The sequence below is a fragment of the Miniopterus natalensis genome, chromosome 1 (genome assembly GCF_054644295.1).
Source record: "Miniopterus natalensis isolate mMinNat1 chromosome 1, mMinNat1.hap1, whole genome shotgun sequence".
In the NCBI taxonomy this organism is placed as follows: domain Eukaryota; kingdom Metazoa; phylum Chordata; class Mammalia; order Chiroptera; family Miniopteridae; genus Miniopterus; species Miniopterus natalensis.
The window spans coordinates 195,740,165-195,809,827 of record NC_142081.1 but is presented as its reverse complement, the minus strand read 5'-3'; the positions used below and the strand labels follow the sequence as shown (position 1 = coordinate 195,809,827).

General features: G+C 51.4%; 1 protein-coding gene and 1 long non-coding RNA gene across 4 annotated transcripts; one reads left to right on the top strand and one right to left on the bottom strand.

The window, feature by feature from the left end:
- Positions 1-14,493: 14,493 nt before the first annotated feature.
- BOD1L1 (biorientation of chromosomes in cell division 1 like 1) lies at positions 14,494-56,583 on the bottom strand. Of its 2 annotated transcripts, XM_087828237.1 has the most exons (26): positions 56,335-56,583; positions 50,068-50,192; positions 45,796-45,986; positions 43,462-44,079; positions 42,550-42,699; positions 40,581-40,747; positions 39,411-39,522; positions 38,529-38,667; positions 37,442-37,514; positions 29,546-35,483; positions 27,207-27,271; positions 26,008-26,113; positions 25,152-25,221; positions 24,674-24,684; positions 24,258-24,328; positions 23,369-23,441; positions 21,893-21,972; positions 20,311-20,395; positions 19,862-19,932; positions 18,820-18,895; positions 18,703-18,737; positions 17,678-17,723; positions 15,919-15,968; positions 15,760-15,835; positions 15,149-15,293; positions 14,494-14,611 (listed from the first exon to the last, which is right to left on the bottom strand). In XM_087828237.1, exons 1-26 carry the CDS (start codon positions 56,581-56,583, stop codon positions 14,494-14,496), a joined length of 8,940 nt encoding a protein of 2,979 aa, XP_087684363.1. The 2 variants fall into 2 exon arrangements, with proteins under 2 accessions (XP_087684363.1, XP_087684362.1); XM_087828236.1 differs by lacking the exons at positions 14,494-14,611; positions 15,149-15,293; positions 15,760-15,835; ... (6 more) ...; positions 24,674-24,684; positions 25,152-25,221 and having other exon boundaries at positions 21,901-21,972; positions 23,273-23,441; positions 26,032-26,113.
- A 521-nt stretch (positions 56,584-57,104) lies between these two features.
- LOC107530441 (uncharacterized) lies at positions 57,105-62,014 on the top strand. Of its 2 annotated transcripts, XR_001602532.2 has the most exons (3): positions 57,105-57,255; positions 58,295-58,395; positions 61,215-62,014. It is a non-coding gene; the product is annotated as an uncharacterized LOC107530441 (long non-coding RNA). The 2 variants fall into 2 exon arrangements; XR_015714440.1 differs by lacking the exon at positions 57,105-57,255 and having other exon boundaries at positions 57,402-58,395.
- Positions 62,015-69,663: the final 7,649 nt, after the last annotated feature.

Genomic DNA, 69,663 nt, shown 5'->3' with positions numbered 1-69,663 from the left:
ATGGTACAGTTAGAACTAAAGTCAGGCGAGAAATTGGAAAGGCATCTTTAGGAGAGTGTCTGGAAAATGCGTTGTTATTTCCTGGGCTGTCAATACTGAATATAATCGGAGATAAAATTTGCACCAGAAAGAAAAATAAAACCTTTCCATTGGTTCTTTAAATGTTCTGTTGCTTATGGGTTGACTAAGATGAGCAGATATGTTTGTTTAAAAAGAAGGTCTAGGAACCACCACAGTGATGATCCTGAACTGACGTTAAATGCGCTTTAAAAGATTTACATTGTCTTCTGTAAAATAAGGAACTGAGCTAAGAAACACAAATATTGTGGGTATATCAAAACATTTGCTACTTATTTATGTTGTTGATTTTTAAATTTAAAAAATTTGCTCGAGTAACATGCTCTACTGTCTCCCGTAAATTTTGCCAGAGGTTTAGCTTAACACCAAATACACAGCTTGAACCATTAAGTGAGTTTAAAGACCTGTGATTTTAATTTGGTAAATTGCGGGGACTGGTGTTTGTGGCGTCACTAAAATAACATGTCCCTTGTTGCTTTCTTCTGGTGGCTCTGGGTCCGCGCGGCAGGACGCGATGCGCCCGCCGTCCCCAGCTTTCGGGCTCCGTGGGGGCTTCGCCGCGTCTCCAGGTTCCAGCGCTTCCGCCACAAGAGGCTTTTTTCCATCCCAAACACACTACAGTACAGACCCTGCAGTGCACTTGGGGGGAGGGGAGAGAGGGGACCCGCACTTGAAGAGGTCATTGCCCTTTATAGCTCTTGACGGGTGACATCAGGTTTTGAAAGAAAAGTGTTTAAATTTGGTGTCAGTATCTGGCCCGTGTAAGGAACCGGACGGTCTTCAGGCCGGGAGGGGAACAGAACAGAATGTTTACTGGGTTTCAAAAGAAAGCGCGTCCTTTCCTTCCGCTCGCCGACCTTTATTTATTCTGTAAACCACCCCTCCCCCACCCCCCAAGCCATTTACTGTCATTCTCTGGGGTCAAGTCCAGGAGGAGGGTGACCCGGGTCGCCCTGAAGGTGAGAGATGGGCAGGTGTGAACTGTGTGTGGCGCACAGCTTTCCCTTTGTGGGTTTAGGACTTGGTGTGGACAAGTAATATAGTGAACCCGGGCCCACAGACAGGCAGAGGTGTTTTGGGGTTGAATAACGGAGTATTAGAGTAAGTTTGGGGACTATCCAAAGACTTAGTTGCCCCCCAGTTTTCTTAAAAGAAACCCAAATCAAAGTAGGATATACCCCTTGCCACAGGCTCGGGCAGAGGTGCTCAGAGCATGGACTGCTGTGTGGGTCGGAGAGACTGGGGCGCGGAGCGTGACCGAGTGGGGGCATCCCGGGCCCGGGGGCGCGCAGCCGGGGAGGCCCGTGTCCTCGCGGGCAGCTGCGGCGGCCAGTCCAGCCCGTCAGCCGATCTTCAGGTCTGGAGAATGGCTGCGCGCAGGGCCCAGTGGGTGTTGGCCGAGCGTAAACAGAAGGGTCTGGAAGCTGCTTCTCACAAGGGGCTGGGTGAGAAAGAAAAGGCCTTGGGGGGCGGTGACCGAGGGGGTCGGACGCACGGAGGTTTCCCCGGCTACGTGCAGAGTGAAGGCCGGAGCGTGGGGCTGTGTGTGGCGAGGGCTCAGCTCAGCAGGTCAACGCGTAACGCAGGTCCCGAGACCGACCGCGACCGGGACGCGTCCGCGGGGCGCGCGGGGACCCGGCCGCCAGCGCAGAGGGCGCTTTGCTGCGGGTGACCGCGAGCTCCGGGATCCCGCGGCTGCGGGACGGCGCCTGGAGGGCGGTCGGCAGCGCGCTCGGGCCCGGGCCGGCCCCGGGAACCCGCGCAGCCGGGGCCCCGGGCGACCGGCCCGCTCCGCGCAGTGCCTTCCTCCGCGGTCCCGCGCCCGGCTCTCTCCTGGTCTTCTCCCCGCTTCTCCGCCTCCCTCCCCGCCATCTCCTTTTACTCCTCCGCAGTTTGGTTCCTGCGCGCCCCCTACGTGCCCCCAGAACAGCGGGGGCCGAGGCGCTGCAGGGCGGTGAGGCTTCCCGGGGCCGCGGGCGGGGCGTGGGATGGGGGTGGGCGAGCCGAGGGGACCGAGAGGGGGAAACACGGGCTCTCGGGAGCGCCCCACAAGTTGCCCCCGCCGCTCCCCCCCCCGCGGGGCCCCTGCGGCTCCCCACCTGCGCGCTCCGCTGTCCTTCGTCTCCCGGAGGAGTTGCCATCTGTGCTGCGGGCGCACCAGCGAGCGCGCGCGGGCCGCTCCGCACTGTGAGGCCACGCGGGACTTGTCGCGGACGCCGATGACCTTGACTGAGACACTGGCCTTTTCTGGGCCACCGATTCCAGTCCTTGAAAACGACGGCTTGCACCTGGTGCCCCGCGAGGCCGCTGCTGGACTGCGCGAGCCGGTGGGCGGGAGGCGGCGGGCGCAGCTCTCCAGGTCCAGGTCCAGGTCCCGGCAGAGGCCGCCCCGGGGGCTGACCGGCTGTCCTCGGCTCCCGAGGGCGCTCCAGGCAGCCCCAGCGCCGAGCGGCTCGCCGCTTCCCCGCCAGCTCCGGAGTCCCTAGGCCCCTGTCCAGACGTCAGGGTTTCTTTACTCCCGCGTCCGGGTGTATCAGACTGCGCGGGACGCATTGCCGTGGCCCAAGGCAGTTTTATGTTTAAAAAATGCTGTTCACCAGCAGTGTTCCAGGAGCCGCAGCCCATAGTTGTATTTAATGGACACAACCTCGCGGGTGTGCTGAGTGGAAAGCGCTGTCGTCCCCACTTTACAGATGAGGAGACTGAGTCACAGTTTCCGTGACCCGGCCGGCAGTAAGTGGGTCATCAGGAGTCAGAGCGGAGCGTGTCAGCCAGTCCCGTCGGGTTTTCTCCTCTAACCGGGTTTTCTCACGAACCTTCAGGTTTACTCGCATTACCTGTTTCTCACTGTCTCCCTGACGCATTTCAGGGGATTCATGCATCAGAAAAGGAGCCCGGAGCTTAAGGAAACCAAAGAAGGCAATCGGGCAGGCGAATCGAACGACTTTCCTGCCTCGTGCCTTGGCAAATAAGGAACGCCGAGGCCTACGGGCGGAACCTAGCGCTCGGCGGGACGGAAACACCGTTCTTATTCCAGTCGATGAGCCAGACGGCGCCCACAGGGGCGCAGCCGGGCGGCGGAGGAAGTTCGTTGGGCTCCGAAACATGGGGACCCGGGCTTTGCTCGAGGCTCTGGATGCAGCGATAGGGCCTCACCGAAGACACGTTCTCTGCAGAGCTTCGGCTTTCTCACCTGTCGGAAGCCAGGGCTGCAGACCGCGCCTCAGGTGCGCCAGGTGAAGCCGAGCCCGCCCGGGTACAGTGGGGGACGCGCGCCACCTAGCGGGCGCCCTGGGCACGCGCGGCGCACCCACGGGGAAGCGCCGGGAAGGTGAGTTCCACCAGCCCAGCGCTCTGGCTGCCGGTTCAGCGTCTCTCGTTGGAAGTGATCCGGTAGCGAGGTTGCTCCTTTTAAAAGACTCGCGCGGACGCAGCCGGGACCCCCTGGAAACGCGCCTCGCTCCAGCGCAGGGCCGGCGGGGACGGGTGGGGGCCGGCTCTAGAGTCCAGGCGGGTGCAGCGCGGAGCCCCAGGCCTCCCGGCCCGACGCGCCCCATCCCTGCGCGCCGGCTGCTCCACCCGGGCGCCCGCCGGATCCCACGCAGGGCGCACGCGCCTGTGGGCTTTATTGGCGTCATGGGAAGGTTTTCCAGCTCTTCAGACGCTAATTTCTACAGGAGACTAATTGGGGTGTTTCACCCTAAACCTTCAGGCACTTGTCTTGTCCCTCAGGCTTTAATTTTCTCGTTGGCTTGTCTGTTGGACAGTGGGTGGGCGATGGAGTTGTTTCTTTCCTGTTCTTTCGTGGGGAGGAGGTTCCAGGAGGGGAAGGTTTCCGTCGAAGGTGTTACGTGCAGTTGCTTGGGTTGAGTTTGAGGTGCTTGTAAAATTCGAAGGAAGTCTTCTGAATTTATTTCTGAGTTTAAGGAACTCCCCCGGGGGCTCTCAAGGTGTTATTACCAGGTTCTTCTTGCAAAATTTCCCAACCCGTTTCCCTTTCTCCGTCTCTCCTTTTCACTCATTTAACATTCGAGTTTTTTCCCTGAGCGCCCACTGTGTGCCAGGTGCTGTGCGGGGCTCCCTGAGGCGCTACTCTCTCCATGGGCTAGGATTCCAGTGGCCGGATGCCGTCAGGGAACAAGTGCCACCCAGCAGGTGAGGCGCAGCGGCTGAGCCAGGCGACCCCGGTGGGACCTGGTCCGGCTGGGCCTGGACTGCAGGCTCCCCCCTCCCGGTAGGGGGCGTGCGAGAGGCAGCGGGTCGCTGACTCTCCCATCGACGGTTCTCTCTCTCTCTCCCCCTCCCCCTCCTTTTCAATCTCTCTGAAAACCATTGGAAAAAGTATCCTCGGGTGAGCATTAACAAAACAAAAAAAGGAAAGAAAGGCTGTGAGGACTGTGAAAGGAGGACCCTGGACACCTGTCGGGAGCCACTGAGCCCAAGCCCAAGATCACAGCGGCGGCTGTTAGGTGGTGCTGGGCGTGGAGGGGATGGCCAGCGGTGGCATTGGTTTTGGTGGTACTTATGATTGATTTTTTAAAATTGTGGTAACGTAACATAAAATTTACCCCATTAACCATTTTGGCTGTGCGCCCGTCCGTGGGGTTTAGTGCATTCACATTGTGCAACGGTCGCCATCCTCCCTCTCCAGGGCTCTTCTTGCAAAACTGAACCGCCTCGCACTGTACCCAAGAAATGACAGCAAGGCCTGCTGGGGTGTGAGCGTGAGCCTTGGGGACGTTCGTTGGCAGGAGGAGTGGCCGTAGATTTGGGGATGCGGTTAAGACTTCAGAGGTGCTCGGGTGGTCAGGGACGCCCAGGTCAAGGGAGGTGGCGATGGGTGGGGCGTTGATTGCCGAGGTGCTGCCCTGGGCCATCCCCCCAGTTCCTGACGCAGCCCAGGGAAGCTGTGATGTTCCCGTGAACGCCTCCCCCCAACCCTGGGCTCCTGTGTCTCCTGCCCCCTGCCGTCGGTGCTGCTCCTCACCGGGCAGAGCCCACTGACCCACGAGCTCTGGCCAAGGGCACAGAAACAAGAAACTGCACTATTTTTAAAAGATGCCGTTCCCCCGGCCGGGCCCAGCTCGCACGTTGCTGTAGTTCTGAGTCCTTCTGGGACTCTCCACCCTCCTGCTGTGACTTTCCTCCTGGACTCCAGAAGCCAACCGGAGCTCTTTGTCCGCAATTAGACGGACTCGCCTGGGCACGTTGCCACCTGGTGACGCTGAACAAAGGCGCTTAATTCCAAGGCCGGGCTTCCTAGAGTGATTTCCCAGTTACAGCCACTCGCTGCCCTCTTCGCAGTTTGCCATCTCTGTGTATCTACCTAGATCACTATTCACTTTATACCATTATTGTTTAAATGATTATTGTTTGAACTTCAAAAACCTCATTTTCAAAGGAACCTTTGTATAAACTACATAAACATGTGTATTTATATATAAATATATAAACATGGAGCACCCCTCACCACAAATAATCTTACCACATATAACTTTAAAAATACAGGGTGCCCCCCAAAATGTATATGCACTTTGAATGATTATCAAGTCAGTGTTTATTAGCACTAAAAAGGAGTGAAAATTAAATTAGTGATCAGCTGTTAGTATATACATTTTTGGGGGACATCCTATGTATGTGGACAGGGTGTCCCAAAAACATGTATACACACTTCAACAGCTGACAGCTCAATTTTGAAAATGAAATGTATTTTAATAACTACCGCCTTTATAATTATTCAAAGCGTGTGTATACTTTTTTGGGGGGGGGAGACACCCTATATATATAATGTCAATAAAGCAGTGTTAGTAAACTAGCTAGATGTAGCAGGATGCGGGAGGCCTGGCCTAAAGTTGGCCTCTGTTATCAGGACAAGGGGACATTACCACAGGCCAGCAGCAACCCGAGACTTTCCGACACAGCCAGAAAGACTAGAAAGGAATTGGCCCAACAGAAATGTGCATGTAAGTTTATCCGAAGACCTCGGCCAGAGTGTTCAGAGCCTCCCTTTCTAGTTTCCAAAACCCTGGGACCTACTCCAGTGCCCCTGAAGAGGAGAGTGGGTAAGTCAGGTGTGATCTGTTCACAGAATAGTGTGCTGCCCGGCAGCGAGAAAGAACACGCTATAGCTACAGGTGGCCTTAGGGACGAATCTCATCAACGGTGTTTGAAGTGACTCACTGTCGGTCCCCAGTGCCCGGACCGAGCCTGGCACAGGGGATGCTCTGAGCAAATATTTATTGGCTGGATGGTCTCCTTTTATACTCACAGGACCCCTGCGGTCAGCAGGGTGAGTACTGGAATTTCTATTTACAGATGAGGAACCTGGGCGTGGAGACCAGTGAATTATTCAAGGCCGCGTGGAGCTTGGCGGCTGCCCGAGGTCACCTGCCCGACAGCCTGCTCCGGAGCCGGCGCTGGCTCCCCACCATCCTCAGGTACACGGCCATTGCCTTAGCCTTTTAGCGCAAATAACATATTTCATTCTCTTTTGTTGTTGTTAAATCATTTTCTGAGGCCTGAGTTGGAGATGTTTATTTCCATTGTGGGATATTTTGGGCTGGGTTTTGAAAGGGAAAGGGCCAGAAGGCGCTGCTTGCGGAGAAAGGGGCTGGGGGGGCCGGTGGGGAGCAAGCTCACTGGAGAGATTTATGTTGGGGAATCGCAGCGAGCTGTCATTCTGCTGAGTGAGTGGGCTAGAGACAGGAAGGGGAACACAGGATATTGTGGTAGCTCCTGGCTTAATGGAACGTCAAGGGAACAGATGGGCCGGGCTGTCCTGGGATCTGTCAAGGGGGGAAGCGTGAGGAGGCTTCGGAGGGGCCTCCGCGCAGACGCAGGTGAGCTGGGCCCGGGACGCGCGCTTCCTCCAGGTTCAGAAAGGGTTCTCGGGGAAACGTGCAGAGGAAAAGCAAAGGGGCCTTCTGCCCAGGCCGTTTTTCTGGACAGTGTGGCTCAGTGGTTGGGCTTGGCCCCGTGAACCAGGAGATCACGGCTTGATTCCCGGTCAGGGCACACGCCGGGGTTGGGGGCTCCATCCCCAGTGGGGGGCACGCAGGAGGCGGCCTACTGATCATTCTCTGTCATCACTGATGTTTCTCTCTCTCTCCCACTCCTGTCCTCTCTCTGAAGTCAATAAAAACATTAAAAAAAAAAAAAAATCAACCTGTATTTAGGCCAGAAGAAAGTAGGGCTCGGGGTATGTGTGTGGAGGGTGAACACATTTATTCGAACATGGATTTCACTAAAGGGTTAGCTTTACTTTTTAATATTAAGAATCCAATCGACTGATTCTGTCCTTTTAAGCTCCGAGATGAGATGTTCACTGGGGAAAGGATCTTTTTGAAGGACCGGAGGACCCCAGAATGACAGGGATGAAGTTAAGGACAGCGTTTGAGGGTAAACAGAGACACGCGAGCCAAAAATAGGAGAAGGCAAGTTCTCGTGGAATAGTTCCTTTTGGCTGAAAAAAATGTGAGTTTGACTGTTTCAAGCCAGAGCTGCTGAAGACTGACAAATTGGTTTCCGCAAATAAAAACAACCCTGAGCTCTGATGATAAACTCATTTTGAAAAGATGACATTTTAAAGAGCGCATGGGCCAGATTCCGCGAGCGGTCGGAGGGGACGCATCTTTTAGACGCTGATGGACAGACGGATCCCCGAGGGGATCTAAGCTGAGTGACCGGGGACCCACAGTTTCTGCAGAGCGTCTGAAAGATGCCTGTGGACTTCCCGCCTTAGAAAGCGTGGCATCCTAGGCGCTGGTCACGGCCCTGCTGCTGCAAAGCACTCGGAAGCCAGGTGCACCGCACCCTCGAATTGCACACTCAGGGTTGCTGAGCTTTCAGCGGAAGAAGGGAAGTCCACAGCACAGTTGTTTTAAGATTTTTTACTGAATTTTTAGAGAGAGGGAGAGAGTGAAACACTGATCGGCTGCCTCCCGCAGGCCCCGTCGGGATGGAGCCCACAGCGCCTGGCATGTGCCGTCTGGGAATCGATCCAGCAACCTTCCGGTGCGCAGGATGACACCCCGCCGACTGAGCCACACTGGCCGGGGCGCAGCTGTTCTTGTGCAGGCATGTCAGTGTTCACAGGAGGGTGGGGTGGGCGGCCGTGGGCGGGCAGGCGGGTGGGTTGTGCCGATCACTGGGCCGCGGTCTCTTCACGCCGACCAGCCACCTCTCTGAGTGACGGCGCTGGGCTGGGGCCCTGCAAACGCCACCGTCCTCAGCGGGGACCAGAGGGCCCCAGGGGAAAGGGGACCTGCTTCCTCTTTGCTCACCCTCCTTCCGCTAGCATCCCGATAGCAGCCGCTGCGGGTTCCAGAGCCCCCCTCCCAGAACGAGCCACAGGGGCCTGAGACGCAGATGGGCAGCACCCCTCCCTGGTCCGAGCCCGGCGGGCACGGCGCCCCCCCCCAGGCTCCGTTTGTCCTCCAAGCCCAGGGTGGCGACAGCCCTGGGTCAGTCACATAGTGTTGCCCTGTCGGTTTTTGCCCTTTAATAGCTGTTGAAGCCCATCCCCAATATTCAATTACGTTCAAGTAACGGATGCGGTTTCTAACAGCCGCTGCCCACGACCCAGACGAGGTCTACAGTGACTTCCCACGACGCAGGAGGGAGCGCGGTTGGTGCCAGGCCCCCGTCCAGCAGCGAGGGGTGCCTGGCAGAGCGGGCACTGACCGGGACGTAGACATCCTTACTCAGTGTAATGTTTGGCCCTGAGACAGGCGGCCGGACGGGGAGTTGGTACCTAAGGCAGGCCGCCTTCAGCAGGAGGTGCCCGGTCTCCCCAGGCAACAGCAGAACCCACAGGGAAAGCCCCTGGGAATCCACTGACTCACGGGCCGGCTCCCTGGAAAACATCACAGAAACTAGGTAACCTCCTGAGTGGAGGTGTCCCGCCGCGGTGACGGCTTCCGTGCGTGTCCGGAGCTGGGGGTGTCCTTTAGACGCTTCGTGTGTCGGTCTGGGCACGTGCGTCCTGCTGAGAAAGACCCAGGGACGCGGGCCGGCGGCCGCTCGCATCCTTGGGGTTGTCCGCAGAGCTCGGCGCTGGATGTGAGGTCGCATTCACGTGACTCAGCTGTCGCGGAGGCCGTTTCTCAGACGCTACTGGTGCTTCAGCAAAACATGGGAGCAAACAAGCAAGAGGAAAGTGCGGGATACAGGCCTTAAGGGATCCACAAAGCAAGAGACGTGAAGGGCAACGGTGAGAGGAGACGGAGCCCAGGGTGGGAAGGCAGCCAGTCCGGACCGGAGCAGTCGGACCGGTTCCAGCAACGGTTCCAGCAACAGGCCTTCTGACCTCGGCCACCTGTTAACATCTGGTGGTGCCCGGAGAGTCTGGCCCAGACTCTCCCTGGACCATGTGCTAACATCGCTCTCGCTCTCTCCTCTGTGCCATAAACACGGGAGGAAAAACATCAACGCTTTTAGGAGAATATCCGTATGATCTTACGCCAAGACACAGCAAGAGCTAACCAGAAAATGATTTATATTCACTTACATTAGAAACTGTTCACCAGAAAGTACCATAAAAAAATGGAAAACATAAACTACACATCATGTACACATGTGTACGTGTGTGCTGGGAGGTGGGGTATTTGCAATACATACACACAGAGGTTTATTATGCTGGATATGTAAAGATATATGTTTATAGGTTTATGTAAGAATACATAAAGAACTCCTACAAGTCAGCAAAAAACAACAAAATGGACAGAACACATGAGCAGGCGTTTCAGGGAAGAGGCCAAGAGTGAAAGTGAACACACGGGAAGATGTTCAGTGTCCTTGTAACAAACGCAGGCAGGGGCCACAGCGAGGTATTTTCCACCTACCGGATGGGCAGAGCATAAGCAGTCCCACACTACTGCTGGTCAGAAGACCACGTGGTAACAGCATTTGGGAAACAACTGGGCATTGCCTTGCAGAGCTGAAAATGGGCTCCCCCTCGGACTTAGCAGTTGTGCCTGGAGCAGAAAGCTGCTGTGGGGTCTGGGGCTATACTGAGCCTTCAAAGTGGCTGGGTGGCCTGGGCCTCTGGTTCGCCGGCTGGTGGTCTCCTCGGGCAGCAACCAGCTTTGCCCTCCCACTTACCTTGATCTGCGGATGAGTATCATTTTCTGAACGTACAAGGATATTAGTAAGTTTGGAAAGGTCTGCCTGCGAAATACTTATAGAATATTCATAGTATTGTTTAACCTGGAAACAACCCGAAGACCAGTAACAGGCAAATCGATAGCTTAGTGTATTGTGATACAGCCTTAGAATGGAATACTATACAGCAGTGAAAAATGAGCTGGAACTACATACACTAACCATAGAAGAATTTCACAGCACAGTGTACAAAAATAAAGCAAGTCAAGTGATCCTTAACACAGGATTCTATTTATATCAAGTGCAGAAACATCTGGAGCTTAAAATAGTTTAGGGATGTATTACTAACATATGCAGTAAAATGGTACACCTTTAATTAGAAAGGTGGCAACCTTGGGGGCATGCTGGAAGCTTCCAAGGCATCGTGGGTGAGATTTTTAAAAACAATTCTTTACATCATAATTCTGTATGTACATTATATACATACACACACATGATATACATACATATAGTCGCTCTCTATTTTTTGATCAAAAGAAATACTCTGTAAAGTTAAATCTTTTTTAAAGGGTATAAAAAGGTAGATATGTGAAACCTCATTTTTGCAAAAGTTATCTACATATTTCATGAATTCAAAGGCACTCTTCCTCCTACACACATCTTAACATCTCTGAAGTTAGGAAGCATCTTAAAATTGCTACTGACCCAGTGGCAGGGAGGCTACGTTGTCACTGTCACGTGCGTGACGTTGTTCACAGCCACTCACGCTCTTGTCGCTTCACACCATTTAAAATCTCTTTAAAAAGACCGCATTGTGCTCTCCTGTCAAAGCAGAGCTGCGCAGAAAGTCACAGAAGCCTGGCAGCAAGAAGGACGTTTTGCACCAGTGAGCGTGAGGCACATATTCAGGGCCCGAGAAAACCCGTGATTTTTACCTTTTCTTGCAAAGCAGCAACCAACTGCTTTCTGAGACCTAAGGGAGGGGGAGAGCCGCAAGGGGGTGGTGCCGCCGCTGGGTGTTGTGCCCGAGGTACAAGCAAAGCATCCTCTAACCCGCGCCCAGGCGCCCAGCCCGAGGTGGGAGGAGCGGAGGAGACATTTCAAAGCAACAAGCTGTAGGGTGGACTCATTCATTTTTTCTCTCTTAGGCGTATATAAAGGAGTGATGATGCATTTTTATAGCAGTGGCATCTCCGATCTGATGAAAAGTAGGGTATGAGTTCTGCATGTATGTAAACAGGAGAAAGGACAGCGGAATTACATACCAGAGGCCCTCTAATTGATTTGTGGGGTTACCAGCGATTCCCCCCCTTCGCTTACTGTAACCTCCGATTCTTCCACAATTAAGACGTGACCTATGGAGCAAAAGTATTACTTAAAAAACATTGAGATTTTATAACGTTTGTGGAAATAATCAAGCATACGGCTTGAGCGGTGGAGGGAAACTGTAGGCCACCTGCACGCACAGGCCGCGCGGTCCCGCGGGTCCCGCCCTCACTCGCCAGGCCGAGTGCGAGGCCCTCGAGCGCGGCCCCACGCGCGAGCTCTTAGGTGAGCCGTGGCCGCTGAGCGCCTGCCCCCGCGAGGGCCGATGCCTGCGCAGGGCCGTGAGGGCCCGAGGGCAGCTGTTTCGCGCAGCATCCGCTTCCACGCTGTTCATTTGGCAAGTTCCCGTGTGTGCACGCGTGTGCGTGTGCGTGTGCGTGTGCGTGTATATCTCGGGGGAGGAAGCAGAATTCGGAGGTCTGATAACCTGGGAAATCCTGGGTTAAACGAAGTTCACCAGATTGCTTGGAAACGTGTGTGTTGTGACGTGTCCAGCGCATTTTCCAGAAGGGCTGTGGTGCGGGGAGGCCCCCCGGAGCCAGCGCCCGGCCAGATGCGGCGCTGAAGTCACTACGCTCGGCGCTCCTGCCGCAGCTTCCGGAGGGGCTCGCGGTGGCCCGAGCGGCGGCCTCCCTGCCCCCGGCTCCCGAGGTGCTAACCTTGCTGGAAGCCCCACCTTCTACTGAAAAATAAAAAGTAAGCTCTTCCTTCGTTCTGCCAGCCAGGCCCCCACGGTCTCCCCGCTGTCTCGGCGCAGCAGGCCGGAGGCCGGGCCCGTCCCCGCGTGCCTGGGGCTGCCACGGACCGGGGCCCAGCGGGCGCCCGTCTCCCCGGAACAGCACCGCGTGGAGGGCGCGCGGGCCGCGGTCCTCCTCCCGCGAGCGGCAGCCTCGCCGGCGCGGTGCTGCGGGAACTCCCGTGCTCGCCCGCACCGCTCCGGGAGGCCAGGTGCTGCGGGAACTCCCATCCTGGCCCGCACCGCAGGGCCGCGCTCCGGGAGGCCAGGTGCTGCGGGAACTCCCGTCCTCGCCCGCACCGCAGGGCCGCGCTCGCTCCGGGAGGCCAGGTGCTGCGGGACCTCCCGTCCTCGCCCGCACCGCAGGGCCACGCTCCGGGAGGCCAGGTGCTGCGGGACCTCCCGTCCTCGCCCGCACCGCAGGGCCACGCTCCGGGAGGCCAGGTGCTGCGGGACCTCCCGTCCTCGCCCGCACCGCAGGGCCGCGCTCGCTCCGGGAGGCCAGGTGCTGCGGGAACTCCCGTCCTCGCCCGCACCGCAGGGCCGCGCTCGCTCCGGGAGGCCAGGTGCTGCGGGACCTCCCGTCCTCGCCCGCACCGCAGGGCCGCGCTCGCTCCGGGAGGCCAGGTGCTGCTGCACGCGGGGGAGGGGACAAACACACAGTGAGACAAACAAGCAGCGTTTCTCAGGAGCTCTTTGAGTTCCTTATCTCCGAGCCGCCCAAATGAATCCGTTTCATCAGCTGCCGAGGCCTCCGGGCCGAGGCCAGCGGCCTGCAGGAGGCAGCGGAGGCCGCCCTGGGCTTAGGAGGCAGCGGGCTGGGGCTGGGGGGCAGCTCGGTCTCCGCCGCGCCAGTTCCTGGCAACTCCTGCTGGAGGAACAGCGCCACCTGACGGCACGAACGCGCAACCCTGAGCGACGCCCTCCGGACTCCTGTTTGAGTGTGGGAATGGAACACGTTTGAGAGAAGAAATTAAAGAGAAGGAACGGTTTTCACAGGGAGAAACTGTAAAGTTCAGGAAAAAAAACTTAACACTAAAGTTTTGGGAAACATTTTATAATTTATATATAAAATCTCAGTAAGAAACCATGTAAAATGACAGAAATATCCACTTTACATTGAGTCAAAAAAAAATTCACACACACTGAATGTAAATTTTAATTACAAAACAAGAATATGAATAAAACATTTAAAAATAATCTCAATTATTTGGCAACTCATCACATCATTGCTAGAGACAAATTTGATCTTAAGAAAAGTTTAATCTTATGAAAAACATAAGTTGGACAGTTTGCTCGTATGGGAGTTGAAAGGTGTTTAAAAAACGACCTGGCAGTAAAGCCAGTTTCTATCCTGAAATAACTGTGCAGGAAACAACACAAATCCTGAATCATGATAGCAGTGACCTGATCTTCAGAGCGTTTCTCTTCAGGAGGAGGTGAGGTGGAAGGACAGGGCTAAGCCTGGGACAGCAGAAGGCGGGGACGCGGGCGGGGTTTCTGCTGCAGTGACAGGACCTGCCTCTACCTGGACCACAGCCTCTCAGCCAGTGGGGCTGGTGGTAAAGACACAGATGCCAGTATCATCTAAAACAAGTCAACATTCTTAAAAAACAGTCACAACTGCGGACAGAAAGCAAAGGGGACCGTGAGCTAAACTACTTTACTTGAGTCCATGCGAGAAGGTTCCGTGGCTCCTGCCGGGTCACAGGGAGAGTTCCAGGGCAGGAGGTCTGAAGACACTTCTACTAACGACTGCATAGCACTTAAAACCCTCTTTTTAATTAAAAAAATAAAATAAAATAAACAGATATATAGTAAAGTTCACAGATAAGCTTTCTCTGTAAAATAAATAAAGTGTCCATTGATTAGCATCATACACAGAGTAAAATACAACCTATTTTTACATGTTTATACTGTACAGAGGCCCAGCCGGCGGCTGGGGTCTAGGGGGGAAGGGTGTGCGTTCATGAGGTGCCCATCGGGAAATCCCAATGTCCAAGGTCAAAATATACAGCTACTTTGTTTTGAGTTCAGATACAAAGTAAACTTACTTTCCTTTGCCTGAAATAAATGTACATAATATCTTCTATGAACAGGAGTTTATACGGCTGTTTAAACATAAGGAGAAAAAGCCTGCACCTGGGAACTCAGAGCACATGCATGTCCTTCCCCTGGTTAAAAACAGCCTGAGGCCGAGCTCGCGTGTCTTCCCCCCTCCCCACCGAGCCGCGGGACGCGCGGGGCGGCGATCACCGCTTCGCCTTCTTCGGCGGGGCCTCCTCCACTCTCTGCTGGCCTCGCGTGCGCGCCCCGGGCGGGCTGGCCTCCCTCTTGCGCTTGGTGGAAGGGGACAGCTGTGCCTTCGACCTGCAGCGGACAAAAGTCAGGCGGTGGTGAGAGATGAGCTGGGAGAGCTTTAAAAAACGAAAGGTTCCTGAGCTTGTGCACGGAGAGCCGGGGCAGCGTACACGGTGACCTGAGAGGGTACTGCGCACTCGCTTGACCCTGGTCTCACGTCCCAGAGGCTGCGGGCTAGGCTGGGGTTCGGGAAGCGTGGCACCCCGGCTGCGTGAGTCAGCAACGGTCACACGCGGCACGTCCACGTGACCCCCCCCCCCCCCCCCCCCGCGGAGGCCCCTCTGGCTCGCTGGAGGGGAGCCCGCTGCCTGCGGGGGCTGAGACGCCAGGATCGGCTTCCACCCCTGGTGACCCACACACCAGAGGCACCTGCTCAGGTCCCACAAATGCGTAAAGGAGCTGAACGGCCCCCCCCACCGGCATCGGAACCTGGCAAGGGCCGTGACCTCAAAGGCGGTGTCCTATGGAAACAGGTTCTCTAGGAGCCCAGCCGCGGGCCGAGCGCGCTCTCCCGAGGGAGGCGAGGGGCCGCGACGGCCGCGTTACCTCTGCGCCTCCGACCTGCTGGCGGCGCGCGTGGTGGCGCCCGCGGGCTCCTCCTCCTCCGAGTCCTCCTCGGACGCCGCCTCCCTGCGCTCCTCCGCCGCTTCCGACGCCGACCGCCGGCGCCTCCTCTCGGGCTCCGAGGAGTCTGCAGACAGGACAGTCACCTGGACGCCGGGCCAGAGGCGCGGAGCGAGGCTGCCATGCCCCGGGCCGCCCGTTCGGCCCTCGCAGGCCGCAGCAGTTCACGAGCCCCCCCCCACGGGGGGTTTCCTCCAGCGGCTCAGGGCCAGCGCCCGCGCCCCCACGCGCTCGGGAGGCCCGGGCGCCCCGCTGACACGGGATTAGGGCCGTCCACGAGCCCCACTGACAAGGGATTAGGGCCGTCCACGCGCCCCCTCCCCACGCGCTCGGGAGGCCCGGGCGCCCCACTGACACGGGATTGAGCCCTTTCGCGTGTCAGCCCCAGCCGCCCAGCCTCGCACCCAGAGGCGAGCGCTCAGGCCGGCGGCCGTGGGGGGCCCCGTGGGGAGGGGCCGTGGGGGGCCCCGTGGGGAGGGGCCGTGGGGGGCCCGTGGGGAGGGTGTGGGGGCCGTGCCGGGCACCCGCCGTACCCGCGTCGTCCGCCGTGAGCGAGCGCTTGGGCCGCCGTCCTCGCCGCCGCGCGCCGGCCGCCTTCTCCTCGTCGCCCTAGGGGCACAGACTCAGGGTGAAGGCGCCCCGTGCCCAGGTTACTTTTAAAGGACACGCGCCGTAGGGAAATCCACACTTACGTTGCTCCCGCTTCTTTCCTGCAGGGCACCTGCTTCTCTGCTCGGCTCATCTAAGGAAAGGGAAAGCCCCGCGTCAATACTCGGCGTGAGCAAACGCAGCGGCCCGGCGCGCGGCCCACGGATGCGCAGGGCCGGCTGACACCCGCACGCACGGCGAGGCCGAGCGGGACAGCTGCGCGGGGAACGCGCGCCAGGACCGGAGATGTCAGCGATAAGCTCCGTGACCGGGCAGAGGGCCTCAGTTCCGGCTCGGCGTCTTCCTCTGTAGGATCAGGTGAGAGCACCCCCTGGTCCCTCTCAGCCCAGATGCTCTGAACCCAGAAAGGGGACACTGAGGGATCCAAGAGGCACCAGGAACTGTGGTCAGGGCTGCAGGCTCCCCTGAAACCCCAATGCCGCTCCGTAAATATTACAACCCCATTTCACAGCTGGGAAAAACAAGGCTCCAGTAACTTGATTTAAGCAATTTGTTCAGAGTCACATAACTGAGAAGTTGGGTGGTTGCTGGAATTCTTTGACTCCAAATACTTACATTATGGTAACTAAAAAAAAGACATTATAAGACTGTTGGGTTGTATAAGCCTATTCTTTACGTATTTGCTTTCTGTAGGTGTTAGAATTTTCTGAGACTGTCTTGGTATCACCATCTTTAAATAGCTAAATTAGGGGATCCTTGTAAGACACTCAACAACCCAGACACTTATTCGTGATGAGACTGTAGCAGTCGCCCTTTTCTGCAGTTCAGTAATATAGGAACATGTATGGAAGAGCTGAATCAAGAAAAAGCCCAACAAAGAAGAATCTGCCTTAAACTGGTCATCATTACCCAGGTTCAGAAAACTACTGTGTAACAACCACCTCAAACACAATCACAGCTTAAACTGGAGTCCTTAAAGGGCATTCAAATGATAAAAACTCTTATGTGGATTTAAAAATATTATAATACTGTGAATAAAATTTGGTTAAAAGCCAAACATAAGCAGAATCTCCATTTTAAAACAAACAAACCTTAATCTTCCAAGCGATAAGAAAAACAAACATGACGACAGACCACACATGCTACCCGTGGAGAACCTGTCACACTCTGTATCTGCTTGACCTTGGTGATCCACACACGCCCCCCGCCCTGACCACGCTACTTTTCGGACCCAGAACAGCTACCATACTCACCTTTTTCCGTGCCAACCCTTCAAACCCACTAACAGCGCTTTTTGCTCTTAAGTAAAAATTATTAAACCATGAGATGAACATATACACAGTGTAAACAATTCTGAAAATTGTGGGCAACAGTAACAAACAACATGGAATGTTCCCTTCATCCCACCACCCGCAGCTCATCAGGATCAACACTTGGGATGAGAGCACAAACACTTGAAACATCTTTATCTCCTGCATCCTGGCTCTGAAACTGCAAAGGCTGCTTTCAAAATTCTTCCTCTGTGAACAACAGGCTCTTGAGCTGAGTGCCCAGTTCCATGACACGGGTCCAGGAAATCAGGGTTGCACGTGGCAAGGTGCCTCCCCTAATCTGCTTTTTCCTGCCTTCACCTCCTCCCTGCAGGCTTCCCAGACGTCTAAAACCAAGAATGGCTCGGATCACAGGAAAAGCCGTAGGCGGGGTCTCTCACGGCCACAAGGGCAGCTGCTTTACCAAGGGGGCCGCCCTCCTGGGTGAGCAGCAGTGAGACTAAACGCCAGGCCAGCAGCACCCTCATCTCGCGCCCTCCCCACATCCCACAGGGCTGTAGGGAGTACACACCTGCTGGCACTGCTTTCAGTTTGCCGCCAGGGGGAGACTGTTCTACCTGAATTGAAAAGAAGAGAACAGGGAAGTCAGCAGCTTGTCATCATCACTTAGCGAGAAGGCTCAGGACCTCCATTACTGTGTAGGCGGAACACGTGGGCCCTGTTTTCTGCTGGGGATGAAGGCCACCAAGAGAACACGGACACCGTGCTTCCACGGGGCTGCCGCAGCCTCCTCCCGGCCACCCTGCCCCCGGCTCTGGAGGACACGCCGCACAGCCCACTGTTAACAGTCCCCAGCCCCGGCCACCAGCTCACAGGCTGGGAGGGTGCATCCCTGTGAGCCTCTTTGGCTGTGCTGTCCTAAAATAATTCCATGACATCCAAGGTAGTGGAGTCTGAAGGGTAACGGGACTGGCCCAGTGTCGTAGGGCTGGGAGCAAAGCGCAGAGCCGGGGTCTGGACCCCACTGGCTTCTGTTAGATCACGGGACAGGTCTGTCCTTCTAACGACGCTGTCACTGAAACTCACGCGGTGGCATCTTTGTACAATGATCTGGCTGGGCATATAGGTCAGGGTCACAGATACAGAATGTTTAAACAGATCCAAGTGTCACTGAGGATATCCCTGCACTGAAATCAGGATACAATTTATTACTAAAGAAATGCCGTAGGAAGCAGTATCCTGGTGAGAGACACATTAGCAGCTTCTATAAAGGAGCCCCTATCTAAAACCATAATAAAGTGAATTTCTGTATTTTAATTAAGGGTGACCACACAGAGTTAGTCCCCCCAAATTTTTATGTAACCAAACTCCCATGTGAGGAAGGAAGCAGACTGAAGACCTAATGATGCTTATGGGGAAATACTAGGAATCAGGCAGCATTCGAATGATTATTCAATGTTTGTTTTTGTGGGTTTTTTTAAGAAAGTCTTTTTAAGCTTTTCAAATACTTTAAAAAGTTGTTGAAAATATCAGATCCTGGAGTATACCCTTTCTAGGTCAAGAGCAAGTACATGACATGTAAGTCTAATTACTTACAGAGACAATGCTGGTTTCTGCTTTGCAGTCTTCTTCTAAAAAATGCAAAAATAAATCTTACTTAGAAAATCAGTTTGAAAATTTCTTGTGTGAACTAAAAACACACCAAATACCCACTTGTTTTTGACGCTGTTTCCACAGGGTGCTTACGAGGTCTTCCTCTCTTCCTTTTAATAATTACTGGCTGGTCTTCCTGAGGAAAGAAAAGGAAATAATTTTATACTGTGTTACACAAATCCTATCTCATTTCCTCAAAATAAGATTTAGAGTTCCTTCCTAAGAGGTCCCAGCTCTGTCACTTAAAAACAATGTGGCCTTGGGCTCAGTGCGTCCCCTCACCTCAAACACTGACAACCAGTGTGAGCCCAGTTGTAAGGAGTCTGAGATGAGGCAGAGCCAGCAGGCGCTGGGTGCCAGCTTTCAGTTCAGAAACGAATCCGTGTGCCTGCCTAACTTTGTGCTCAGTCCAGCCACCTGCGACCACATGCTGCTCCTTATAAAGAATACAGGAGGCCACTGAACTTCTCATTCAGAGGAATGAGAAACATGAAGAGCTACTGCACATACTGGCGAACTCGGTGATGATTTTCTAGGAGGCTGGATGGGGTACGGGCTGTCCCCTTGACCTGTGGGCCTGGCCCAGGCCACAGCGACTCTACGGCCCACTGGGCTCTCTGCAAACCTGAATGCGCCGGGGGCGAGCAGCCTCCCAGCAGTCCCCGCTTGGCCTCGTGGACCTGGGTCCCACACGGGACCTCAGGCAGGCCTCTTGCACACCTGCTGCGGCTCCCGTTCTGTCCTGTCCAGATCTGGGGTGCAGCAGCACCCCGTGCTCTGGCCTGAACTGCTGCGTGGTGAGCGGTGCTGAGCTGCCAGGTCGGGGACCTGATGTGGCCACGAGGACAGCTCTGGGCTGACCCTCTCTGGCGGTGACAGAAGCAGGTCTCAGACAAATGTAGGGATGAAACGAAGATGAAACTGAAATTAATCAAAGTGACACTGATAAATTCACCGTATAAAACGGTGCCCCACTGTACTTAAAAAAAGAGCTCCTTCCACTCCTTCGAAAGTACTGAAGAGAACAGAGGTAACACATTTTATGCATTTTACTGTTCTCAGTCCTCAGTAAATCTGAATGAACAGAATGAAAACGCCTCACCTCCTGAGACTTGCTGTCCTCGTCGTTCGGTTCCGTCTTCTCGCCGGCAGCCTCCCCGCTGCTGTACTCATCTGCAGAAGGGGCAGAGCTCAGACACAGCTGGGGGCCACGTCAGCCCCACCACGACACCGCCTGGGTAACCCACGCAGTCCTCGCCGCACGCGCAGGCACGCACACACACGCACACACACACGCACGCACGCACGCTCCACTCTCAGGCCCGGGCCACCAGAGTGAAGAAGCCAGCCTGTGGTTAACTGGTTAGCAGCACGCTTTGGGTAGAACAGGATCCAGATCAGAAGTGATGCCACGCCCTGCCGCTTTCCAGCAGGCGTGTGGCCGGATCGTCAAGGGGAAGGGAAGGAGCAAGCGCAGGTCTGGTCGGCGCAGCCCGGCCAGAGACGCTGGCAGCCGTCAGGTTAGACGGTCTCGGCGGACACAGCTCTCACCTCTGTCTTCCATGGCCCCTGATGCAGCACGGCTGGTGCTGGGACTGGATTTAGACGATTCTTCCAAGTCCCCAGGGCTCTCTTCCTGCAGAGAAGTTGAACAAGACAAGAAGTGTCTTTTCCAAACTACCTCTACTTATCCTCCCAAAGCTTTCCTTTTTATTTCCAAAAACAAGTTCCCAGAGGTCTTTTAGAATAGTTTGTTGCAAAGTGTTTTAAAAAAGTAACTGTTGTTGCTGCTACTGAAACTATAAAGAAGATAGAAGTTTTGAAGCACCAAGGCCACTATCTTTTTCCCCTGCCAAGTGGGAATCACTCCTCCCTCACCCTGGACTTTGTTTCCGAAAGAAACTCCAGAGGAAGACAGAAACTTGCAATAGCATTTTTCTTCCCCAAGGGGAAGGGATAAGTGGAAGGTGCCAGAGGACACTTCTGGGTACCCGGCAGGGCAGACAGACAGCAATGATCTCTCCACGGTTAAATTATCCACTTTGGTTGCAAAAAAGTTTTGAGCATGAAACACCAAAATGTTACATAAGTTAAGCTTAATCTTAAAGTACTTTTTTATAATATTGAAAATATTACACATATGTGATTTTTTTACGGAAAATGTTGTCTCAGGAGTCCTGTCTGGGCAGGCAGGGGAGTGATGGCCTTAAAGGCTGCTGCTGCCTTGGCTACAACTCACTGAAATTCATTACGGTATGTGACTCTCTCGTTAGCTGTTTAAACTCTCTTACTACTTTTTATTTAGTTCATCGGTTACTGAGGGAAAAGGGACTTTGGACTGGTTTTAGTGACTGGAATTCAGCTGCATATATATTTTAAGCTGACTTAAATACTATTGGAACAAGGTGGGGAAAATTAGGGAAAGGGAGAGAATGAAGAGATGGGAGCTAGCTTGGAACAGACACTGAGAAGTGCTGAGTCTCAGAAATGGAACCTCGCCCAAGAAGAGGGATCTACTAGCAAACAGGGAAAGCTGGGCCCAGAACAAGAGAAGGTGGGGCAGAAATGAAAACTTGTAAGCCACTTCCTGGGTCATAAGACGGAAATGAACCATAGGGAAAAAAGGCAGTGGGTAAGGCCCATGCCTGCATGGCATATATTTTAGGGGCAGGAGATAAAGTAGAAAGGAGAAGAATATTGAAATTTTAAATTAATATGGTCCCTGTGTTTCTCTGAATTGGTGCAGGTGTGTCCGTAACAAGGCATTTTACACTTGGGAAGAAAGCACCTGGGAACCTATAGAAGCCAACACTATGACCACACAAAACCTAAGCAAGGACTGTCTCTAAAACTATGATAAAATGCAATCACACAGGATAAAATCATATAGAAATCTACACCTGAAACCTATACAGTCTTATTAACCAGTCACTGCAATAAATTTAAAAAAATTAAAATGTAAAGTGCAACATTTATTTTTTTGAGCCTTAAAAGTATACACATTTTATATATAACACATTATTATTAGAGATATATAAAGTAAAAGGGATACTAGAATGCAAAATATATATAAGTATTCACAGTGACGTAGTTAGGTTACTTCCAAAATTTAAAGCTTATGTTGAGACAGTACCTTTGCGTCCTGCAGCTCAGTCTCAGGACGTTGCCTCTGTGCCATTTCTATTTTGGAATCCGGAGCATCTGAATTATCATCTGCAAATCAGTGTGGACAGAATCACAAAGGGACAAAAGCTAAACGGAAAGTGAAATGCACAGTGGATTTCAGGGCAGTTTGGGACTCCTTTCTAGGTTTGTGATACAATGAAACAGTTATTCTAAATGTATGTATAACATCATGTGATTTGAGCACTGAATACTGGTCTTGACCTTGGCAAAGCCAGAAAAATAAGTAATATAAAAATCCACAAGTGCTCAAATGACACAACCCCCCCCCCCCACCACCACCACCAGTTCTATGGAAAAGGCTTAGGGCATCCGGGTCCCCAGAGATACTTTACCTTCCTCAACGAGTTACCTCAGAGGCAAAGTTTAGTGACTAAGGCCATGGGCTTGGCTGGGAATCTCTCAGAATCTCATTTTCTTTATTTATTAAATGGTGGTAATACCTAACACATAGTTATTGTGAATGTGTATAAAGTATTATGGATAATACCTAGCTATAGTATGAACAATAATTACAAAAGTTACATTCCTCCCCCCAAAAGAGAAGCACTTAACCATCCCCTTTCTCGCATATCACGTAATAAGTGTTGACTGAATTTGCACTTTGTGTCGGGCATTACAGTTCAGAAGTCTCTGCACTGTCCAGTGTGGCAGCTGCTAGCAACATGGTGCGGCTGAAACTTAAATTAACTAAAATGGGACGCAATTAAAAATTCAGTCTTTCACTTACACCAACCACATTCAAGCACTCCACAGTCACACACAGCTAGTGGCCACTGCACTAGACAAAACAAATACAGGACATTTCCATCACTGCAGCAAGGCCTGCTGGACGGCATATTCCAGACCACGAGGTCAACAGCATGGGGTGCAGGAGGGCTGGGAGGTGCCTTTACTACGATGCTCCCCAGCTCTGTGGGTACTTGTGTATGACCTGAAATAAGGGACTTGGTGGTGCCTGGCTGAAGCCCAGGTTAGAGGGAGCCTAGGCTCGGTGGAGTTCCAGGGTTTGGATCTTCACAGGAGATAATCTAGGGTCTAGAACAAGTCCAGAAAAGACCCTGCAGGGGTCAAGCTAGTTGGGAAACAAGCTGAACTCAAGAGCTAGGAAGCAAACAACTACAGTTCACCCATGAACAACGCGGGCTTGATTTTAAATCTGTGTACGTGGACCCGCGGTTCAAACCCACGTTCCTCAGGGTCAGCCGTGTTTTCCGTCCTCAGTTGGGGTCTGTGTGTGCAGAGGGCTGACCCAAGCTACACTCGGATTTTCAACTGCAGGCGGTCAGGGCCCTGAACCCTCGTGCTGACCAAGGGTGGACTGTACTACCCTCTAGAATTTCCTGCTACGGGCCCACTATTCTGCGTGCGAGAATGACATGATTTCCACAGACGCCGGAGAGAAGCAGATGTACGTTCTCAGTACCCAGCTCGTCGCCAGAGGAGGGGCAGTGCTTCTTCCTTCTCCTCTGGGGCGCGTGCCGCTCTTTCTCCTCCACCTGGAAGTGAGAACGACCCTGTTAAAGCTCCGAACATGCGTCCTGCCCACTGAAATGGGGCATGTTAGCTTCCAACCTTCGGAATACATTTCTGCATGAGTTTTAAAAGTCTAGAATAACACTTTTGGAACCTAGATTTGGATTAGACTAAAGCCGAGTCTTTTCTTTTTCATTCGAATGTAAATCCATACAAAATATTCAAATCTACTTCTGGTTACATAATAAATTTCAACAGTTCTAGAACACATTTAAAAAGTACTTCCAGCCCGGCTGGTGAGGCTCAGCGGTTGGGCATCAACCTTTGATCCAAAATGATCCAGGAGATCGAGGTTCGATTCCAGGTCAGGCACCGGCCCCGGGGTTGTGGGCTTGATCCCCAGCAGGGGGCGTGCAGGAGGCACCTGATGAATGACTCTCATCATTCATGTTTCTACCTCACGCTCCCCCCCTTCCTGAAATCGGTAAAAAAAAAAGTACTTCCAATGTTACCATCTCTGATGTCAAGCTGTGCCTTATGACTGACAGCACGTCATGAACTAACTGGTCGTGTTTCTCTCCTCTCTCGGTGGCCCACTGAAGGGTTGGTGAGATACAGTACATGAGAAAAGATTCCCGAGTGCACGCCAGGGATACCCCCAAATCACCCCAGGATCTGTCAATTATCTGAACATCACCTGAGCAGACACAGATTAGAGTGATAGGGAGAACTCTCAACACTCATTTTATGTTTAATATGTGCAAAGAGGTGAAGCCTTGTGCACAGGTGAGAGCACTACATATAAAACACGAAATCCTTGCGTTTCTTAGGAAACCCACCTCTTTGGGATCTGCTTCAACACTGGGACCTCTTGCGGCTTCTGTGTTGTCTTCTCTACCGCTGGAGAGCTCTGAGTAATAAATACAAAAAGAAAATAAATAAACCTTAAGTATTTACTCATTCCAATACCTGTTGTAGGGGTGTGTGTGGCAGGGGAAGGAAAGAGGGAAGACTACAGACAACTGTGACGGGACCCTCACAACACTGTCAGGAAAGGCCCACAGCTTCCATTTCTAGTAAAGGGGACTCGGGGTGGGGGAGGACCCCTGACTTTACATGCGGAAGTGCCCAAGGAGAGCAGGACTATGCTGCTAAATGGTCTGGCTGCCTCTGTGAATTATAAAGTTCCGACCCATTACTTTCCACGATCCATGTTCTGCCCCACTACCAGAACCACCACAGAAATGAGAGCCACCTGCCTCGTTGCTGTAATGGCGGGGCCCCTAAATCACTCTGTAGTTAAGGGTCTCCATGGTGACCTGAAGCTCAGCAGGAAGGTGGGAGACCTTACTGACGGTTAGGCCATAGTGTAACTCTGCTTCATCTAGAAGTAATGCCATCAAATGAAGAGTCAGATCCCATCCCCTCGAACAGCAAAGGCCTATTTATATTCTCTGGAAACTTGAAGTACAAGGTCTACTGTTTCTACTCAGCAGTGACAGAACACACACTTTTCTTTTAAACAACTTCCTTTTACGCAAGTGGATCTCTTGTTGAACCACACCCAGACACAGCAACCTGAAATGCAACTGTGGGAACAAAGGACTTTAGAACCTTCAAAGTGTTACCTTTTTTATGTTTTACTATTTTTATTGATTTTTAGAGAGAGGAGAGAGAGAAACATCAATAGAGAAACACTCATTGGCTGCCTCCTGCAGTCCCCTCCTGGGAACCGAGTCTGAGACTCAGGCCTACTCCTTGACCAGGAACCAAACCTGCGAACTTTCGGCGCATGGGACAATGCTCAGCCAACTGAGCCACACCAGCCCAGGCTCAGTTTTAATCTATCATTTGGTATATGTCAACAGGCATAATCCACACAATAAAACCTCTTTGGGGAGCTCAATGAATTTTAAGTGTAGAGGGTCTGGGCCCAAGGGGTCTGAGTTGCCACCCCCATCCTTCCTGACACCGGGCACTCACTCCCCTGAAAAGTCTGCAGGACCGTGGTGCAGAGACCAGAAGAGGCCCTGCAAGCTGGAGGCAGCTTCCCACAGTCACCAGGGCTACGGCCAGAGTCCAAGGGCGCAGGCTGCAGACCTGCCTTTTGGAAATGAGCTGCATTAACAGCATCTAAAGGGCAGGAAGGCGCAGACGCATTTTGGGGATAGAGCAAGAGTGTGCTCAGAGCAACTTTCTTTTTGCCACAATGATTTGGAGCTATCACATTTAAACAATTACCTCCTAAGCAGCTGATTGACACTCCATAAGAAAAGGTGTATGTTAAAAATAAAGTCAGCCCGGCCAACCGTGACTCAGAGGTTGAGCAATGACCTAGAGATAGGGGTTCGATTCCTGGTCAGGGCACATGCCTGGGTCAGGGGGCGTGCAAGAGGCAGGCAGATCAATGACGACTCTCTCTTCATTGATATTTCTCTCTTTCGCTCTCTGAAATTAATAAAGATATATTAAAAAATGAAATCAGAGAGTTCTCTCTTACCTGTTTTAAAAAGTGAGAGGCAAATTCACATACCCTGTTAGCGCATCATTATGAATCAGCTATTGACTTTAAGCTGCGCTGAAAGGTACAACCACATGCTAAGAGAAGCTTACCCATTCCAGTCAGCTTTCTTCCACCTGGACTTTCGGACGGTGCTGGGATTTCAGGATTTTTCTCCTCTGCTGGTACAAATGTCTAAAAAGTCCAAAGCACCATAAAAAACGGAGTTAACTGTGGTTTTTATAACAAGGAGGCAAGACTAACCTCAAGTGAATTAAAAATAAACCAACCAGCATCTTGTAACAATATAAAAGTCTATTTTCAAGTCTGTGCAAAATTTCAAAATGAATACATGTCAGCTTTAAAAAAAAAGAAAAATCAATCTAATTTCACATTCCATCCATCAAAGGCCCTCCTACTGCTTTAAATGAAAACTCCAATTCAGTGTAACATGTAAGGCCCTTCCTGGTCTGGTGCCGCCCCCTCGCCTGGCGCAGGCTGCACGACCCTGAAACCGCAGCAGAGCCGGGACGCCCCCCGGCCCTTCCGTGTCTAGAACACCCTTCTCTGAGTAGAAGGCTTCCTGTTCTTTCTCCTCTGGTGAACTTCTACTCTACTTGCAAAGCCAAACGCAAACTCAGGTGTCCTCCTTGGGAGCTCTCCTGCCTGCTACCCACTGTCCCGCTGGGCGAGCAGAGCCTTCTCCGCAGGGCTCAGCCCCGCTCGCCACTACCTCGTCACGCCTACGGGAGGGCACCAGGGCGCAGGCTGGAAGGGGATATGGAGGCTGAAGGACATAAGCCACACAGGCCACAACAAAACAGATTTTCTTCTAAGTATGCTGGGAAGCCACCAGGAATTTTAGGCAGAGTAACAACATGGCCTAATTGATGTTTTTCAAGATCTCTCTCAGGGCCTCGTTAATCACAGACTGGAGGAGGGGCTGGCTGGAGAGGAAGGAAGTTCAACAGGGACTCTCTGAGGTTCCGGCTGAAACTAGGGCAGCAACTACAGAAACAAAGCAGATGGACTCAAGCTGCACTTTGGAAAGGGAACCTACAAGAACTGGCAGTGGATTAAATGTGGGGTGACTCTGCTGGAGCAAGTGGAACTGATGACGGCCTCACTTACGGGGATCACTGAGGTTCTATGCTTTTCCCTGACAGGGTGTGGTGATAACACGTAAGTGTCTTATGTACAGTGAAAACAAGAGAGGCACCCACTGCTTCCTCGTCCACGTGGACACAGGGTGAAAGGGCAGGCACCTCACCTGCAGCTCAGCACATACCTCAGGTGCCACGCTGGCTTCCAAGTCCAATCCTCCCGAAGCATCCGATGGAAACTCTTCGCTGCCTAATGAAATTCAGAACCATTAAACCAATTTAAGAACTTGCTTGTAAAGTACATCCTGAACCTAAAGGTAACAGTGTCCTCCTGTGGCTCGCCTTGCCCCTCTGCCGTTTCATTCTGCAGTCAGCAGAAAATGGTAAAGAGGAGTACATATGAAAATTATCGAGGAAGCGCAGGGTCACTTATGTCTCACGGGGGAGCAGAGACTGTTTCTTGCTCTAAGATGGCCACCCTGAAAGTACAGAACATTTATTTGTGGAGACATCTATTTCTAAGTGTTTTTTCCGACTGTGATCTGTATTGTTTGTCCCTAAAAGAAAATGTTCCCAGTCACTGAGGAATATTCTTGATAAAAAAGGTGAGTTACTTGGCTGGTGTGGCTCAGTGGTTTAGTGTCAACCCAGGCACCAAGACGTCACTGGTTCGATTCCCTGTCAGGGCACATGCCTGGGCTGTGGGCTCGATCCCCAGGAGGGGGCACGCGGGAGGCAGCTAATCGATGTTTCTCTCTCTATCTCCCTTCCTATCTAAAAATCAATTAAAAATATAAAAAGGTAAGCCGCAGTTCACTCACTTTATGCTGACACAGCAAAATTGAAGGACGTTAAAAACCTGAGGCAGGAGAAAGAAAGTGAAATTTTCTCCAGTGGAGACTCAAGTCTATCCATCTGGGACCTTCCTTTCTCTCCCGTCCTGCGACTTGTGGCTTCCTTTCTCTCACCTGTCCACACATAAGCCTCCAGGAGGCTGCAGGCTTTTCCTTGCTTAAAGTGCTTCTATTTTTGCTCCTTCAGGAAAAAAATACGGGGTGGGGGAAGAGGAAGGAACAGACTGTGGCAATGATTAAGTCATAAAACTCACAGAGCATTCCGTTTACCTCAGGCTAAACTCAATGGAAAATTTCAAAGGTGCTTATTTCACCCTTGGAGTTCCTTAATGTCTCCCATTTAAGTCCCTATAGTGAACAGGACTAAAGCTACTGGCCTCAGTGTCCTGAGGTTGCGTTAGGTGACACCGAAGGTCGGTTCCTGCTTGCAAGTCCAGGATGCTGCAATGTCTACAGCCCGAGTGGGAGAGGAGTCAGCGTCCCGAGCCTCTCTTAAGGCCAGGCCACGTCCCTCTGGGTTCTCAGGGCATCCTGTGCTTAACTAGGTTCTAAGCACCTGTCACGGGACAGTGTCACTGCCCACTTACAACACGCTGGATCCACAGCTCTCTTCCCATCCTGACTGTTCACTTCTGCACCCCCAAGCCTAGCACAGTAGGAGTGGGTGCAGTGCCCAAAGTTGGGTGGTTTACTTAATGACCGAGCTCAAAGCTGACACCTTGAAAGTTACCAACCTTTTCTAACAAGACTGGCACTCTATGAAATCTGTCAGGAGAGAACACATCTCATTTATCTCTTGAACAAACTCTAAAGCAGAAACTCATTTCACCTGAACGATAAACTAAGTTTTAAAAAAAAAGCGCTCCCTCAATAGGAGGAGCCAGTTGGATTGCACCAGCACACAGTGAACCTGTAACCAGACGAGAGCAGAAGTGCTTGTTTCTGTGTGATGACCCTCATTTTATGCAACAGGAAACTGAGGTTCAGAGGCAACGTTTCCTAAAAGGCACCCAAGCCCTGGCCGGTGTGGCTCAGTGGTTAGAGCGCTGGCCTGCACACTGAAGAGTCTCGGGTTCGATTCCGGCCAAGGACAGGAGCCTGGGCTGCAGGCTCGATTCTCAGCCACAGTCCGGGTGCGCAGGAGGCAACCAATCGGTGTGTCTCCCTCATATAGATGTTTCCCTCCCTCTCTCCCGCTCTCTCTGAAAAGCAATGGAAAAAATATCCTCGAGTGAAGATTAAAAACGACAAAAAATAAAGGGCACCCAGGAACCATGCAAGTGACTTAAATTCTGTGACCCTATTTGCTCATCTGTAAAATGGGGGTGATAAGTACTGATTCACAGGGCTGACGTAAGGCATCCACTTGGATGGACAAGAATCCCAAAGGTCAGAGAGGCTGGGTCACCTGCAGCCGCCAGGCAGAGGGCACCGGCTAGCTGCCTCCCGTCCCTCAGCCGCCTGCCCGGCCCCCTCGCCCATGAGAAATGCGTCAGAGGCTTTCAGCTTCTGAATACAAGTTTCTTTTGGAGAAGCCTGACCTCCAAGTTCGGTAAGTTATTTTGCAACATCCCGGAGTGAAGACCATGCTTTGGAACGCTGCTGTAAAAGTACTGTACATGATGTCACCTCTATAAAATGCTGAAATTCACCGTTAGCGAGATTCTCACCTGTGTCACCCAAATTTTCTTCAGAAGAAACAGTGACTGCGAGGTCTCCTTCCTTCTGGGATGACTTCACCACACCATCTCCTGTTCTCTCAGCTGACACCTGAGCGGACCATTTGCCACTGTGGTCACTCCTGACGGTCAGGTCCTGCTTACAAATGGTTGCTGGCCCAGCTACACCGCGAGCAGCTGGGAGGACTGAGTGGGAAGGGGCGATGTCTGGCCCTTGGCCATGAATACATTCAGCGGTGGTGGGTTTCAAGTTGCCCCCAGGCTCCCGCTGGGCAGGGGGAAGAGAGGCCTGCTCTGCTGCAGTGTCTCTGACACCTGGCACGTCGCTGGCTGCTTTAGCACCAGTGTCCACTGCTGTCAGGGCAGGAGGGCTGGCGGAGGAGCCCTCAGCCACCTGCCCAGGCGCCAGCTCTGGTCTCTGCAGACTGACAGGTGAGCCAGCACTGTTCTCTGAGTCCCTCCCTGCCGAATGACTGGCTGTGGTGCCGTCCCCTGCAGTCCCTGCCTCGGGGCTCCCGGGCAGGCTCTTCTCGTCCAGCTGGCCCCCCCCTGCGGACAGCACGCTGGCCGGCGGGCCGGCGCACCCTTCCCGGGTGCTCACCCCTCCTCCTCCTGGGAGTGGCCCGGGACACGGGCAGTTCTCAGCAATGAGGCTGGGCATAGGGACCTCACACTTGCTCACCTTCGCAGCTGACGGGTCACCGGTGCCTTCTGGGTTGCCTGCGGCCGGCGGAGTCTCCTCGTGCCTGTCCAGGCCGGGGACGGCCAGCACGCACTCGGCCGTGCTGGTGGAGATGACGGCAGCCTCGCTCAAGTCCTCTGTTCTTGCCACAACGGGCCGGGCTTCATTCTGGGGGACAGCACCCCTCATGACCGCTTCCCGACCCTCAGAGGTGCTTGTGGAAATCAGGGTGGTGTCGCTTATCTCTTCGGCGGCTGTGGCCGAGGGACGGGCTTCCTCCTGAGGGGCGGCACTGGACACCGGGCCCTCAAAGTCTTCCCCCGAGCTCGTGGAGATGACGGCACTCCCATCTCTTTCCTCCACGACCGCGGCAGGCTGCTCACCTTCACGTCCCGCGACCGCCCCAGAGATGGCGGCCTCGCCTCCCTCCGCCACGCTGGTGGAGATGAGGGCACACTCGTCCCTCTCCTCCTTGCTGGTCGACGCACGGGGGCTGCCGCCCTCCGCGGGCGCGCTGGGCATGGGCACCTCGAAGTCCTCAGTGCTGACCGAGACGGGGCCTTTGGCGCTTCCTTCAACGGCCGCCACCGGCTGCTGGCACAGGAGGGTGGTGGCGCTGGAGACGGGCACCTCCGGCTCCTCGCCGATGCTCGTGGAGATCATGGAGCACTCGTCCTTCTCCTCGTGCCTCGCAGCCCCGAGCTGGCTCCCGTCTCCTGCGGCCGCACTGGGCATGGGCGCCTCGCACTCCCCCGTGCGGGCCCTGGCGCCCTCCACGTCTTCTTCAGCGCTCAGGGCACGCGGGTGACCTTCCACGCCCCGCCTCGCGCTCAGCTGCGCGGGGCCCTCACGCGCCGTGCTGGTGGCGATCACCAAGCCTGCGCCCTGGCGCTGGCCGCCGGGGAAGCCAGCCTGGCTGGCCAGGACGTCCCCGGCGGTGGCGGCCCCGAGGCCATCGCACTCCTCGCTTTCCACAGAGGTGATGGCGCCCTCATCTCCTTTCTCGCCGGGCGACGGGGGATGAGCTTCATACTCCGGGACACCCGACAGCGGTCCCTGGTGACTGCCCCCCACCAGGCCGGTGGAAATGGCGTCCTCCACTCGGTCCCTCCTGGCGAGCTGACCGTCACTCTGACCTGAAGCTGCCCTAGCCGCGGGGCCCTCGCAGCCCGCAGGCCCCGGTGCCGCGGCCCCCGTCCCGGGAGCGGCGCTGGTCACGCTGCTCCCCACGACGCCCTTCGCGCTGGAGCAGATCTCGGCGTCCTTCCCCTCCTTGTCTGCGCCGCTCGCGCTGTCCACGCTGCTTTCGTGGGCGTGGAGGGCGGCGGCGCCAGCCTCGGCGGCCGCGTGGCCCACCGCGGTCCCGACCGGACCGTCACCTCCCGCGCTCTCGCAGGGGGGGCCCCCGTCCCGCTCCTCCTCCATCCCCGGGCCGGCGGAGGCGTGGCCCAGGCCGTTCCCGCTGCCGGTGCTGGTCACCACGCCCTCGCCCTCCTCGTCCTCCTCCTTGGCGCCCGTGCTGGTGACGATGTCCTCGTCGTCGCCGGGGCCGGCAGCGACCAACGGCACGTTGGCGGCTTCTTTGGCCGCGGCGCTGTCCGTGGCGCTCTGCCCGTTCTCTGCCGACTCAGAGCTGATGGCGAAGCCTTCGCCGCTCTCTTCCGAACCCAGGCAACCGGCGGGCCCCTCGGCGTCCTCCGTTATCCCCGTGCTGGTGACGGCACTCTCCCCCTCGGCCCCGTCGCTCACGGAGCCGTCCCCCTCCCGGGCGGCACTCGCTCCTGGCGGCGGGCCGCCGTCCTCCAGGACCACGGCTGCGCCCGCGACCACGCGCTCCTCCGGGGGCCCCGCGCCGGCGGCCGAGCTCATGGCCAGGCTCTCGCTTCCCCTCGCTGCGCCCGTACAGGTCACCGTCCCCTCCGTCTCCCTCCGGGGCCCCGCTCTCATCACGCTTCCCTGGGGCCCGTCCTCGGCCCTGTTCAGCGGCGCCTCTCGCATTTCCGTCCCGGCGCTTGTCACGGCGCCGTCGCTTTCGCCTTCCCCGGGGAAAGCCACAGGTCGCCCGAGGCTTCCCGAGTCGGAGTCGCGGCGGGAGGAGCCCGCGCACTTCCCCTCGGAGCCGGCGCTGGTCACGGCGTCGTCTTTCTCCTCGGCCGCAGCGCTGTTGACGCTGCCGCCCACTGCGGCGCCCTGAGCCGCCGCGGGGCCTGTGGCCCGCTCTTCAGAGCCGGCCAGGGCACACTCGCCACTCTCCCCCTCCTTGGTGCTCGTGAGGAAGGTCTCACTTTCTGCCAAGCCCTCCGTGACCACGGCCCCGCCTTCTTCTGCAGCGGCGAGCACGGTGCGCGGGCCGTCTCCGGAGCCCGCGGTGAGGCCCTCGTCCGCCTCGATGCTCGTGCAGGGCAGCGCCGCCTCCCCGTCTCCTGCTTCCGAGGAAGTGGTCGTGGCGGCCCCGGCTTTCACTGGGTTCGAGGTGCCTCTGTCCTTCCCCTCGGTGCTGGTGGCCGGAGAAGCCGCCTCGGCTCTGCCGGGCCCGGCTGTCACGCCCTCAGCTCCCCCAGGCCTTTGGTGCGCAGCGGGGAGGCCTGCGCCACCGCGCGCACTGGTGTCGGCCTCGCTCCCCTCCTCCCCGCCCCCGCCCCCGCCCCCGCCCCCGCCCCCGGAGGACGGGCGCTCCGCCTCTGCGGGGCCTCCGCTCTGCCTGCGCTCCGCGGGTGTAGCGTCCTTTCCGGCGCTCACGCCCACACCGCGGTCGGCTGCGGGGCCGTCCCTCCTGCCACTGTCCCCAGCAGGTGGGGCTGTCGGCCTGGCGGCGGGCCCCGGGCCCCGGTCGCGCTCTCTCCCGGACAGGTCCGTCAAGCCGCCTTCTCTGGTAAGGCTCTCGTGTCCCTCCAGCGAGTCGGTGGCCTTGCTGCCAGGCCGCACCTCCGCCTTTCCTTGTTTACTGGGCAGTGTGGCGGCCTGGGAACCTTCTGGAATGTGTGTTTTGCTGTCCAGGCTTGCTTTTGCTGGCGTATCCGCGGTGGAAAGGGCGCCTCCGTCTTTGCCGAGACCTGTCCTTGGGACTTCTGCTTCCCGAACAGCCACGCTCTGGTTAGGGAGCTCAGAGTGGGCCCCCAGGCAGGCGCTGCCTGGGCCACCTTCCGGGGCAGCCCTTCTGTCGCCCGCGGGGACTACACCTGCTTCACGAGATAGTTTCTGAGGCAGGACAGTCACGGAGCTTAAGGATGGTGAGGGGTGTGGGCTCGAGGAACGTTCAGGAAGGGCGCCTCCTCGAGCAGTGCCCTCCTCAGCGGGTCTCGCGTGCTTCACGCTCTTTGGCGCCCTGTCATGTTCGGCAGGGGCCCGAGGCAGCACCCTGTGACCCGCGTCGGACTCTGCACTCGCTCCCCGGCCGCCCTGCTGAGGCGGCTCCTTCTCCCTGGGACTCGGCTTGGACGCAGCGCCTTGGACATGCGCCTTCTTGGTCACGCTGCTTTTATGGTCGGCGTGCTTCTCAGAATTACCAGCGCCCCCCACTCCTCGTCCCAATTTATAGGCCGCAGCGGCTGATTTCGCATCTACCGTGGCCGTTCTAAACTCATCCTTCAGGGCCGGGGCTGTCGCTTTCTGTTTCGTCGCGTTCTCGGGGTCGACGTCGTGCTGAGGACTGCTGCTGCTCTCCTGGGCTCTCGGCACTTCAGGTGCGTTTCCAACGGCAGGCTCGGGGTCCGTCTCCATGGGCTCCTGCTCTGGGACCGAGGCGGTATCGCCACCTCTCTTTGGTCTCTGGACGGAGGAACTGCTGGGACTGCCCAAGGCGTTTGCTGCTAATCTCTCTTCTCCTTTGGTCATTTCTTGGGATGAGCTGCTTCTTCGGTTTTCACACAACCTTCTGCTCAGCTTCTTTTCCACGACTCTGGCCTTCTCGTGGTTACCGTCAGCCTCCTTAGCATCCCTGTCGTCCGACTTGCTTTCTTCCTTCTTTTTCACGTCCTTGCTGCTGTGTTTTAGGCTTCTGCTCTTGTGCCCATCTGACGGCTTCCTCTCCAGCCTGGAGGAGCTCGGCTCTTTCTCCCCCCTGTGCTTGTCCTTTGCCCCCAGCAGCTTAGCCCTGTGACTGGCGTCCTTCTGTGCGCTGGGGGCTGAAGGAGCTGCGCTGTCTGCCGCAGGCTCGCCACCAGCTTCCTCAGACCTGTCCTCGGCCTTAGGCTTTCGCTGCCTCTCTGGGTCGCTTTCTTCCGTGTTCCTCTCCTTATCAGGTTTGGAAGCGGTTGTCTGTTTTGTGACACCTTCTTGTAAGTCTATTTCAACGACTTTTAGCTGCTTGCTTTGGCTTTTTGATTTACACTTGAACACAAGTCTCTCGTCTGTCAAGCTCTTTGTTCTTCGCTTGTCCTTGGGAGCCGCCTCTTCGGGCTTTGCGCTGCCATCCACAGCGGCCGCGTCCGTGTCCCCCTTACCCTCCGAGGAGCTTTCACTGCCCCTCTGTAAGGGGTTTCCATGCTGCCTGGAGCTCGGAGGGCCTTTATGAATTTTAGAATCACCTGATCTTCTTGATCTGTGCTCTGTCTTGTTTTTTTCGGTCGACAGGTGTCTCTCTTTCTTGTTGTTTTCTTTACGAGCATTCTCATCGGTTTTTATGATATATTCCGAGACTGGCTTTCCATCTTTGCCTAAAATCGATAATTTCCTTTCACTCCTATGTTTGCTTTTCCGTTCGGCTTTATCGTCGGCAGGGAGCCTGCTCTGTTGACTCTGCTTCTGAGCACTCTCGTCTGCTTTTAACCCCTTCTCGGAAGAGTGAGGCTCGGCCTCGTCCCCGGTTTTGTGCACACTGTCCCCTCTGTGCTTATGCTTCACAGATGACTTGTCTTCAGACAGAGTTCTCTCTTTCTCGGGCTTCTCCTTGGAGGGCTTCGTCTCTTTCTTCGGGAGGGTTTTCACGTGCGGTGTTTCAGAATCCTCCTTCTTTACATGCTTTTCATTCCTCAGTGCACCCTTCTGTCTCGGGGGCTCTTCGGTGCCCGTCTCTGAGCGTTCCGCTTGCCTTTTCCCATCCCGCGCGTCAGCCTCTTCCTGCGCCCCTTCCGCCATCACAGGGGCAGACGTCCGCCTTTTGTGCTCTCTTTCCATTCTGGGTTCACTTCGGTTTTCATCGGCCGAATGCAAACACTCCGAGAGCCTCCGGGTCGGTTTACTCGCTTCGCTCTTTGCATGAACATGCTTCAGATCCTTGGAAGAGGTCACCTTCTCCCTTTCACCATGCTGCAGGAAAGCGAAAGTTAAAGCATGAGAAACACTGAAGTCCATTTTTATATCAAATTTAACACCTGGGTGCACTGGATATGTTGAGAGCTGTTACATATTTATACCCCGGGCTGGAATTACTAACTTCACTTTGTGTACCAGGAAACTGCTGCCTAGCATGACTCAGTGAGCTGGCCCCAGGCAACGAGTTCAGGTGTCTTGGTCTAAGTCCAGTGCTCTCCCCACACACTGCTGGCATCTTTATAGAGACTAGTTGTTTCTCTGGAGTTTTCCATGCATTCAGGCTTTCTTTAACTCTCAGTCGCTACAGTCCATACATGCCCAGTGATCATTAATAAATATAAAACGAATGAATGAGAATCCAATGTTCTTTTTAGTCCAAAAGCCTGATAAAGACAATTTAAAAAATTTATACTAAAATAAAGGTTTCTAATTTTTTAGTTGACACCACAAGTTTTTAGGGAAATCTCATGAGTTAGGCTACTTGCTGGATATTCTACTTAGGAAGTTTCAAACGCACATAATAACTCACAATTAACTGCAACTACATCACATAAAACTTACACGTATGTTTATATAGCCAAGGGGAGATACGCAGAGATCACAGCATCTGAACCTTCCTCTCTACCCAACAGTGTGGCGCAGAACAGATTACTAATGTTAATAAGTGGAAGCTGACCACACACTTTCATAAAGACTCACTGGCTACTGGCTGTAACTGTTCTTAATCCAACACTGGGCTGAAGTTCTCACACGACCTCTATGCCTCTGGGTCAGCTTATTATGGCATCTCCTTACAATTTAACACACAGATCAATGTACTTCTACGCTATAGGGACTAGGCTATAACAAGATCTTAAAAAAAATACTTTACAATTAAATTCCTCAAAAAAAAAAAAAAAAAAAAAAATCTAAAAGATTTATTTCATCAACCTAATTTTACTGTAATTCTAACAAATTAATGTGAATAAAATTTTGGGATCATTTCTCAAAGAAATTTATCCCCAAATAAATTAAATATTTTAAAAAATGACATTAAGCCCTAGCCGGTTTGGCTCAGTGGTTACAGCGCTGGCCTGCAGGCTAAGGGCAACCAATCGGTCGTGTCTCTCTCACACTGATGTTTCCCACCCCCCCGAAAAGCAGTGGAAAAAATACCCTCAGGTGAGGATTAACCAAAAAAAAAAAAAAAAAACAAACATTAAAATATGAGGATATACTTAAATATGCCTCACATCTCTGAATAAAGACATCAAGAATATTTACTGGCTATGAATAAGTAATCACTAAGTTATTAGTTTTCTCCCCGGAAGTGTTAAGATAGTTCAGCTAAAGAATTATAAACTGGCATTATAAGTAAGGATTTAAAAAAAATAAAAGCAAAAGTTTATCCCAAGAAAATTCAAAACGGGGATGAAATGTATTCATTGCCCATATTTTTACTTCTTAATGACCAAATGTGGGAAACAATCTAAGTGCGGCACTGTAAGGAAACGCTTCCACTACAGTCTGCCAGTTTAGTACCTAACACTGCGCAATCACTGAGGACAACAACGAGGAGGCTTATAAGGTAACGTGAGGTAAGAGCCAATGTTAAAAACATTTGCAAGAATACATCCCGCTACTAGATTACATGCATATGAGGAGTGAAAGAGAATGAAACCAGTGACTCGTGGGGGAGGGGCTCAGCCGTCCCCCTTTTCTTTACATTCCTGTTATTGCCAATGTAAGAACCGTGTGGGTGCCGAGGGGCACCATAAAAGTAGCTACTATCTAGATAAATGGTCACATAAATCAACTTGCCAAAATGGGGAATTCAGACCATAAGAGAACGTGAGGGATTTTAAAATTTAACTTGGACAAGATCAACTGCATTTCTCCGTGTTACTCTGAAGGACCGAATGGTGTGCATCTAACAGAAGGGCACTGAAGTGGGCTTATTAGTGAAGACACACCTCGCTTGTTTTGAGGGCTTCTTTGGGGTCTTCTTCAGCTGGCTGTTTCTTTTTAGAATTCTCTTCAACAGTCCTAGGTGGGGGAAAAGTCAAACATGAACTTCGAGTGGAATGTAAGACGTTTTCGGAAGGGTAAACAAAGCCCGGCTTCCCTTCTGTATGAACACTTGACCCCTACATGGAGACTTGTTACATTTCAATGGAAAGCCTATTCTTAGTCAACACAGAACACAGCCCAGACGTCACATGGACCACTCTCGGTGCTACAGGAAAGTGTAACTGAAACAGAAATTCCTGAATTGTTGCTTGAAATGGAGTATTTTATGAATTACAATTACATTTTGCAAGTCTCACTATCTGTTGAATAAGCAGGGCAGTCTTATTTACTCGGATCACCAGGAATGAGGGATGAGACGATCGAGAGCTGACTCTTCTCACAGAATTTTGCAAATTATTGATTCAGGTGTCCTGAAGTCGTAGTAGGTTTACGTAATTGCACCTTAATGGAATAGCAAATTGTAGCCCATGGCTCACATGACTTCACAGCCACTCTGTCTCTTCAGCTTTCTAGTTCTCATAGAATTAACTATGATAATGCAGTATTATGAAACAGTTTGGGTCAGACACCTGGTTTTTGGGAGACATGTGGGATACCCATGAAGAGAACTGCCTGCAGAGGCTGGAAAATGAACCCCACCCAGTGAAAGTACGTGGTTCCTGAATGTTCAGAATGGAGACACTACCTGAGTCCACTGAAGGGTCCACAATCCCCCTGAAACTCCAGGGACAACTATTTGTTTACTCATGTGTATTTTTCTGGGGAGAAAGTCCAAAGCTTCCATCAGATTATCAGAAAGGTCTAGGACACGAACCCTCCCTCCCAGAGATTAACTATAAGATTAACACTCTGAATTACTACAGATACTAGCACAACGAATTACGACACTAAAAACAGAACTTGAAGGTCTAATAAGCATGCGACAGCACACACTCAGGCCTGGCTCCTCACTGTCCCATGCAGAGCCTCGACTCTGAGACCATGCGGGGAGAATGCGACAGTGGGAACCTGGCCAGGTGAAATAAGTACCTTGAATCTTTTTTTCTTTTTTTGCTTAAGGCCACTTTTTTCTCTAAAACTTTCCGTTCTTTAAGGACTTCTTTAATTCTGGGGGCTTTAGGTTCTAAACTCTTTGTTGATGATTCTTCTAATTCCATACTGTTTTTGCCTGGGAAAGAAAGAAATCAATAAACAATTTCACAACTGTTCAAAACAGTGTAATAATTATTTTTCATCAGATTTTCTAATCACCGTAAAAATGCAAACCGGGTTTAATAACAAGTTGTACTGCAGTAAAAATAATATTTTAGATGGAGAAGACTTGTCTTTTATTTCAAATGCTTACAAGGGGTAGGCAAAAGTAGGTTAACAACAACAATAATAATAAATAATAATGAGAATAAACTGTGTTTCATGTACTCGCACTGTAAACCTACTTTTGCGACCTCTGCATACATGTATGTATTTGTGTATCACAGAGGATCAGTGCCCACAGGAAGTTCAGTTTTGTTCAATGAAATACCACAGACAAATGTTTGACATTTCAGTTAACATGAAGTACAGATTAATTCCATTAATATCACCAGCACAGTTTGATCACTCACTTGTTAACAATCCATTTCCCAGTGATAATTCATTCCATAGCCACTGGAAAATAAATTGCTGACATGTGAGCTGTGTAAGCTGGTACCTGATAGTCTTTATTTTAGACATAGCAACATAGTTTTAAAGAAGTGACTGAACACATCAGATTAAAAAGGAAATCCCCCACACCTGGAAACATAACAGCTTTACTGAGGTATAACATAGACCATTTTATTTTATAATCATATCTCACAAGTAATATACATTTTCAGGAACAAATAGAGTATATAAGATGGTTTAAAATATTAGAGTGAGCATCTCCTGTACCTTGACTCCTGGCTTTAGAAGACTTGGTCTTTTCTGCTTTCTGTTTTCGTTTTTCTTCAAGTTTTTCTCTATTAATTCGCCTTCTTAAAAGCCTTTCTTCTTTTTCTTTAGCCTAAAACCACAAAATACAATTATTCTGGTTATCATGCAAAAGCAAAACACTCTGAAAAAAAATGTTTTCCCTTCAAATGTTCTTTGAAATTCATGAGCTCTGCAAAGTGCACAAACACTATGCAATTTGGAAGAGGCAGATGAGAATTGTCCTTTACTTGTTCAGAATGCCACTAGCAAAGTATGGGAAAGGTATCATTTTGAGAAGAGGTGGTTTGATAAACTGGTTCCTCAGCTGAAAGGGAGCTGTGAAAACAAAACACCTATGAGCAAGCGATGGACACGGAAAGTCTCTGTAATGTTCGGATTATTCTTAAAAGACAAAGTGAACATGCAGACTCCAGTGACAGGCTGGTCCTACAGCAAAGGCGACTTGTTGGTTATACTCTCAGGGCCCAGGTTTTGGACGTGGGGCTTTCTGCCACTGAATTTTAAAGCCAGAGAGAATCCAGTTGCTGGGTTACTCCCACTGCCCCTTTCCGGCCAGAAATCACCGTCTCAAAGTGTCACAGCTGTAACCTCTGATCAGACAAACTTTTAAAGAGTTAAGCCACCAGTCACAGTGGGTGTACATCCTTCAAGTCATTTTTCTATGTAATAATATTTCCTCACTCTAAGATGCACCTTTCATATTTTAATGTTTCTGAGATTTTAAGTCATCTTACACGTACAATAAGTACAATAAGTAGCAGTGTTTTTCTTTAAAAAGCTATTGTTAATTCAATGACGCGTCTTATAATAGAAGCACTCTCATATCCAGTAAGCACGTGGAAGGTGCGTCCCTCAATGTCACGTGCATGGCTTTTCACCGTAAGCTCAACTGCACGTGAGCCCGTTTCCATACCATGAAGCCTCCAGAATGCTACCAGTTTCCCACTATTAATCACGATGACACGACCCATCACGTTTCTGTCTATTCTGCCTGGTTAAACGACAAGGTTCCTGAAGGCAGAAGCTGTACGCTGCTGTTTCGTATGCTCACCAGTGCCCTGCGTTCCGACTGGTCGAGTTTGTCAACCTGTTTAACATGTGACAGTAATGACAGATGAGGCGACTTACAATCGACTGCCGCCGCTGTTCCACCGTGAGCTCGTCGTCGGAGTCACTGTAATACTTCGAGTAGAGGTATGGTTTGTGAACGTAGGCCTGCCGCACACTTTTAGCTTTTCCTTCACCGGGGTCAGAGGTTTGAGTTTTTGTTTTGTTCTGTGTCGTCTTCTCTTCATCTGGAAGAAAGTCAACAGAGAGAGGAACGCCCTGTGGATCAGCAATGAAGCCAGCATTATGCGTGATCAACACCAAGCAGCTAGAGTGGCATCACTGCAGCCCCAGGGTATCTGCACATCTAACGGGAAACATCAGTGGGGAAATTCAGAAATGTAGGCATTTTTAAAGGCTAGAATCCACATCTTAATCTATTTCTTAACAGTCAGCTTCTGATGCATAAATTAAGCCTTATAGTTATTTATGTTTTCTGGGTCAATAGTGAATCCTCATTTGTGTGTCAGTGGCCTTGGCATGAATGCTTTGCCCCGTCAAACTGAACAAATGCACTTGAGGCTGCACCTTAAAGTAAATGGGATTTTAAGGACCGCCTGTGAGTCCCTATTCATGGAGGATGCAGCCATCAATAACTGGCCCTCCACCCAGCAGACCCTAAACCCCTCCCCCTTAGGGGGGAAGATCGGCTTCCCCACGACACAGCAAGCAGCAAACTTCAAACAAGGTTTTGCTTTTCTACCACTAGGTACTCTCAAAATAGCTCTTTTTTTACCTTTTGGATTCCACAATGTAAAATCTAGGACTGTCCAGGAAAAAACTTGCATCAAACTTACAAGATGCTATCTATAAGCAGTTGCAAACAACATTCAATATTTTTGATTTTTAAAAGTCACAAACAGAATTAAAGCATGTGGTAGAAAGCAGCATACGGTGCTGGTTAGAAGCCGACTCGGCTCTGAAACAGGCGCTGGTGCTCAAGAGCTACATGACCCTGGACAAAATACCTCCCCTCGGTGACTTTAATTCTCCTTCCCAGGGTTGTTATGAGGATTACAGGTGTTACTTCACAGAATAGAGTAAGACCTTAGCACAGGGCCTAGACCACGGTGAGCACTTCATGGGGCTAACCGAAACCAGCTATACAGTAAAGAGAGGCCCAGGCTTTGCCCTTGGCTTCCGGGAGGTCGTCTCCAGCCCTCTGGGACACCAGGCCCCACAGCAGTGTTTGTTCGCTGAGGGGTCCTGTGACAAGCCAAATCATCTAAGAGCATGATTTAGGGTGCAGGCTTTGGGTCATGGAGTTATCAGCTTGACCTCCAGGGGGGCTGGAGACTGAGACCAGACACATGGGTGGTCAACTGTGACTCCATGATGGAGCCCCAATAAAACGCTGGACATCAAGACTCAGGTGCTCTTCCCCAGCTGGCCACAACCCGAGGGCGCTGCAGACATCAGCGCTGGGAAAGCCATGCTGCCCACTCTCCACAGGAAGGGGAAGCTCCACATTTGGGACTTTCCTGGACTCTGCCTGTGTGCCTCTTTCCTTGGCTGATTTTGTGTCCCTGAGCTGTAATGAACCATAACCATGCGTTTAACAGATTTCAGTGAGCACTGGAGTCCTTTTAACAAATTATCAAACCTAAGGGTGGTCTTGGAAACCCCAAACTTGCAACTGATGTCAGAAGTGAGGGGAATCTTGTGGACAGTACTCCCTCAAATGTCACACACACACACACACAGCCATGCACAGGCACACACTATGTTCACAAACATTACCCCTTCCAAATCATGTAACCATCCTAGGGGATGGAGACCAGAGGTGGAGAATCAGGGCTTACTGCGGTCTAGGAACTTACCAAGCTTGCTCAGACAGAAAACCCTGGAGCTGGGACTCAGAAACCAATCTTCCAACTACAAAGCCCCATGCTCTGGCCACTACACTGCACTGCCTTTCATGAGGTAGTCATTTGAATACACACAAATGCTCGGCGGCAGTTCAGAGGCAGTACCAAGGAGAGAGCTTTACCATCTGGCGTGATCTCGCCCTCTTCCACGCTCTCAGACGCCACCTCCTCCTCCTCACTGTCCTCTTCAAAAGATGAGAGGTCACTGGTGTGGACGGAGCTCACTGTAATGTCTGTAAGTCCATCCACATCAGAGTCGATCGCAGAGCAATCTTCAAAAGACAGTAAAACAGAAGGTAAATCATCTCGTTACAGGAACATACTCAGCACCCAATTCCCAAATCACATCAAATATTTCCTACTTGAAGTACATTTCAAAGAACTTCAGCTTTAGAAATAAAAGTCTCCCAATAGCAACCAATGTAAAATAAGGTAGAGCTGTTTCCAGAAACTACAAAGGTAAACTATCATCCAGTAAAACTAATGAATGTATTAATTTATGAGGTAAGGCACAGAAACAAAAGCAAACTTTAACTAATATGTTTACTATAATATTTTAAAGATTAGGATATATAACTGTGGGTTAAGTTGATTGGAATAAAATATGGCAATAAATTATAAGAGTTAAATTATAAGGCTTATAGCCCCTGTTCATTTACTTTGTCAATTCGAAGAGCACAATAGAAAAGAAATACACAAATGTTTATCACTCATTTTTCAGCAAAGAGGTTATATGTTCCCAGGCTTCTGAACTATAAGAATCAAATTTATTGCGCTGGCCAGTGTGGCTCAGTGGCTGAGCATCGTCCATGCGCCAGGAGGTCGCTGGTTCAATTCCTGGTCGGGACACATGCCTGGGTCACAGGCTCCACCCGAGGGGGCGGCAGGAGGCAGCCAATCGATGTTTCTCTCTCCCTCTCCCTTCCTCTCTAAGAAACAAAACAGAAAACCAAACTTATTAAAACCTGCCGCACACGGTCCCACAGGGGACGCCTTTGCCTTCAGTGCCCCGCGGCAGGCGGGCAGGTCTGTACCTTCCTCGGCCCCCTCCAGGGCCCGGGCCCGGCCGCTCCTCTCCGCAGGGCCCCTCGCGCACTCGGACTCCTTGTCCTTCGCGGGTCTGTCGTCCTTGGCCTTTGGCGTGTCCTCGGTCCTTTTCGAGGGGTCGGGTTTCTTTTCGGGCTTCTCCTTCTTTTCTTTCTTCCTCTCTCCCTTCTCGCCGCTGTCTGGTTTCTTTTCCCCCTTGTCTGCCGCCTTAGCTTTCTGGTCGCTGCTTTCCTGCTGACTGTCTCTACTCGGCGGAGCAGAGCCACTACTCTCTTTCTCTTTCGCGTGACTCTTCCCCTCCTCACCCGCGCAGGGCAGGTCGCTGCTCTCCTCAGACCCTGGGGCCGCTTCCTGCCCGTCCCCCGCGGAGTCAGGCGCAGCCTTGTCTTTATCGCCCACGTCCTCTGGAGTCCTCTCCTTCTCGCCGCTGGCCTCGGTGCCTGGCTGGGACGGGGGCTTTTTGGATGCCCGCTCGCCGGTCTTGGCGTTGGGCGTTTCTGTGGAGGCCCTGGCAGCAGTAGCTTCTTGGTTAAGAGAAGTTATGGTTTCCAGGATAGACATGGCATCGTTGGCTACACTGGCACTGGGCCCGGGAGCAGGGGCACCTGGAGGGGGAGAGAAGTTTTAGGATCAATTTGTGCAGAAGATCAACCCTCTGGCTGAATCAACGCTACATCCCACCGTCACCTTCATACGAGGCACACGCTGTGTAGGCTGTTCACACGCCTTTAGACTTTCAGGTGCCAGTCAGGTACTCAGCACACGTCTACTTCTCTACCATAGTATCTGAGGATGGCACCATGCAAGCTGAGCACACTCTAGTCCCACAAAAATAGTATCTTCTCTAATTATTTTAATTATTCTCTGTTAAAACACACCTCTACCCGAAATACATCATTAAAATGCCTATTATTTTGTATTAAGGTAAAAAAATGTTAGGCCAGTTGAGGACTTTGGGTGGCATTTGAAATAATACAATTTTGCTACTGTGGCCAGGTAAAGAAATGGTTTAAAAACCTAAATATCCCTAACCCCCAATGTTGATTCTCAGGTCAAGAGGAGAAGCAATGCAACATCAACAGTGAAAGAACAAGGCTGCTGACCAGGAGGAAAGCAAGAGGACTGACCAGGAGGAAAGCAAGCCTGGTGACCACGAGGAAAGCAGGGAGACTGACCAGGAGGAAAGCAGGGAGACTGACCAGGAGGAAAGCAGGGGGACTGACCAGTGGGGAAAGCAAGAAGACTGACCAGTGGGAAAACAAGGAGACTGACCAGGAGGAAAGCAGGGAGACTGACCAAGGGGAAAGCAAGGAGACTGACCAGGAGGAAAGCAGGGAGACTGACCAGGAGGAAAGCAGAGGGACTGACCAGGGGGAAAGCAGAGGGACTGACCAGGGGGAAGGCAAGGAGACTGACCAGGAGGAAGCAGGGGGACTGACCAGGAGGAAAGCAAGGGGACTGACCAGGGGGAAAGCAAGGGGACTGACCAGGGGGAAAGCAGGGGGACTGACCAGGGGGAAAGCAGGGGGACTGACCAGGAGGAAAGCAGAGGGACCGACCAGGAGGAAAGCAGAGGGACTGACCAGGGGGAAGGCAAGGAGACTGACCAGGAGGAAAGCAGGGGGACTGACCAGGAGGAAAGCAGAGGGACTGACCAGGGGGAAAGCAGAGGGACTGACCAGGGGGAAGGCAGGGGGACTGACCAGAGGGAAAGCAGGGGGACTGACCAGGAGGAAAGCAGAGGGACTGACCAGGAGGAAAGCAGAGGGACTGACCAGAGGGAAAGCAGGGGGACTGACCAGGGGGAAAGCAGGGGGACTGACCAGGGGGAAAGCAGGGGGACTGACCAGAGGGAAAGCAGGGGGACTGACCAGGGGGAAAGCAGGGGGACTGACCAGGGGGAAAGCAGGGGGACTGACCAGAGGGAAAGCAGGGGGACTGACCAGGGGGAAAGCAGGGGGACTGACCAGAGGGAAAGCAGGGGGACTGACCAGAGGGAAAGCAGAGGGACTGACCAGAGGGAAAGCAGGGGGACTGACCAGGGGGAAAGCAGGGGGACTGACCAGGGGGAAAGCAGGGGGACTGACCAGAGGGAAAGCAGGGGGACTGACCAGGGGGAAAGCAGGGGGACTGACCAGGGGGAAAGCAGGGGGACTGACCAGAGGGAAAGCAGGGGGACTGACCAGGGGGAAGGCAGGGAGACTGACCAGGGGGAAGGCAGGGAGACTGACCAGGGGGGAAGCAGGGGGACTGACCAGGGGGAAAGCAGGGGGACTGACCAGGGGGAAAGCAGGGGGACTGACCAGGGGGAAAGCAAGCACCTTGTGTACTGAGGGCGGAGTCCGGCTTCTCCTCCTCAGGGGCTGCGCTGCCACCTGCTTCCTCCTTGTGGCTCAGCGTCGCCAAGAACTCGTGCACGGCCTTCTCCACCTGAGGTCTGAATGTGTGGTTGATCTTTGGATCCACAACCTGAGAAATAATTCGGTCGATACCAGACTCCAACATTCCTGATCTGAAACAAAGGATAATTTACAGAGAGGTTAAAAATATATATAATTTCATGCTATTTGCATTAATTACTTTTAGGTAAAGCTGTCTGTCTCCAACCCTGAATTTTCCCAATCCATTCACCTGGGCAGAGAAAGGACAGGCAATGACTAGTCTCTCCCGGTCGTGGCATTTGAATGTACCATACTGCAAAAATCTCTAGCCTCTTCACCACTGTGTCACTGGAACTATAAACCAAACCAACACCCAGAGAACTACACACAGTGCACCGTCCGGAGCCCAGGCTTACAGGCGATGCTCGTCTGAGCCCAGCCCAGCCCTGCCCGGGCACAGAGGAATAAAGTCACTAAAGTTCTGGGTATAAAGTAAATCAAGGGGCTCTGCACCTTCAAGCAGGAAAATGTAAGCCTTTTGTAAGTATTAGAGTCTCTGGGAAAACCGGAGGATACACATACAGTGTAATTTTAGCAAACTTACAAAAGAAGCCCCCAAAACGTAAGATTTCTGGCTTTCTTTTTATTGTCTTCTTGCTGTAAAACCTGGATGATTTAGTCATTCAGTAAGAATGTGATGAGCGTCTTCTACACGAACAGGCACTGTGCTGGCCAGTGGGCTGCTGCAACCACACCTGGGCCCCGTTCTGGTGAGGAGGCAGACACAAGGACAATGCACGCCGACAGGCACGGGACACAGCTCTACCGCAGGGAAGGGGAGGGACTCGGAAGTACTAGATATACCTGAGGCACCTGGGGAAGGCCTCACAGGGGAGAAGACATTTGAGCTGAGTCTTCATTTCCATAGAAGAGAAGAACTTAAAGAAACATCACAGCCCGGCCGGGTGTGGCTCAGCAGCTGAACATCGACCTAGGATCCACGGGATCGGGGTTTGACTCCTGGTCAGGGCACATGCCCGGGTTGCGGGCTCGATCCCCAGTCGGGGGCGTGCAGGAGGCAGCCCATCAATGACTCTCTCAGCATTGATGTTTCTCTCTCTCTCTACCTCTCCCTTCCTCTCTCTGAGATCAATAAAGATATATTAAAAAAAAAAAAAAAAAAGAAACATTACAGAAGAGAGACAGGAGCAAACAGGGCAATCAAGTCCCAAATGTGCAAAAAATCACAAGGGCGTGTGAGCAAAATAAAAGGATGTGAATTTATTTTAGGAAACACACTTAAACCCTGTTTCTTCCTAAAAAAGAGCCTGCGAAGCTCCCTGGATAGTGTTAGAAGAGCAGGTGCTGGTCCGTTCCAGCTTCCAGACCTCAGGCTCTCTGCAGGTTGGTGAGGAGTCTCTCCTCATATCCAAGGGCTATTCTTAGCGCAGCTCTGTCTGGGGTGGCGGGTGAATGTGAATTGTTTCCCGAGGCACCCTGCAGCCTGGTGATACTACAAGGCTACTTATGTGGGCCATGGAGAAAACGGAGTCAGCCCTGCACAAAGTAGGTAACCCACTTTTAAAGTTCTAAGATAAAAAAATGCAAATCCCACAAACATTGCTACATCTTAGAGGAGTCTTTAAAATGTAGCAGGTGGGAAAGAAACAAGGACAAGCATCTTAAAGATGTTTTGAGCCCCGCTCAGTGTGGCTCAGGTGGCTGAGTGTCGTCCTGTGCACCAAAAGGCTGCTAGTTCCATTCAGGTCACAGCACATGCCTAGGTTGCAGGCTCAATCCCCGTGTTTCACTCTCACATCAATGTGTCTCTGTCCCTCTCCCTCTCTCCTCCCCTCTCTATAAGTCAATGAAAAATCTTTAAAAAATGTTTTGATTTAAGGCACACGTATAAAGACATAACATAAAAAACCCCACCCACCCCAAATTACTGCTTCAGTCTGTTTGCCTACATTCTGGCCTGTCTAAAGTCCATTCTCCCAGTGGTCAGCTCTGAAGGTAAATAAATCTGGAGGCCAGTGCTGATGGCCCCCTGCTCTCAGGGAGCTCCCTCCAGCGAGGCACCGCCATAGGAGCTGCCTCACTAGAGAGAAGCCACACTCCAGGTTCGAGGACAAAGCCCAAGTGTTAGCAGCTGGCGCTGTCCTTGACTTCCTTTTAGACCCTGTTCCGTTAAGAGAATTATTTCTGAGCTATCCAGCATTTTTAGACTCTATTGTACAAATGAATACACATATAAACTAAGATTTTCCTTGTACTGAGTCTGCAGATTAGCTATCAAGTTGAACCATCCAAAATCGCTCATATTAGACTGTTGTCCCACAAAAAACGCCTACTGTGGATGGTTCAACATAACAGTCAACTGAGTGCTTCTCGAAGTATATGTATGAAAAACTGTTTGAAATTGTGTTTATGGGACAAGTGCATCCCTCTACAATTAGACACAACTAAGTAGTCTCTTTAAGGACGCTTAAAGATGTTATCATCAGTAACATAAACCTTTACTAATAGAACTTAAATAAGAGAATAGTTTATTAAAAATAACGCAGCTACAAGAAAACTGACACATTCCAGGAAGAACGCTGACCAACTTATCCGAGAGGCCGCGGCTTCCCCTCACCACCCACAAGCAGAGCTCCAGCATTAATCTCAGAAGTCAGAACCCCTTACTGACACGGACTGCACCCTCACCAAACACTCATCCTGTGAGAGCAGTGTCTCCTGTGGGTAAACAAGAATTTTAAGTGCCTAGTCTTTCACGGGCAAGGCTGAGCTTAGCTCCCATAAAAGAACAGAATAAATGGCTGCTCCCCTACTTGACAGGTTTTCTATGCTAAGGAGTAGACGCAATTTCCAGAAACTGGTCTTCATTTAGCTTCAGCCCGAAGAAAAAAAAAAAAGCAAGCCTTTAAAGCAACGCAAGGGTCTGTGAAAGGGAGGCCGCTCTGCAGGTTGCTGAGTGAAAGCACTGGGTAATCGGCAAGGCTCTGTGTGAGTGTGGGTGACATCAGGCAAGATCGCCTCTGCCTCCTCCAGCCCACCCCGCCCTCCTAAGTGCCTGGAAATGAGTCAAAATCCTGGAAATGAGTCTGCTCTCAACCCAGGAGACCTCCAGTCTCTTCTCTCAGGAAAGGCTCCAGCATTCCCCTGCAGGTATTATTATGCAGCCTCTAAGGGCATCTTTTGATCTCACCTGGGCTCTTTACAGGTTAGTCAAACATCCTTTAAAACGGTAGACAACAAAGTTATTGTTAAGTTTCCCTCTTCCCTTCTTCACCTGAGGGGCTCTGGCTCCTGGCTTTACCTGCCCTGCACTCAGTGGGCCTGAGTCAGAGTGTGAGTGGGTCAGAGCCCTTGGGGGGAGCAGGACACTGGGTAGGCTTGCCAGGTTCTCATGAGACAAGGGGGAATTAAGAGGAGGAAGGCACAAAACTGATTTGTTTAACTGTTTTAAAGCCACATTTTGTTCCAAAAGATGTGTCTGAATGTAAATATTTGTCACGGCAGGAAGAGTAGATACTCCTTAGATAACTTAGTCACCTTTTGGGGGTGCTGAAGGGGGGACAGAAGGTCTGAGTCTTCTTGTCTTGACAAATATTTATATTTAAGAACAAGAGAATACTTTTCTGGGGAATAAATATGATTTTTTTGGTCCCTCTAAACATTTCAACTCTTCTCATTCTCTTTATCTTATGTTCAACCAAAAATGGCCCTATAATAAAATGTAAGACAGAAAACAGGGCAGGCTGTATCAGAAGACAGAAGACATGGCCTCAAAAATCGGGGAAAAATATTTTAATGTCAGTGACCTTTAATGTATTTATTTGTAAAATAATAGCAAAGCCTACCCTTTTTAGGGCCAAGAAAATGGTCGTGAATGTAAACCGTACAGAATATTCCAGCATTTACCACCTATTAATATTATACCTAGGACCTTCTTTTTAAAAGTCACATTGCCATTCCTTTCCTTCAGTATTTCCAAAGCGCTCTAGAGAAATGAGACTGTTAAAATTGATGGGGGAAATGTGAAGTGATTAGAGCCTTTTGTAAATCACGCTGCATCACAGCATGAAGGCACCAAACTGCACGAAATTAGCATGAGGTGAACAAACTTCTGCAAAATGTCTCTGCTCCCAGGCAAAGTGGGTCGTGGCATTTTCGAGCTCGCCTAGGAACTGTAATTCTGAGACTTACTTGAGCACTTGTTGTCTAATATTGTTCCTTAGCTGGTTCTTATTGAGGTGGGGACTCCACGTATGAGTTGCTAAGTGGTTCGCAACAAAGTTGTCAACACGTTGTCTCAGATTCTGATAAGCAGGCTAGAGAGAAAAAGAAAGACACAAATGTTGAAAATCTCCAATGTTATACAATAACAATACTGACAGTCTCGGGATTTGAGTATCTTTCACAGTATCCACCTTTCTTAGATTAGAGTATCAACACGGCAACAAACTTTTACAGCTTACATTTGGAGATAGGAGTACAAAGACAGACATACCTCCCATTTATAGACAAGGGGCAAGAAGATAAGGCACCCATCAATGTTGCTGTGATAATTTGGAGCAAAGAAAGGGAGAGAAGAGGAGGAAGCCTTCTGTGAGAATGAGGCATCTGAGCCGAGTCTTCAGGGTTCCACATGCAGCTGGGATTCGAGGGCTGCCTGGCCGGCTCAGCCAACAACACAAGCAAAGAGCCAGTGGGTGAGGAAACACGGGGTTGGGCGCATTTGCCCCTCCCCCCAATTGTTAGGTCCAATTTGGTGGGAGAAGAGAACAGGAAAGAGCAGAGAAGTGAGGTTGGGCCAGCTTGGGGCCAGGCTGGAAGGACCTGGGCCTGTACACGGTTTGGAACGATGGGGGAGAATGGTAAGCCGCTGCACGTGAGCGCGGGACGCATGACAGCCGAGCTTTCAGACGATCAATCTGCCAACAGGAAAGAGGAACCAGACCCAAAATGCGTATGCCTAGGAAAGTAAGCAGAATGATGGTCCGTCCCGGGGTGGCAGAGTGGAATGAAAGGCCCACATCCAAGAGCAGTTATGGAGGGGCAGCCCCTGGCACTAGGCGCGACATTTGATGTTAGGCAGGGGCCGTGAACTGGGGGTGATCACCCCCACCCCCAGGGACATTTGGCAATGCCTGGAGGGAAATGGGGAGCTGGTACTGGCGTCTAGCGGGCAGAGGGCAGGGATGCTGCTGCACATCCTACAGTGCACAGGGGAACCCCCACAGCCAAGAACCACCCAGCTCAAAATGTCAGCACTGCCGAGGCGAACAGCCTTGGCGTGAGGGAGCAGGAGAGAGGACACACGTGACGTCACCTCCACTTAAAGGGCTGCGGCCTCGAAGGAATGCTTGGCCAAGCAGGACTGCACACTCTGTTCTTCGTTCCCCACCACTCATATTCTTCAAATCTTTCTATTAAGTGGCTTTCACGCAGATAGATTTGAGTGCCTCCAAATGATTTGAAACAAAGCTGTACAGCCTCATCTTCTGCCGCTTGTTCCCTTACCCTTCAAACCTTATGCTCCAGCAGCAAGTTCTCATGCCTTTGACCGTCTGCGCCTACGGTTCCCTCCATGTGTCCATTTGGTGAAGTTCTCACCTCCAGAGCTCACCCTACCCTGTGCAGCCATCCTGACACCCGCGGGAGGCTCCCAGGGCCTTCTCCACGCTCCTCCTTCTTCTCTGCACACCATCATCTCAACAGTTCTTGCACTGCACTGTATTTTGGGAAGGGGGAGGTATTCAGCTCCCCGCTGAAGTGTAAGCCTGCTCCTTCCGCTCCCTCCATCTCTGTGTTCAGGAAGCTCATCACACTGCCTGGCAGGTAAGCAATTAGACGAGATGACTGGGTCACCACTCAATGGGGATGATCCCAGTTTCATCTCTTGGTGATGCTCCTGTATCCCTTCCAGTTCCCAGACTTTTGCTAATTCCCATTTCAACCCTACAAGAAACAGTCTCATGGTCATTTCTCACGCCCCTCTCTATCAAAAATCAACATAAACTGAAAAGCTAATCCTTTCTTTCAATGACTTTCAGCAAAACTGTAAAACATAATTCCTCTTGTCAATATTCCCAAACCTCAGGAATATTAGGCTAAAAACACAATGCATTTAGCAGTCTAGTTGCCCCACAACAAGCTCGACTTTGAACTACATCAGGTAATTTTCCTTGTTCCAGTTCTCCTTTCAGTAAAAAGCCTGGTGACTGGAGTCACAAGGGTCCATTATTCCTCCGGGGCTCTCTCTGCCTCTCCTTCCCTTTCCTTTCCGAGTGCTCTGGCTGGTCAAAAGCTGGGGAGTCATTCCTGACTCCTCCCCTTCTCTTCCACCACAGAGCCAAACCAATAGCAAACTGTCAGCACCAGCACAAAACCTCCAGAACCCGAGCACTTCCCACTACCTTCCCTGCTGGCGTGGTCCGATGCACTCTCCTGTCTAGGTCACAGTAGCTCATCTCCCTGTGCCTACCCTTGCTCACCTGAAGTCTCTTTTCCACAGAGCTGCTACGGCAAATCTTTTAAAACTAGGGCAACCACATAATTTATTGTCCAAACCAGATCACAGCTGAGCATGAAGGGGACACTATTAATAATTACACATGGCCCACCGATCTAAAATGGAAGCGAGAGTGTGTCCTTATGCATAACATGTGCCAACCGTTTCTCAGCTCAGGAAAAAAAAAGGGCAAGCTCTGACGATGACCTCCAGAGCTGGGGGGAGGGGAGGGAGGGGGCGCTCCTACCTCACCCCACACACTTTCTCCACCTGAGGCTCTGCCCTCCCTGGGGCCTCTACCTGGAATACTCAGCCCAGATAGCTGCAAGTCTCCTTCTGCTCCTTCCAAATGGCATCTTATTTGAAATCTCCCCTGATCTTACTCAAATCAGTCCTTGGCAGCCTCACCCTGGTTTGTTTCTTCTCACGGGCCCATCACACATGGTTTACTGTCTGTTTTTCCTCCTTTGGGCTTAAGCTCCGTAACTGCAGGGGCTTTTTGTTCACTGCTGTATCCCTGGCATCTACAGCACCTGGTACACCATAAATATTTGTTGGGTGAATACATATCTATACTTTTGTCTTTGATATTCCTTTCAAATCTAAGGAAAAACAGGCAACGGCCTTGGCCACCGTGGCCCAGTGGCTAGAGTGCTGGCCTGTGCAGGGAAGGGGTGCGGGTTCGCTTCCCCATCAAGGGCAAAGGGCATGTACACGGGTCGCAGGATCAATCCCTGGCCCCAGCTGGGGCGTGTTCCGGAGGCTACCAAACGATGCTCTCTCCTCGCCCCTCCCTCCTTCCACTCTCTCTCTTAAAAAAAAAGATGGAAAAAATACCCTCTTGTGAGGATTAACAACAACAAAAGACAATCATCACAGTGACTGGGAGTCATTTACACCTGCACACCTGAGAAAATATCCAAAAACTGGCCCTCATTACCTGGGGAGAGATGAGCCATGTCTACTCGCTCTGGGAGCCCCCTGCCTGGGGCAGAAGGATGGACCCTCGGCCTCCCCTCCTCCCACTCTCCAGGTGCCAATCAGCGCAAAGGGGTCCCAGTGGCTTTGTAACCTGTTTACTCCAGGGACCTGGGGCTGGGGGTCTGCAGCACAGGAGCCTCAGCATTAGCAGGGTCCCGGGGCTGCCCAAGGTTCCAAGTCCTTTGGTGGGAGGGCTGATGGTCTGCTCTCCTCCAGTCCCTCTCCCAGCTGGACCCTCCGTGACCCCAGGGCAGTTTGAGGGGTTCTAGGGTTCTCTGGAGGGGCAGTGGGCTTTGGACCTTCTCATCTTGCTTTGACCACACTGGCTGGATGATAGTGTTGCTCCTGGCGAGCGCCTGGTGAGTATCAAATAAATGTCCTGATTCTTAACTGTGCGTGTAACTGACAATCCAGGTCCTGCCACAACCCTACCTACCATATACTACAGGCCAGCGCTTGGCAAGGTTAGTCTTCGCGTCCAGTGATCAAAAGTACAAGTGGTCTCAACTCTAACGCGTTCTTCGCAGGTGAGACCCAAGGATCCCACTCAGGCGATGCCCCGCTGCACGAAAAGGGGATCTCACCTCCACTTTGGCCACCGCCACATGGACAGGAATGTTAAGTTGATATAAAACTTTGGCTTTTTTTTTTTTTGAGACTTTCAAACTTACTTTAAAAAATATATATATGTTTTTATTGATTTCAGAGAGAGAAAAGGAGAGGGGGAGAGAGAGAGAGGAACATCAGTGATGAGAGAGTCACTGATTGGCTGCCTCCTGCACGCTCCCCACTGGGGATCCAGCCGCAACCTGGGCATGTGCCCTGACTGGGAATCAAACCGTGATCTCCTGGTTCACGAGTCCACACTCAACCACTGAGTCACGCCGGCCAGGCTCAAACTTACTTTTTTTGAGAGAGAGGGAGAGCACAAGACCTTACTTACTCTGTCAGAAGGGGTATCACATCAGTTCTACTCTTACCTAGCATTAAACATTACAAGAGGGGAACTTATTCCGCGGTCCCTGAACACTCCTCGAAACTACATATTAGTGGGAGCCACATGAAATTGCCACTAGTCAACCATTTCTGGACTGCAAAAACAGCATTTTATCATGTATATGCGCATTTTTCTTGGGAGAAGGTCCTAGCCTTCGTAAGACTGTCTAAGAAACTGTGCTTTCCTCCTTCCCCCCAAGAAAGGTTTTAAGGCTTCACTTTGAGAGGATTTGGCAGAAATATCACAGACCCAAAGCAGTAACATCTAGTGGAGATGAGGTGAAGAAAGAGCTGAGCCTTATGTGCAGTACCCATCAGTACGTTTAAACTTTCAACTTGCATACACAATAACACAGATCTGCAGGTTTCTGGGAACTGCAAAGTGCAATCTCTACTGCAGGATACAAATAACCAGCTTTATCTGGGTAACATTTATTTGACCATGTCTATCAAATCTTCTCCTGTTTAAAAAAAAAAAAAGCAACAGACATTTTCAAAAAGGTCACTGTGCATATTCCTTAAAACAAAGAGAAAACGATATACTTCCTGCAGAGATAAACATCCCAAGTAAACCGAAGTCTCTGTAGTGCAAAAACTCCAATGCCCCAAAAGACACATTTATTCTGGTCTACATGGTGGGCCAGGGTCCTTATAAGGAAAGATGTCCCTAGATTTTCACCAAGGTCTTCCCAGGGGACATGGCAGAACTGTGTGCCCTTCCCCTCAAAGGCTGGTGAACCCGAAATCACAAGGAAGAATTAACTGGAGGACACAGCAAGCTCCCCTTTCTCAAAAAATGGGGCTGAACATGCTGTGAGAACACCCTCACCCCATCGAAACTATCCAAGGGACCCAGCCAGATCTAAGCCAGAACCAACCAACCAACCTTCCTCCAATCCAAACAAACCAGAAAACCAAAAAGCAACAAATTTTCCAATTGTTCCCAACTGAGGTTTCCTGAGTCGCTTGCTTCCAGGGTTCCAGACTCTGCTGGTTTTCCATCCATCTCACCAAGATCGCTCCTCCTTGGCGTCCAGGTGAGATTACCTGGGTCCGGCTAACACCCCTTTCACTCTGACGTCGGGTACTAGGTCCCTCCGCCTTTGGAGCCCCAACCTTCTGCACAGGGAACCGCTTTGCAGACCCCTCCCCTCCCCTCCCCTCCTCTTTCCCGCCCTACCTCCACCGCGTTACAGCGCCCACCTCCCCTGCACCCTTTCCCCACTGCATGCCCCCCCCCCCCCGCCCCAAACCCACCTCTCACTTTGGAGAAGCGACGTGGCCTAAGTTAACCGAAATCAGACAGTCACTGGTAGACACTCAAGTCCCGCTCTCCCCAGCCCCCCTTCTCCCCGTCCAGCTCGAGCGCCTACCTTCGCACCCCCCCCCCCCCCCCCGCCACCACCCAGCAATGCACACTGCAGGTAATTCGAGTCCATTATCACTAAACTTCTCCAAAGGACAAAGACACGACCCTTCCCGCCCAGAATCCAAGAGCCGAGCACGGATACAAAGTAAAAAAATTAGCCAGGGATGAAAGCGCTGGTTGGCGTCTCCAAACGCATCTCCACGCGAACAGCAGCAGAGCCCACCCAGCTCGCGGGCGCGTTCCCAGCGCCCGGGCAGCACAGGAGGTGCTCGGTCCCCGACGCTGGACCCGGGCACCGGCGGGCGAATGAATGAACGCGCCGCGCGGTGCACGGTGCGCGGTGCATGGTGTGCGGTGCGCGGTGCATGGTGTGCGGTGCACGGTGCGTGGTGTGCGGTGCACGGTGCGTGGTGTGCGGTGCACGGTGCGTGGTGCACGGCGCTCGGCGCAGAGCGGGGCTCGGAGAGGAAGCGGCTGCACGGGGGCCCGGGGCGCGGCGCTGAGAGGGGCCCCGCCGGGGAAGCAGAAGCGCGGCCGGCCCAGGGGCGCGGGAGCCCGCCCGAGACGGCGCCCGGGGACCCTCCCCTGCCCCGCACACCCGCGCGCCCCGAACCTTGGTGTCCACGTCGGCCAGGCAGTCCCGGCGGAACTGGTCGAAGAGCCCCTGGCTCTTGAGGTGGTTCACGATCATGGCCACGAGCTGCGGGTCCCCCGCGCCCGCGCCAGCGCCGGCGCCCGCGCCGCCCGTCCCGCCCGCGCCCGGGCCAGCCCCGGGGCCCGGCGGCGGCGGCGGCGGCTGCGGCTGCGGCGGGGGCGGCGGCGGCGCGGGCGGCGGCGGCTGCGGCTGCGGGTTGGTGGCCATGGCGGGCTGGGCCGGGCGGCGCTCCGGGAGGTGGCGGCTGCACCGGTCCCGCCGCCCGGGGGAGGCCAACGGGATGTTGTTACGGAACCAGCGGATCCAGAGCAGCCCCGGAAGTGAAAGGGAACCCGGGGAAAGGGAGGAAAAGGCGGCGACAATAGCAACGGAGGGGCGGCGACGGAAGCCGCACGGGGCCAGTTCCGGCCGCCGCCCGCGCAGGCGCGCTCGCGGGGCGGCGGGGAGGCGGGGCGGCCGCGGGGGGCGGGCGCGGAGGCCGCGGGGGCCAGCGTCCCGCCCGCGCGCCTGCTCCGAGCGGGTCCCCGGCGGGAGGCGCTGCCGGCGCCGTCGGGGGCGTGCGGGCCTTGCGCTCTGGCTCCGGTTTCACGCAGCAGGCGACACGCACGGGCATTTATAGCGCGCGCCGTGAACTCTCCCCCACCCTCGTGCTCACGGCCCAGCCCAGCCTTCTGCGGGCGGGGAGCCCCAGGGCCGCCCGGCCCGTCCCCGCCCTCCGCCCCCCGCCCCGTTACTCCCGGGGCGCCGCCGGCTGCGGCTGTCCCTCCAGCACCGAGTTCCCGCCGGTGAAGACGAACCGCAGGCCGTGAGTTGAAAGGGATTTGCTTCTGCTCGCGGTGCGCACGGCGGGTCGAGCCTGCGCGGCGCCCGAGCCCTGAGGTGCGCCTTCGCCCCCTTTGCGGCCCTGAGGTGCGCCTTCGCCCCCTTTGCGGCCCTGAGGTGCGCCTTCGCCCCCTTTGCGGCCCTGAGGTGCGCCATCGCCCCCTTTGCGGCCCTGAGGTGCGCTATCGCCCCCTTTGCAGCAACACCAGCGGGGTCCCACCGCTACCCCCCACTTGCAAAGCAGGGAGCTGAGGCCCAGAGGTGCAACTAAATCGCTGAAAGTCGCGGAGAGAGCAAACCGCGTGCTTTTGGACTGTTATCTTTAAAGTATTAGCACACGAGCAAAGCAGAGTAAATACTGCCGATTTTCATAACGCTGAAGTGGGATGTAAAATGTGCTGGAAGGTGCATGCTGGTGACGCGGGTGGCACTGCATTTTAGAGTCCCCGCGCCTGCGGAGGGCGTGTCCTTGCCAGCAGGGAGCTCACACCTTTCAGCCCTGTCCTGGGTTTTGCAGCTGTGCGGCCCCCACGGCCCTGCTCAGCAAACTAGCCCTGGCCTGGGGAAGGGTTTACTGCAGCAGCGTCGCTCAGCTCTTCATCTCAGACAGCTAGATTCCGTGATCTGTGAGCTGGCTGTTCGCTTAGGCCCGCCCAATTGTGTTGAAAGCAATGAATGGAAAACCACCTGCCCTGCCAAAGAATTTTACTTGTCTTTGTTCTTTAGTGTTTGTTTCCCCCTCGTCGGTTTCCGGGGAATATACCAAATAGGTTTTTAGTAGGATTTGAAGTAGACCATTTTCCCCCCCTCTGCCCCCATCCCCACCCCCCATGAGGTGTATCCTGTTTAACCTGATATACTCAGACTCTGGGGAAAATCTGAAGGTGAAGTTTTGGATAAAATGCTTTTTGTTGTTGTGGGTAGGTGGTTCGGTTTTCTTTTTGCCAGAGCTTTGCAGCTAATGATATAGCTCATTCAAGGTGAAACTGTCAAGTATGAAAAATGTTTGTTGTATAACCTGATTAACATCAAACTAGCCAAATTGGATTTACTTTCCCTCAGAAAGAGTCTGACATAATTGCTTCAATTCCAACAGCGTGTCGTGCATTTTGAGGAGTATAATGAAGACTGCAGAGAGACAGCCATGGAATGAATCTTAAAAGATTTATTACTAAAAGCAATCAAGATTAAAATGGTGTAAGATATAATTATTTTACTCATTTTCAAAATTAGTTATGAAAACTAGATGGGAATGTGACATGTTTTGCCCTTCACCTAATTACCAACAATGCAATATAACATGTTGCTAAATGTTTATGTTATTTATGAAGTGTGTGGTATGATAAAAGGCTTGGTATTTTCCCTCGTGTATATAGATGTATCAGATTTATTTGGATATTTGGGAATAACTAAGTAAGAATCAACCATAGAAATTTAGCCAATCTCCTCAAATTTGATTAGGCATAACGATCAAACTTTAAAAAAAAAAAATGAAACAATAAGGTATTTGCTGCTAAAAATGAATTGGTTCAGTGACTAGAAAATAATTTTATGTTTGTGAACAGCATATAGAAAATCTTAAGTATTTTTGAAATTGTAAGTAAGGTGAGAATTGATTATTAAATAGATAATTCCGAATTGATTTTATAAAATGTACGTTAACGACCTTATTGAGTAATACACACTGAATATGAATAAATAAGGTAATATTTGTATCCATGACTTCAAGTGACACTGGGCACACATACTGGGTTTAGGGTAAGATGAACAATTTTGTAGCCTTAGGAAACATTCTAGTTGCAGTGAGAAGAATCAGGGTCACTGATCTGTGCTGCTTCCACTGTTCAAAGACCCTTTTCTTTCCACCTGAAGGCAGGTCCCAGGGATGAGTACTGTGGATACCTGGGGGGAAAATAGCACACATTTAAACCTTTTTTTAAAAAGTAGTCCAGTCATCTTTTCCTACCAATGACATCTTTGCTTTGTTCTCTCCTCTGTTTCTTTAAGAAGAGTAATATAATATTTGACAATAGAGAAGGTAAGAAAGAGGTGGGGTCTTAAAAAATAATGGCCGTTGCTCCCTGCCCTCCTGCCTGCTCCGATGAATTCAGAGCATCTCGAGGATCCAATATGCTCTTCCTGAACACAGCGTAGCTCTTATTTTATTTCCTAAGTCTGATGCTCTGGTGGCAGCTAAGTAAACTTTACAAACGCGTTGGGAATGATGGAACTATGGCAGCTTCATTATTACGGCCCTCGCTGTGGTTGCCCTAGGTATCCTTGGACACCAGACTCCTTCCAGCCAAGTATCTGACTCCTGCGGTTTCTTTCTACAGTCCAACCTGAGCCCCATTCCCTGGGGCCACTCCAGTGAAAGTCAAACGCTGGCTTACAACAGGATGATCTCCTAACCCCTGGGAGCCCATCCCCCTCTTAGGCTGTGGTTTGTTCCCTTTTCCTTACTCCAAACCGTCCTCGGCCCACGCTGGCATAATCAAAGGGCTGATTATTTCCTAAATGCCTCATCAACCCAAAGTCCAGTTGAAACTTTAAAAGTTCACTTTTTCCATTTTAACAGAACACATCCTTAGGAGGGGTTCAAACCATTAACTGTTTCTGTAAGAGGAAGGGAGGGGAGGGAGAGGAGAGAATGTATTATTTGCCTTTCCAAAGCAAACTCTGTGGTCTCAGCTCTTTCTCTATGTCTACTGCAGAATGAAATAGCTGTAGAAGGTGGAGATCGTGGCTGGGTGGGGAAGATGGTAACTGGGCAGGGCATTATGCAGTGTTAATGTGGGAGGGGGATCGCTTTTTCCCCTGAAAGAACTTGAAAGAGTTGTCACCTGTTGTGGGGTCAGGCCATGGATAGGAGGGTGGCCCAGGGAAGTGGCAGGGTGGAGAGGGAGCAGTGGTTCCCTGCTAGTGACCAAGAGTAGTGGTGCTTGGGAACTGTAGCTGTGTGAGCAGGTGTTCCCCGAAGGTGCTGCAGAATTGAAGGGGGCAGATGAGTCCTCCCTGGTGGGAAATAGAAGATGGGTTTGGGACAGCAAGAGAGCAGCAATGGCATCAGAGAACAAGGATTGGGTTTCCTAAACCCCTGGGACATTGGAGCGGGAACTCAAGAGCAGGAGAAACCTCATGATGTGGGGAGGGGACTGGGGGGCTCTCTGGTGAGGTGGGACACATCCATCACCTTAGTTATTCATACTTCATGTAATGGGAGAGTCCTGTGGGTAATCAGCAGTTTGTCGTGAGCAAGGGAGCATGCAGGAAAGGAGTCGCTCACCCGTTTGTGTCTTCCCACAATGCCAGGTGTATTAGGGGAGACTCCCCAGTAGGCCAACAGAGTTACAGGCAGGTTACAAACGGAGAGGGGGGAGGGCAGGGTTACCCAAGCAGAGCCAGCATCCAGTGTGAGGTCCTGGTCCCATAGCCATTTGCAGTCTGATGGCTGCTTGTGCTGCAAGGCCAGAGTTGAGACAGACTGTTTACTGCGTGGCCCTTCACAGAAAAAGTTTGCCAACCCTGGACTCAAAGGGGGAAGCAGAGGTGTGGCTGTGAGCCTGGAGTGGGAACCTCCACCTTTCAGTAGATGACAACTGCTTCTCAGAACAGTGGAGGTAAAGCCTGATTCTCAGAGTAGCAAGGAGTGAGCCAGGTTGTAGAAATGACAGTGGTTTGTCATGCTGTGCAGATGAAGTGAATTATTAAGAATGAGTGGAGTTTAGACAAAGAGGGGAAGCCCTGAAAGTTGAGGAAAGAGCAGATTAAAGGAAACAGTCAAAGTCAGAGTTGGCTTTTGTGTTGGGCTCTGGTCATGCCCTGAGTGGGGGACAGAGTCAAGGCAGAAAACCAGGTCTAGTGTGGTCCTGGAGGCCCTTGATGCATTTCGTAAATGTTCATTTAGTGCAATAAACGATGAGCTCAGCAAAGGCTCATATGCGTATTTTATTTCTGTTAGCAATGTTGATGCAGCTCATCGATTCATATTAAACTGTCCGTTAACACTCTTGCAGATTCGCCACCTGGTGAAGAAGCTGCTCCTGGTTTTGGGAGAAGCAGTGGGTGTGCTGAGATGGAATTCGAAACTGTGAGCTTCCTTGCCAGTGTTTAGGGAGCTCTGGTGGTTCCCTTAAGTGATCAATTGCCTTTTTGTCATATTTTCATTGCATTCTTTCTAGTTTGAACTTTTTTTTTTTTTTTTTCCAGAAGAAGATACTTCTTTTATGTAGATAGCATGACTTTTTTCATATTTCTTTGCTTTTGAGATTTAGTCTTCTGGTAGTGATAGCAATCGAATGAACAAAAGTAAGATGTTATGAAGGTAAGTAGCCAGTAGCTATCGATGTTACTGAGTAGCTGGCTCTTTTGGTCATTGGGATGGCAGTGAGGCAGATGGCTTTGTTATACCATAGGAAAAGCCTAACACTGATGAAGAGTCTATTGATCCATCCCTAAGACTGCCCCCAAACGCCCAGCCTTTAAAACCCCTGAAAATGAAGGTCCCGACTTGGCTGTCTTCCAGGGACCATGCCCGTGCCATTCCCTCCCCCCTCTCCTTCCCCCACAGGCATGTATCCTCTAACCTCTAAGGGACCCAGTAAGACTTGCAACCAGGGGAGCAATGGGTAGCAGCAGTTCCTCCCCGGCTAACCCCCTGAACCTGTCTCCAAGGACCCTTTTCCCCTTTTCCTCTGACTTCCCAGGGAGCCAGAGCAGCCCAGCCCGGCTCTCCTATTGCTTCTCCTATCCCCTTGTTTCATTGTCTTAAGTATGTTTTTGCTACAGCCAATAAATTCTTGCTTGTTTTTTTACACTTTGTCTCTTGATTGAAATCTTTCCCTCAAGAGGACAAGAACTGAGGTCTCCTCTCCATCTGCCTGGTAACAGCTTGAGATAAAAGGTATTCCTTTATATGCTTATAAAGAAGGAGAGGAGCTTTGCCTTGAAAGAGTTAGTCTTTGAGAACATTGCTTTTATTTTAAAAATAGCCTTAATGTGTGTGTGTTTCTTGAATATTCTAGATGGTACGCAGTGCCCTGAAACTAAAAGTCATACCTCCCAGAATGAAATCAGGCAAAGTAGGGATGAAAGCAGGATCTGAGGAAATGGTGTGATTATCAGAGCACCCCCAATCCAGTCCAGGTCGCCTGGGCAGACTTCTGAGAAGGATGAGTGTGCCTAAGTAATGAGAATATTGTGCCTTGGAAAAAGGAACCTCTTTGGAGGGGAGATGGCTGGCACAGAAGGTAGGGAAGGGAGGGACCCAGAGGGCCTAGAATGGGCATTGTCCATGTGGAGAGCACACGTTTGCTACTAGGCGCCAGCAATTAAGATCATCTAGTTCATTCCTCCTCAGACTCCGGTCCTTAGGCAACCTCTGGGTCAGGTTTACGTTTGTCCATAGGAAGAAAAAGTCTATTCAGCAAACACAGGGAGCACCCCCTTGGTGGTTGCTCTCCCTGGGAATGGTTCGTACGCATGAGGCTCGAAGAGCGTGGTCAACTGGAAACTGCCTGGGGCTCAGGTTCATCTTCCTTGTAGGGATGCTCACCTTCTGGCTGGAAGGACTGAAGGCTGTTCACTGTGGTGAACAATTGAAGTACAGCCGTGGGGACCAGCCTGGGCAGCCAGCTGGCCTCTCTCAGGCGACGTCTAATTTTATTGGCTTAAATGGCATCATTTAAATTTTTATTGTTTTAAATTCAAAAGGCAACTATTACACTGGTAACTCAACTAACATCCTTGTAGAGAGCCAGGAAAATGCACAGGTCCACTGGCAACAGAGAATAGTCTCGAGAAATGCCCCTACCCAATCCATGCTGCACCAGTTAGGGCCGTCCTTGGGAGCTTTGAAGGTAATTGATGTCCCTACGTGGTGACAACACTGTAAGCGGGTGTCTAGAGGAAGGAATCAACTACCAGACCTTCCGCTATGAGGACAGAGCCAGGCTGTGGAAGAAAAGAAATCTGCCAACCCACAGAGTGAAGCACAGAGATGGAGAGCAGAGGCCCCGTGCCCTCCACGTGTCCCGAGACCCACTTGTACCCCCTTACCCATCACTTGATGATGCCAGACAAACTCCAGAAAAGCATCCTAACTAATAAAGCCTCTCGTTCACTATGGAATGTGCCTGGTGATGGTGATGGGGGGGTGCCGACATGGGAAAGGGTAGCGAACATGTGTGCCAGGGAGCCTGGTGAATGTCATTCGTCACTTTTTGCCCCTCTGTAAACAAATGGAGCCTTGGCTTGATGCTTCCTACCAGCCAATGCTGGCGTGCACAGGGCAATGCAAACCTGATACGCACCCAGTCAGGTGGGTTGCTCTTTTCTCATTGATTTTTTATTGATTTTTTATTGCTTCTTTTAGAGAGAGAGGAAGGGAGAAGGGGTAAGAGAGAGAAACATCAATGTGTGAGTAAAGCATTGATCGGCTGCCTCCTGCATGCCTCCAACCAGGGGTGAGCCCACGACCCAGGCATGTGCCCTGACCTGGAATCAAACTAGCAACCTTTTGGTACATGGGATGGTGCCCAACCAACTGAGCCACACTGGCCAGGACCAGATGGGTTACTCTTTTCCTGTTAGTGCCTCTGTCACTTCAGCGAGGCCATGGATTGAGCGGGGACATCTCTTTCAGAGCAAGAGCTCTCTTGCTAAAACAGATTAGATTCAAGAGCGATGCCCATGGAGTTGAACCCTATGTGCCCTGAGATATCAGAGTCAGTTGGAAAAAGAGAAGGTAGGCTCACTTCTTGAAATGATGTTGAATAAAAATGCTCATCGGTAATCATTTCAGACAACAAACACTGAAGTAATGATTGTACTTTTCTGGATTTAAGTACAGAAGTTGGGCACCTAATGTTCTCACCATTCTTTCTGTGACAAGAGTGAGAGACCACAATCACAAGGTGAAATTCAGGTCAGCATGAAAACAAAATAATAAAAGACTGAGGAATGGCCAAGGCTTTTTTTGATTAAATATACATTTGAATTTCTGCTATTTGAGGTCATTATAAATACATACTCACAAGTGGTAAATATGTTGAACAACTTAGAGTGGTGGTTAAACAATTAAGAGAGCATCTGTGCTGTTCCCCAAACTCAGAACTCTTCAACAAGATAATACAAGAGTAGTTGGATCACGCAGCAACGCGGGCAGAGCGGGAGGAAGTGTGCGTGTGCGTGTGCGTGTGCGTGTGCGTGTGGAAGGTGCGGGGATGGGCTGAGTTCATCTCTGCTGGAAGGCGGCCTTGAACCTAGCTTTGGAAGAAGTGACAGATGCTGGGCAGGCAGCAGGAAGGGAAGGCACGAGCAAGCCGCTAAGTAGCTTAATATTCAAGGTCAGTCGTAGACAAGATGTATGCGTGCAATTATAGGCATGTTCACTCCCCAAGTGGGCTTTTTTCTTAATTTTGATTTGCATAGAACAGTAGACAGCCCTTTGACTAGTGAATGTCAGAGGCACTAATTTAAATTTAAGCCTAAAGCAAGGGCAGATTTATTTTCATTTCCTAGACTAAGTGTATAATACATGAAGGGGGAGAGTGGGTGATGACTCTTATTTTTGTAATGACAGCGAGGTGGAGCCACAACTGGGTCTGCATTTCAGATTTGCCGTCTTCCAGGTTGATGACCTCGGGCACATTGCTCAACCTCTCTGCATTTGTGAGATAGAAAAAATAAAAGATCTACCATACGGTTTTGGGAGGATTGACTGAGATCATTTATTCATTCCTCAAATATGTTTTAGGCTCCTAACATGCACCCACAACAAGTGGGTGAGAAAGCAGGTGAGCAAGGCCTGCAAACCCTGTCTGGCCAGTGCCTTCATCCTCGTGGAGTTAGCTGGTCAACAAACAAATGCACAAATGAAGTATGAGGCAGAGATAAGGGCTCTGCAGAAGCTTACACAGGGTGATGGGATGGAGGGCAACTGGGCAGCAACTTGCACGTTAGGGGAAGCCTTTCTCAGATCTGAATGTCCTGGTGAAGCCGGCCATGGGGAAGAGGAGCCTCCCTGGCAGGGAGCACAGCAAGTGCTAAGGTCCTGGGGTGGAAATCGGCTTGATGTGCTTGAGAAGCAGATACCAGGTCATTGAGATGAGTGCTGGGCAAGGGGTGGAGTGGCAGCAGATAGGATCAGAGCACATAGGGCTTTGGCAGCAAGGACAGGGGATGTGTTTTGTCTCGAGAGCAATGACAAGCCCCTGGAGAAGTTTAAACAGGTGGATGACCTGGTTTCATCGTGGACGTGAAGTGCTCACCACTGGTTCTGGTGCAGGATAAACACTCTGTACCTGTTCACGGCGGCTGCCGGTTCCCTGGACCCTCACTGCAGCCCGGTGTGGGGGCTTCTGTGAAAGGAAATTATTCCCAATTGGATCGGGGCAGAATGCTGTGGGCCGATGGGATTCTCAGCCCTTTTGGGAAGGATCTCGCGTCCCTGACGAAGCACTGGAGCTTTTTCCTGAGAGAATCCAATGCAACTGGGGGTCCTGCTGGGAAGGCGGATTGACTCCTCAGACTCTACTCCATGGCTGTGCCTGATAATTTTTAACCAGATAGCAAAGGTGCGGTGAATGCCCTCCACGCCTGATGTTATCCTAATAACCTCGAGCCAGGTGTTCCTTGTTTAGAACTCTAGCTGAGCGATATGCATTAAGTCACATTTGTTTTCCTCCCTAAAGTGCATCTTTGAATTCGTTTATTTTTCTGAAGTTTTTTCCTTTGCCAACATGCTTGAATTAAAGTGTGGATAAACTGAAAAATAAAATGTGGATACATGTTCACGCGCCGTTCATCTCAGCAGCTGCTGTGACACCATCGTTAATGTCACCATTCTACAGATGAGGAAACTGAAACTTACTAATGTTCAGTCACCAGATCAATTCCACAGGTTTCCGCCCAGCTTCCCACTACACCTCCCCAGGAAGACCAGACTCAACCCAACCCAGTGTCCTAGGAGGAAGCGAAGGTCACCTGAACCCGAGGGAAGGCGTAGGTCCCAGGTCTCACACTAGTAATAAATGAGAGCTTTAACTGAAATTATATTATTTGCTGGACATTCACAGGCACTCAGAGGGCCCCTGCCCTGGAGTCACTTGTCGGGTGCTGGTTCTGCGAGGCCTCACACCTCTGGTGATGTCAACCCAGGAACCGAGCTGGCCCGCGTCACCTGTGCCACGAGATGGCGCGCTCTCTACCTGAGCTCCTCGCTGGGAGCCCTGGCGGGGTGATTCCTGGTGCTCCCAGCCACACTGGTGGTACCTCAAATGCCCGGAGCTTGACGAGTTGGAAGTGGGGGAAAGAAACCCTTTCTTGAAATCTGTTGATTTGGCCTGGATGGGTTTTCGCAAACACGCTGGAGGAATACTTGGTGTCTCCACGAAAATTCACTGCAAGGATATTTTAACACGTAGGGCGCTAATGTCTTTAGGGATCTTTCTGTTCTGTCTCAGTTCCTTTTTCATCATTCTCCAGAATCCTCTAGGCCACAGGTAAGATAAAATTAACAGGAGATCCGCAGTCAGAGCTGGATTTGACACATGATTCTGCTGCTTCTCTGCTGAATGACCTTGGACTGCTCACTTGAATTTCTAACCCTCAGCCTCCTAACCCATTAAATGGGGGCATCTATCTAGCATCTATCTATGTATCTAATCTATCTTGAGTTAGGCTTGTACTTCACAGCCTGGCTGTGTGTGTGTGTGACCTCTTAAGTCCCTAGAAAATTCCTGGTAGAGAAGCATAATTCTTTTCAAGTGGTCACAGAAAATGACCCCGAAGCTTATTTAAGTTAGGAACACCCGCCCACAGGTCACAGGTAACTAAGCCAGGGTCTTTTCCAGGCCTGAGTATGTTGAGTGTCAGATGCTAAATAAAATCACTTCTTTTGTCACTTTTCACAAGCTGGGCAGACCTTGGTCCTAGAGGCTCCAGGCAAGGCAAAGACGAACACGACACAGGTCAGGATGGCGCGGGTTTTACCTCAGGTGCTGGTGCTCACGGACTGTGCAGTGAGCGTCGGGGAGAACTGTGCCAGTGGGTTTCAAGGGTCAGCAGGGAAGAGTGTCACAGTGGATTTGCCGAGTCCTCAGGCTCAGGAGGGGGGTGGGGGACAGTCCCACGTTGTCTCTCCTGACACAAGCCCTGCTGTGGGGGAGTGAAAGCTAATGGAGTGTGAAACTCTTGCAGAGGGAAGGGAGAGCACGTGGACGGTCCGTGTGGGCACTTTTATATGTATGTCTCTGCTTCTCTCACAAACTGAAGAATTATTACTTTCATTTTTTTTTTTATGTTTTAATTTATTCTTATCATTGAAAGTATTACAAATGACCTTCTTTTTCCCCACACCGATCCCCTCCACCCTGCACCTCCCCCCAGGCCTTTACCACACTACCAAACTTTTATCTGTGTCCGTGGGTTGTGCACATATGCATATAAGCTCTTAGGTTAATCTTCCCCCCCACCACCACCCTTGCCTTCCCTCTGTGATCCCTCAGTCTATTCCATGCTTCTATGTCTCTGGATCTATTTTGTTCATCAGTTTATTTTGTTCATTAGATAGCACATATGAGTGAGATCATGTGACACTTGACTTTCTCTGCCTGGCTTATTTCGCTTAGCATAATATTCTCCAGGTCCCACCATGCTGTCTCAAAGGGTAAGGGGCCCCTTTTCACAGATGTATAGTATTCCACGTGTGTAAATGTCTGAGAAGATGCTTGATGTGATTTCAATCTATTTGAACTTGTACACACTTGTTTTGTGTCCTAAGATGTGGTCTGTCTTTGAGAATGTCCTATGTGCATTTGAGGAGAATGTATATTCTGCAGTTTTGGGGTGAAATGTTCTGTAAATGTCAATTAAATCCATCTGATCTAGTGAGTCATTTAGAGTCACTGTTTCTTTGTTGATTTTTTGTCTGGAAGATCTGCCCAGTGGAGTCAGTGGGGGTGTTAAAGTCCCCTACTGTGACTGTATTGGTGTTGATCTCTCCTTTAAAGTCTTCCAGAAGTTTTTTTGGTTTTTCAGCCTGTGGGAATCTTTTGTCCTGAGGTGGGTCTCTTGTAGACAGCGTATATTTGGGTCTTATTTTCTTATCCATTCAGCTACCCTATGTCTTTTTACTCCATTTATATTTAAGGTTATTATTGATAGGTAGTTATCTATTGCCATTTTATCTCTTTATGCTTATGTTCCTCTTTCTATTTAAACTTCTAATTACAGCAGTCCCTTTAACATTTCCTGCAGTGCTGGTTTGGTGGTGATAAACTTCTTTAGCCTTTTTTTTGGTCTGGGAAGCTCTTTATTTCACCACCTATTTTGAATGATAACCCTGTTGGATGTAGTAGTCTTGGTTTCAGATCCTTGCTTTTCATTTCCTTGAATACTTCATGCCATTCCCTTCTGGCCTGTAGTTTCTGATGAGAAATCAGCTGACAGCCTTATGGAAGCTCCTTTGTAGGCAACAGATTGCTTTTCTCTTGAAGCCTTTAAAATTCTCTCTTTATCTTGAATTTTGGGCATTTTAATTATGATGTGTCTGGGGGTGGGCCTCTTTGGATTCTTCTTGCTTGGGACTCTCTGTGCCTCCTGAACTTGTGTGACTTTTTTCTTGACCAGGTTAGGGAAGGTTTCTGCCATTATTTCTTCAAACAGGTTCTCTAACCCTTGCTTACTATCTACACTTTCTGGCACTCCTATGATGTGATTATTGTCATGTTTCACATCCCACAGCTCCCTTAGACTGTCCTCCTGTTTTTCAGTTGTTTTTTCTTTTTGATTCTCTGATTGAGTGATTTTTTTCTACCCTGTCTTCTAATTTGCTGATCCGATCCTCAGCTTCCCCTAATCTGCTGTTCATTCCTTCCAATGTATTTTTTATTTCTATGTCATTCTTAATTTCCTTAATAGTTTCCATTTCTTTTCTCATGCTGTTGAGCATCCTTATGATCAGTATTCTGAACTCTATGTCTGATAGATTGCTTATCTCCATTTCATTTAGCCTTTCTTATGGAGAATTTTCTTGTACTTTCATTTGGGGCTTTTTTCCCCCTCCCACTTTGGTTGCCTGTTTGGATTTGTTTTTATATATTAGGTAGATCTACTAGGACTCCCAGTCTTTTGGATGGTCTCTGGTGCAGACCAAGGTCAGAAGCTGTTTGTGACTGGCCTTGAGTACCTTGTTTGAAGTTTTTCACACTCTACAGCTTTGGTTCCCTCTGCTGGGGCTGGGTGTGTTTGGACAGGACCAAGAAGTGCACCAAGGTCTGCTTTTCCAAGCCCTGGGTCCAGAGGCAAATCAAGTAAATGCTCAAACCACCCAGAGGCTGATTGTTATTCAGTCTCTTAATGAGCCCCAGGCTGTAGAAACTCCACTGAGTGGGGCAGCTGATTGTTATTCAGTCTTTTAATGAGCCATAGGCTCAATTGCTTCCTCCCCCCACCCTCCACAAA

What these genes read in the sequence shown, in the direction of transcription:
- BOD1L1 (XM_087828237.1), bottom strand. Translation starts at nt 56,583, where the DNA reads ATGGCCACCAACCCGCAGCCGCAGCCGCCGCCGCCCGCGCCGCCGCCG. An exon ending in AGGACAGCAAGTCTCAGGAG is followed by an intron (nt 18,896 to 19,861) that starts GTGAGGCGTTTT and finishes TTCTTTCCTCAG; the next exon opens with GAAGACCAGCCAGTAATTAT. An exon ending in GGAAACAGCGTCAAAAACAA is followed by an intron (nt 18,738 to 18,819) that starts GTGGGTATTTGG and finishes TGCATTTTTTAG; the next exon opens with AAGAAGACTGCAAAGCAGAA.